This window comes from Glycine max, chromosome 18 (genome assembly GCF_000004515.6).
Source record: "Glycine max cultivar Williams 82 chromosome 18, Glycine_max_v4.0, whole genome shotgun sequence".
NCBI classification, from domain to species: Eukaryota; Viridiplantae; Streptophyta; class Magnoliopsida; order Fabales; family Fabaceae; genus Glycine; species Glycine max.
The window spans coordinates 12008136-12080224 of record NC_038254.2 but is presented as its reverse complement, the minus strand read 5'-3'; the positions used below and the strand labels follow the sequence as shown (position 1 = coordinate 12080224).

The 72089-nt window shown below is 34.0% G+C and overlaps 4 protein-coding genes and 1 long non-coding RNA gene across 11 annotated transcripts; 2 read left to right on the top strand and 3 right to left on the bottom strand.

The window, feature by feature from the left end:
• Positions 1–33141: 33141 nt before the first annotated feature.
• LOC100813396 (transcription termination factor MTERF15, mitochondrial) lies at positions 33142–35518 on the bottom strand. 3 transcript variants are annotated; one of them, XM_041011912.1, is made up of 3 exons: positions 34137–35518; positions 34017–34050; positions 33142–33769 (listed from the first exon to the last, which is right to left on the bottom strand). In XM_041011912.1, exons 1-3 carry the CDS (start codon positions 35167–35169, stop codon positions 33721–33723), a joined length of 1116 nt encoding a protein of 371 aa, XP_040867846.1. In that variant the 5' UTR covers positions 35170–35518; the 3' UTR covers positions 33142–33720. The 3 variants fall into 3 exon arrangements, with proteins under 3 accessions (XP_040867846.1, XP_003551920.2, XP_006602249.1); XM_003551872.5 differs by having other exon boundaries at positions 33144–33769; positions 34017–35518; XM_006602186.4 differs by lacking the exon at positions 34017–34050 and having other exon boundaries at positions 33149–33769; positions 34137–35517.
• A 2753-nt stretch (positions 35519–38271) lies between these two features.
• Positions 38272–42763, bottom strand: LOC121173985 (uncharacterized). 5 transcript variants are annotated; one of them, XR_005889573.1, is made up of 6 exons: positions 42501–42763; positions 41801–42169; positions 40791–40835; positions 40144–40455; positions 39572–40034; positions 38272–38623 (listed from the first exon to the last, which is right to left on the bottom strand). It is a non-coding gene; the product is annotated as an uncharacterized lncRNA (long non-coding RNA). The 5 variants fall into 5 exon arrangements; XR_005889572.1 differs by having other exon boundaries at positions 41809–42169; XR_005889571.1 differs by having other exon boundaries at positions 40132–40835.
• Positions 42764–45646: 2883 nt separating this feature from the next.
• LOC121173925 (zinc finger BED domain-containing protein RICESLEEPER 2-like) lies at positions 45647–47768 on the bottom strand. The gene is made up of 6 exons (XM_041011770.1): positions 47691–47768; positions 47306–47511; positions 46259–47183; positions 45918–46113; positions 45769–45837; positions 45647–45690 (listed from the first exon to the last, which is right to left on the bottom strand). Exons 1-6 carry the CDS (start codon positions 47766–47768, stop codon positions 45647–45649), a joined length of 1518 nt encoding a protein of 505 aa, XP_040867704.1.
• A 3192-nt stretch (positions 47769–50960) lies between these two features.
• LOC102662723 (uncharacterized) lies at positions 50961–53713 on the top strand. Its single transcript, XM_026126802.2, has 4 exons — positions 50961–51067; positions 51271–51390; positions 52127–52534; positions 52911–53713. The coding sequence occupies exons 2-4, from the start codon at positions 51316–51318 to the stop codon at positions 53112–53114; spliced, it is 687 nt and encodes a 228-aa protein (XP_025982587.1). The 5' UTR covers positions 50961–51067; positions 51271–51315; the 3' UTR covers positions 53115–53713.
• Positions 53714–57121: 3408 nt separating this feature from the next.
• LOC100803264 (glucan endo-1,3-beta-glucosidase 12) lies at positions 57122–61360 on the top strand. The gene is made up of 4 exons (XM_006602185.3): positions 57122–57666; positions 58978–59481; positions 60715–60745; positions 60834–61360. The coding sequence occupies exons 1-4, from the start codon at positions 57606–57608 to the stop codon at positions 61006–61008; spliced, it is 771 nt and encodes a 256-aa protein (XP_006602248.1). The 5' UTR covers positions 57122–57605; the 3' UTR covers positions 61009–61360.
• Positions 61361–72089: the final 10729 nt, after the last annotated feature.

Genomic DNA, 72089 nt, shown 5'->3' with positions numbered 1-72089 from the left:
CTCATTATTTATCCAACTCTTATCCCAAAATAATAATGACTTTATTTCAGGGTCACCATCCTCATTCCTTACATGTTCCCTTTGCTTTTTTAGGATTATCTTCTTCTGTGATGCTCCATATTCAGGATTCCCAATATAACTTAATGCATATAGCTTAAGAGAGACAACTTAGCCATATTGAGGAATTGTTCCATAAAGCTTATTATTGGATAGATCAAAAGATTCTAGATATTTCATGCCTCCTATCATCTTTTGAATAATTTTCCATCAAATGATTGAGACAGAAATCATTGTCTGAAGTTAAATTAGTCCAAATAATTGCAAGGGAATTTCACTAGAAAATTTATTTAGCTGAGAGGTCAATAGCTGAGATAATTTCATGGCACCAACAATAGTATAGATATTATAATTATTTGCAATCATTTTTGAGTCATGTTATGGACGTAAAATCTATAATCGACAACATCTAGATGAAACAAACAAAAAAGATTGAATTCCTGTGGTGGAATATTGCCCTCAAATTAGGAAGATCTCAATATTATCACCTATAAGTTCTACTCTTCACTATTATTTATTTTTTCTTGAGCTCCATTTAATCAGAGATAATAATTTTTTCAAAATGAAAATTAAAGTAGAAAAGAAGAAAATTTAAATAAATATCACAATTGAGATTGGGTGGATTCGTTTTCTTATCACATCTAGAAAGTTGAAAGAAGCAAAAGAGAACTTGAAAATTTTATATCTGTAAATTGCAATGAAAACAAAGTAATATTAGTTTGAAACAACTATTGATTTGTGTTTTTAGTGGCACTAGCACACTTTACCAACTACTAAGTGAGATTAGTTTTAAACAATACTTAATTAAGTTTTTCATATCTAAAAAATAGGTTGTTTTCAAATTACTACCTAATATTTATTTTTTTCAAGTACTTAAAAAATTTTTACATTTCATTTTATTATCCACCGTTAGTCCCTTTTCGTTAAGTGATGATGTGACAAATAAAGTGTCATGTTATCACACATTGTCACTGACACCTCAGCATCACATCATTATCTTTTTCCCTTCTCCTTTTTTCCTTCTTCCCCTTCTCCAACAAAAACCACCACCACTGCCGCCGCCGTCGACCGTCACTATTACGTCGTCCAACCCCTTCTCCCCTTCTCCCTTATGACCCTCTCCTCTACTCCTGATGCGGTGCTGTTTTTAACCCTTACACATGCCTCGACTACTAGTCCTGCATTTGGCAATGTCCGTTCTGCTCCTTCCACAACCTCCTAGCCTAATTCTTCCCCACCAACAACACTGTCGACATAAGAGAAAATAGGAATACGTGAAAGTAAGCATCGATGATAGTGTTTTTTGGTCGTAGGATGTTGTTTGGGTCATGTTTGGGGGATTTAGATGGAGGTGGTGAGGGTGGAGCCACGACGATGTGGTGGTTGGTTGTGGCTGGGTCGCTATTGTTGCGCACGCACAGAGGTGGATTTGGGTGGTGATGGTGCACACGTGCAATGATTGGGCTTGGACACGAGTCATTGCATCTCTGTTGCACTAGTGTCCTCGTAGATTCGCTCCAACTTTCTTGACGCGATTGAGTTCGCTTGTGTTGTTGATGATTTTGTTGTTGTTGTCGTTGTCGATTAAGAGAGAAGATGTATTAATAAGGTGAGTTGTTTTGTGTTGGTGGCGTGGGGTGGGTTGTTTTGAGTTGGATAAGGGGAAGAAGGGGAGAAGGGTTGGACGACGTGGTGATGGCACGAGGTGATCAGCGGTGGTGGTGATTTTCGTTGGAAAAGGGGAAGAAGGGAAGAAAAGGAAGAATGTGATGACGTGATACTGAGGAGTTAGTGACAAGGCGTGATGACTTTTTGTTAGATTCAATACCAAACTCATCATTTAGTTTAACTTTTTGTTCACCAAGTGCTACACATGAACCCCAAAAGCCATAGTGATTAGATGAGGCTAATATTTGTGGAAAATCTCCTAAAAACTGTTTTTCAGTATATTGTAACAATGGCCTCACCGACTTATGACGGAGCAAAGGATTAATTTTAAATTTACTCTCAACAGGACACTTGCCTTTACAATGTGGTACAATTAAATTACAATTCCTTAGCTTATTATACACATACTTTTCATAATAGGGATTAGCTACTCCAATCCACCAGAGAAGTATATTAATTTTCTTTAGAACAGCATTTTCAGGGAAATGTAAGAGACAACAAGTACTGTTTTAGAACAGGTTCAAGGTTGTTACAATTTACCTTAATCATTTCCAAGTCCTCAGGTTCTGGGATCGAAGGGTGTGCTACTGCTCTCTTCACATCCGCTAATGTGTCAAGGAGTTCTTCTTCATTCTTCTTCACCTTTGAAAACAGGTCCTTTATCTTAGTCAACTCAGACTTCAAATCATTCAAATTCACATGTTTTTCTACCGTCACCAGGCGCTTCAACAATGTAGGCACTGCTTTCATGGGATTTGTTCGAATAGACATTTTTTTAATTGAGGGACAGAGTGGTGGGAGATTTTGTGACTTACAAAAATTGATGAAAGAAACAATATATATTTTTTGAAATAAGATTGAGGGACAGAGTGGTGGAAATTGTGACTATGAAAGAAGCAATATGTTTTTGTTTTGGAATAAGATTGAGTGACAAAGTGGTGGGAGATTGTGTGACTTTGTGAAAACTGATGAATGAAACAGTATATCTTTGTAATGAGATTCAGGGGTGACTCTGAAAAACTGATGAAAGGAACAGTGTATATATAGCTTCAATAAACTGTGGGATTAAATAGTCATTGCATAGAACAAAATGGCAAAAGTTTAAGGTCATTCTTGTCTTAACACGAGGTTTAATGTAACTAACTTTGTATTGATTAGTTTAGTGTAACTCACTTTGTGTTCACTCAATAGATGTTTAAAATTAAAGCTGAAATTTCTTCAATGTGTTGCTTGTATGATAAAATTTCAATTACAACTCATAATTCTAATTATATTTCAAAATTATCTTTTGTTCAGAAACTTTAATGTATAAAAAAAATTAAATATGAATTTATCTATATCAGTAAATAGATAAATATAAACATGTAAAATTTCATTGTTAGCCAGACAGTGCTAGTTCAGGTGATTATTGTTTAGTCTAGGGCAGTGAAAATAAAAAGGTTTCTGATTTAAAAGATAAACTATATTTAATTTTTTTTGCTTATGTACTAAGTTCAAAATTTAAAGAGCTAAAAACTCAGTATGTTTTTTTTCATTAAAAAACAGTTTTTTTTAGAAAATAAAGAATTTATTAAATTAGAACCACAAAAATCAGGAAGAAAGGCAACGATTGAGAATATTTTCCACCTCAAGCAAATGATGAAAGAAAGGTATCTTTTGGTTTAACCTTGGCAAGGAATTATTCCAGCAGACAATGACAAGTTTCACGCCATTCTTTTTTCCCATGAAAAATTGGCATAGTAGTCTATCCTTTCTTTCACAAATGGAATCCATTTCTTGACGGTAAATTAGAAAAGTACCAATTTTTCAGTTTGTTAATGTTGTAATTACTATAAATTTTATAAGTGAATATTCATGCTGCATTCCCTTGGCTTAGTACACTATTTTCAGAACCTATTCCTTAGGTGCACTTTTTATAGATTTCATGCCATAGACCAACATAGCTAATGATCTTAATGGGTTGGCTTGGGGTGGTTGGGTAGAGTTCATCCCTTTTCTTTTTTTATGTCAACCCAAGTCTTCTTCCATCCAAGATAGAAGGCATAACCCCTTAAGATATTATGATTCATTTAAGGAGCTGATATTTTTCAACAAATTATTGATGATTAAACCCTACTAAAGAGTGTGTGTCGCAGAGTTTATTTTCGGTACTTCTCTTTAATTTATAATATATAAGTAGATTGATAATAATATTACAAGAAAATACACATGTAACTAAAAGTATTACAGAAGTTGTTAAGGGTTATTTTTAAGGTAACATACACAGTTGGTAAGTCATTTGACCAAGGAATTGATAGTATTTGTGACTCCATTCCCAAATCAGGAGTAGAGAACCACAAATTCTTCAAAAGTTCACAGTTTATCCAACTCTTATCCCAAAATAGAGTGACTTTATTTATTTTAGGCTCATCATTCTCATTCCCTGCATGTTCCTTTGCTTTTTTTTAGGATTATCTTCTTTTGTGATGCCCTTTATAATGAGAGCAGCTCTGCTGAGTTCCGGATTCCCAATGTATCGTAATGCATATAGCTTATGAAAGACAACTCTTAGACATGCATACTGAGGAATTGTTCCATAAAATCTTATTATTATATTGGATAGGTCAAAAGATTCCAGATATTAGATGCCTCCAATCATCTTTTGAATCAATTGTTCCAATTAAATTATTCAGAGACAAATTCACTGTTTGAACTTTTATAAGTCCAAATAATTCCAAGGTAAGTTCATCAGAAAATTTATTAGCCGATGGCACCACAAATAGTATAGATATTATAATTATTTGAAATCATTTGAGTCATGTGATGGACACATTTAGGGATAGATCTTAATGGTCTATTTTATTTTATTTTTTCATACAAAGGCGATAATGAAGATCGAATATAAGTCTTCATACATCAAATCGATCCTAATGATCTATAATCAACAACATGTAGATAAAACAAATAAGAAAGATTGAATAACTGTGGTGGAATATTGCCCTCATCAAATTGGGTACGTAGATCTCAATGTTAGCACTTCTAACTTTTAAGTTCTGTTGCAAGAGTTACAAGTGAAATAAAATTCACATATTTTAAGCGCATATGTTGTTTAAACGTAAATGTAAGCTTAATTCTAAGCATTAATTTCTTCTTTCTTGTGCTCCATTCAACCAGTGGTACAGTACTTTTCAATATTGGCAGAATTGATCTTAATATTAGGAAGAGAAGTTAATTATTGAATGTCTCAATCGACAAAGCAAGACATTCCAAACCATAAATATTGGGCGCAGAGATTAAAAATGGAGAATCAAGTTGGTCTAGTATTAAAGAAAGGAAGGTTACGTAAGAATGAAGCATATGGGACAAAATGAAATATCTCAAAATTTTCGTTTTGTTCAACTCAAGTTGATGAACTGAGACAAATACGACGCAAAAATGGGACAAGCTTAATTTCAAACCTCAGTGAATAAAGTATTGGCTGTGGAAATGAAAGGAGGGAAGTCAGGTTGGTTTGGTCTTTTTCCGTAACGTTACGAAACTTTACGAATTTCGTAACGATACTTATTTTCCTTCCGCAAGGTTACGAATCCTTACAGATTATGTATTTACTCTTTTTTAGCTTTCGAAGAAGTTACGGAAACCCACGGATTGCGCAAAAACACCTCTTTTCGACTTCCGCCACATTACGGAATTTCACGGATCGCGCAAGTCTGCTTCCTTTTGATTTCTGACACGTCTCGGGACTTCATTCATTGTGCAACAAAGGACGCCAAGTACCTCAAAAGATTGCATGTCATTAAGTAATAATCTCCGGACGAAATTAGAGTATGACAGCTGCCCCTCTTTACTTACCTCTCATCGGAGATAAGAGGAAAGCAAAGATAGGACACTGATTTCGTCCGTCCTGCTCTTTCCGTGATGACGACTCTCATCTCTACTTCTTCTTTTTTTCTTCTGCACAAAACAAAATACAAACAACAACCAGAACAACGAATATAATACACATATACACATATACACATACTTGGCGAATGAACCGATCTGGAAAACAACAGAATAACGTGCTTCCCAGTCACCAGAAGCTTCGCACTTGATAGTGGAGGACACAAGAACAGCCCTAAGCAATAACATTCATGTGGCTCCGGAAAAGGATGAGAATGGAGGATTGCCTTGAGGGTCCTCTCTTAGGCAATCATGGAACACAGCTCCAAACTCGAAAATGGAGGACACATGAATGACAACGCAATTCATTCATGGGGCTCCGGAAAAGGATGAGAATGGAGGATTGCCTTGAGGGTCCTCTCTTAGGCAATCATGAAACTCAGCTCCAAACTCGAAAGTGGAGAACACATGAACAGCCCTAAGCAATAACATTCATGTGGCTCCGAAAAAGGGTGAGAATGGAGGATTGCCTTGAGGGTCCTCACTTAGGCAATCATGGAACACAGCTCCAAACTCGAAAATGGAGGACACATGAATGACAACGCAATTCATTCATGGGGCTCCGGAAAAGGATGAGAATGGAGGATTGCCTTGAGGGTCCTCACTTAGGCAATCATGAAACTCAGCTCCAAACTCAAAAGTGGAGGACACATGAACAACCCTAAGCAATAACATTCATGTGGCTCCGAAAAAGGGTGAGAATAGAGGATTGCCTTGAGGGTCCTCACTTAGGCAATCATGAAACTCAGCTCCAAACTCGAAAATGGAGGACACATGAACAGCCCTAAGCAATAACATTCATGTGGCTCCGAAAAAGGGGTGTTTGGCGGGATCGAACGGTCCACCGGGTTTTTTCCACCTAAAAGGATAACATGCTTTTTGCAAAGAAAAATAAATCATTCGCGAGAGCACCACATCTTAGAGAAACAATATACTTGTGCCAAGGGTAATCTTCCTTGTAACCGAGAATGAAGGGTAGGATGTCAACTTCTAGCTTTCGAATGAACACGCAGGGGAAACATCGGGTTAAGCTGAAAATAAATCACTCATAGTGTATAAAACTCACAAGGCAAGTGTTTTATCCTACTTCCAAACCATAACTGCACCATGACTCTATTTTGCACGCGACTTCCTATCGAATCAAAGATCAAACGTACGATCACGAACCAATAGGATTTTCTCGAGGTCAACGTTTTTGGAGAGGAAGCTGGGTGTTTCGGTCCTTTCCTCTTTGTTCATGTGGGGTGGGATATTGCCAGTCAAGAATGATTATGAGTGGCAATCTGGCTTTGAAGAATTTTTGTCCTCTTTCTTTCATTGATCGAGAATTGCTTTTTTTTCTTTTTCACTTCTTTTCGATCCTTGATCGGGAACCCTTCTTTCCTTTCTTTTGTTCTTTTCTTTATTTTTTTTTTCTTTCTTTCCATTTCTTCCTTCTTTTTCTTTTCACTTTTCCTTCCCCATCCCTTTCTTTGGGAAATTGGGTTTAGCATTCTATTCGCTCACCCTTGAGGAGATTCCGCTGTCCTTTGCTTCGGGGGAAAGAATGAGGATTCCTTTTTTACAGGCCAAGGTTCAAAAAGGTCTAAGGTTATGTCTCAATGGGGTCTTTTATCGTGGGAACCCAATCTTGATATCTGGGGCGAAACAAATTCGGGTGTCAAGGTGTCGGTCTCGGGCCGAACTCCTCTATCACTCCCTAAGGCACGCGTGACAATGATGATTTGAAAACAACGTGCAAAATTTAGTCATGGCTACAGCCAGGTGGGCACTCAAGCATCCTGTTTATGGCATTGTGATATTACGGTTGGGAATTTACACAGACAGACCCAACGTTTCCAAGTTATGTTCTTTCATCAGTTCAATGAATTCATCCATCCTTATCTCGGTTCATTCCGGAAAATAAACTCTTAGCATCAGTCCCTTGTTTCCAGAAGATACGTCTGCTCTTTACGAATGATTTATACTTCTTAACTATAACATGTCGATCCTCGCGGTCTTTCTTTCTCTTTACTTTTTTTGTTTTATTTTATATACGTTCACTAAACTATACACCCGTGGTCCTTTATGAGGAAAATCTTTCTTTGTACATCTATGACAAACCTTTTTATACACGCATTAGAACTCTCCTTTTTACGTCACACAGTCTATATACAAACCCTATTTATATTCAAAAAAATTTCATTTTTCCCAACACACACTTATACACAAAAGTTTCTTCATATACACTCGTTGCTCACACACACAAGAATTCCTTTCCACGCATCATTTACACACAAAAACCTTCTATACACATTTTCCTTTTACATACATGTATAGATAAAAACCTTTTTCTTTTCTTTACGAACATGACTTTTATTCACAACGCTTCTTTCTTTTTATTAGGATTTTTGGTTCATTTTATTTTTTAGGACGACGTTCCTAAATGAAAAACTCTACACGGTTCCGGAATTTCAACAAACATTATTGACAACAACGAAACAAGTACCGACGTAACAACTCAAACTTTATGTATGTACAAAACAAAAGACAATCGCAACAATAAAAAACAAACATTAGTCCCTCAAATCATAGAAACAAGATAACATACGAATGATAAATGATGGAACATACGGATTTGGGGATCCGACGGTCATGTAACTCCGCATGCCCCTGGACTCTTGGGTCACGATAACAAAAGGTGGGGTGGTCGACAAAAGCAGGGCTTTTGCTCCTACGTATCCTCAATTCGTGATGAGGAACTCAGACCTACGTAGTTCTTGACAACTGTGAGACTAAAAATAGTCTCGGTGTTTTCTTCACCAAAATGCAAACATGCTTTAGTAAAGAGACAAAACTTCCAGCTGATCAGAGCAACATACGCTTTTTGGATGAAAAACAATGTGTCTATCGGGGAAGAAGAGTATGCTGATGAAATTTTCTCATAACCGTAAATGAGATTTTAGATGTTTAGCATTTCATTTCTAAATGACCATTTAGAGGAAACACTGGGTCCAACAAAGATAGGAGAAAATCACTCAAAGTGTACCATAGATATGTCATGACTTGATTTCGCAAATCATTTCCTATCAAATCAAAGATTACATGCGTGATCATGGGTCAATAGGACTTTTTCTTGGGAATGGTTTGTTTTTCTTGGTGGGAAATTTTGGCTTTGAGTGTTTCTGCCTTTTCCTTTTCTGTTTTTGTTTAGTGCGGGGCGAGAAAGTCGCTAGCGCACATGATTTTGGTTGGCAATCAAAGGGAGAGGGCCACTTTGGGTCGTGGTTTCCTTTCTTTTTTGTTTACTTGGTGACAATTCTGTATTGTTCAGATATTGTCTGGTCTAAAGACCTTTCTGCATGTTTCTTCTATTTTCTTCCGATCTTTGATCAAGGATTTTTTTTTTTTTTTTGCTTTCTCCCACTCTTTGATTGGGAATTTTCTTTCTGTTTTGTGTCTTCTCCCTTTCTTGGATTGGGAATTCTCTCTTCTTTTTTTTGTGTCTTCTCCCTTTCTTGGATTGGAAATTTTCCTTCTCTTTGTATTTTCTTCCGAGGGTAAGGATTATGGTGAGTTGGGATTTTGGCTCAAGGCTTGTAGAACGGCTGGTCATGATATATGTCAGAGTTTGGCCAGCGGTTCTGGGATAAAGGGGATGTCCTACATTATTTCCATGATACACATGCAACAATGATGATTAGGAAATTTTATGCAAAACTGGTCACGCATGCACCCATGTGGACACTCAAGCATCAAGTTTTTATGGTCATGTGACACTAGGGCTCAGGATTCATTTTCCCTATTTAAGTTAACCCGGTATTTCCAAAATACGTTCTTTTATCAATTTGTGCATTTATTCGAGTCCATTTTGGGCGTCCGGGAAAATTTTCATAGCATTCACCCTTCAGGTGTATACACATTCTTTCAAAAACTAGTTATGATCAACAAAATTTTTTCAAAGAAGAGTTGGAAGTCATTTCTTTTCAAAAGCATGTTGTCTTTTAGCTAGACAACCTTTATTATATTTTTTTCTATATATTTTTTTTTCTTCTTATTCTTTTCTTGCTCACTCTCTTTTTGCTCTCTTTTTTTCCATGAGGTATTTTGCTACCTAAACATACGTATAATATTTTTGCTATATACATGCATATCCAAGGTATCTTGCTACCTAAACATACATATATATGTTTTGTGAGATATTTTTGCTATATACATGCATATCCAAGGTATCTTGCTACCTAAACATACATATATATATTTTGTGAAGTATTTTTCCTACATACATGCATATCTAAACATACATATATATATTTTGTGAAGTATTTTTGTTTACATACATGCATATCTTGGGTATTTTCACTACCTAATCATACATATATATATTTTGTGAGGTATGACTACCTTCCGAGCTTGTGCTTGTTTTATTTAAATTCCTAGGTTTGAGCAACTAGGTGTGTCCTAATATTACTTGAGGAACAAAGGTGATCAAACAAGCAGAGATTTAAAAGTTACTAGGTTGCCTCCTAGTAGCGCTTCTTTAACGTCTTGAGCTGGACCGTGATGGCTTGTCGGTCATTGACCTAGTACTTTGCTTACCTTTGGCTTTGGACTTGGTCGCTTATTGCTCGGCCATGGGTCGTAAGCAACGCTCTAACCTTTTTGTGGATGAGCTGAGGTGAACTCTAGAGGTGATGGCGGTGCATCTGTTGCCCGTTACTGGCCATCCCCAGGCTGCTGTGGTGTTTTGCCCTGCGCCTGCCTGGAGACGCAGTAATTCTTGATGAAAGCTCAATTAGTAGGGGGCCTGATTCCCTTGTTGGAGGTGACAGGTACTCCGTAGAACTGACAGAGACCCGTAATTAGAGCTTGAAAACTTCAAGACCCTGTTGGACTTCTTCGGGTCCACTGGGTGTCTTGCGGGCACGATCTCTGCAAACAATAGATGAAATCAGAAATCAGTTGAGCGATGTGCATACAAACCATTCCCACTGGGTGTCTTTGTGGGTGCGATTCCTGCAAACAACAGATGGTATCAGAAATCAGTTGAACCATTTGTATACTTACCTATGTCACGATGGCATGACCTCGCTGGGGGAACAGGCACCCTGTAGGACTGACAGAGGCCCGTAACCAGAGCTGGAAACCCCAGGGCCCTGTTGGACTTCTTCGGGTCCACTGGGCGTCTTGTGGGCGCGATCCCTGCAAACAATAGATGACATTAGAAATCAGTTGAACCATATGTATACTCACCTATGTCATGACGGCACAGATCAACCGATACATCTGCAGGGGGAGATTGGCATTGTGGTCACCGGGCAGAATGTTACTAAATAGCAACGTCGTCCATATCCATGTAAAATTGGTCATGTTGGTGCGCATGATCCACACTCGTCTTTTTGCAGTGGCACGGGTGAAATCTTGCCCCGGTATGCATAGTAGATGCATGATAGCCTCCCTCTCTGGATGTGCTCGCACAGTTGGTTGCCCTCTAATATCAGGGGGTGGCCCAGGAACTGATAAAAGGAAACTACTGGCCCCTTAACCGGGAGCGCAAGTCTCGGTTAAGCATCTAAGGGCAAAGGACCTTATATTCTCTTAAGGTGTGGATATGGAGCACACTGAAAATGAGGACGCGTAGCCCTCTAAAGGCGAGGGCGTGCAACCCTCTGCAGGCGAGGACATATAGTCCTCTCATGGCGAGGACATATAGTCCTCTAAAGGTGATAGGTACTAGTACCCAAGGGTCCACCTTTATGAGAAAGCAAGAGATCGACTCATCGAGAGGGCAGGTCATCCCAAGATTGGACACGAGATGTAGGAAATCTATGCAGTTAACATGATTTTTAGGGATGCAAACGCATGCAACCTTTGTCGTGAGATTTGGCAATGCTGACCTCATATGAAACAATGCAATGGAAAGTTGTACAATGTTCATGACATTCTTTCCCTATTTTGTGATTTTGATTTTGATTTAATTTTTTTGGAAAACACAGATTGACTGTCCTTTTGAAAAAGGTGATAATTCATGAAACCCTATCCTATCTTTTGCAAATCTCTCCGGGAACTCCCTCATAGTGTATGTTCTGTTTGATTTAGTCACTTGACCATTTTGGAGTGACGGCAATGGAGTCGTTTGATGTTTAATCAATCTATTGAAATTCCAGGGTTTGTCTCCCCCTCCCCCTTTTTCTCTGTTAAAAAACATCGACGGGTGAGAACTTTTGATCTGCCCCTATGTTCACTTGAGGCTCATGCACGATGCCCCTCATTGCCCCAGTGTAAGGCTTTGAGGTACCAATTGTTATCTTTTGTCATGACCTTGTAGCTGGGAACCTATTGGGTGAAAACTTCTAATTTGCCCCTAGGTTCGCTTGAGGTTTTTGCATGGTGCCTTTCATTGCCCCAGTGTAGGGCTTTGAGGTACAATCGTTGTCTTTCGTCATGACCTTGTAGCAAGGAACCTATTGGGTGAGAACTTCTAATCTGCCCCTAGGTTCGTTTGAGGTTTATGCATGGGGCCTTTCATTGCCCCAGTGTAGGGCTTAGAGGTACCAATTGTTGTCTTGTTTTCACAACCTCACAGTGAGGAAGAATGAAAGATGCAGTTGATTCTTGCAAAAAGAATTTTCCAAGGACGAAAAATAGTTGAAGGATCTTTCAGTTGATGGATTAAGTCAAATGACTCCTATGTAGAAGCAAGATGTTTTGATGTCTTGATGATGCTAAAGGATCAAGTGCTTCTAAGTTTTACTCAAGACAAGAATCCAAGAAAATCAAGATATATGATCAAGTTGATCTCTAGAATCTTTAGGAAGAAGTTTCCAAATTGAAAATACAAAAGGTTTGACCAAAGAATTCTATCATTTCAAATTGAGATTTTCTCTATGGTAATCGATTACCAGCAGTTGAAAATGTTTATCACAGTCACTAGAAATTTGAATTCAAAATTTATAATGTGCAATTGATTACCAGAGGGGATTTTCAGAAAATAATTGCCAAGAGTCACACCTATTCAAATTTTTTTATGAATGACCATCAAAGGTGACTTGGAAACACGAACTTAAAGGGAGTTTTCATTGCCCAAAAAGTTTTATCCTCTTAAAAGATTAAGAGTTTTTCTGAACTGAAATATTTTATCCTCTCAAAAAGATTCCTTGGTCAACCACTTGCATATTCAATAAGGAATTTTGATTGATCTTCATTGTACAATCTATCTCTTTTAAGAGAGATCTCTTCTTCTTTTCTTCTTATTTCTGAAAAGGGATTAAGAGACCATGGGTCTCTTGTTGTAGGGGATTCTTGAACACAAGGGAAGGGTTGTCCCTATGTGGTTCAGACTTTGTAAAAGGAGTTTTACAAAGAGAGTGGAAAATCTCAAGTAGGTTGCTTGAGGACTGGAAGTAGGCACGAGAAGTGGCCGAACCAGTATAAATCAAGTTTGCATTCCTCTCTTCCCTTAAACTTCTTTTATTTATTGCTATTTATCTTTTGCTTTAAAGAAGTTTATTTTGAATTGTCTTTTGAGTAATTCATGTTTAAGGGTGCATTGTTAATCCGAAAAGAGAGAGTGAAAGTTTAATTGGGGAATAATCTTCGTATCTTAATTCAACCCCCCTTTTTCTTAAGGTAACTGAGGCCAACATCCTATTCTTCATAACTCACTTCTCTCTAAAAAGACAAACTTTCCGGAATGAGGTCACATGAACGTCTTGAAAACGCAGTCCATCAAATGCTTCTTTTTTTTCTTTTTGAACTCTTTTTTTTTATATTTTTTTATATATTTTTTTTTTATTTTGAAACTTATTGGTTTTGAACTTTACTTGTTGTTTTACGGCACCCCCACCAACGCGCAAGACGAGTAATCTCTGATTGAACGGTCTTGGAAGTCCAAACTCAGGAGCACAGGTCGCTTGAGCAAACAGACCAATGGCTTGCACCCATATTCCGGTGAAAGTTGAAAATCTTGATGAGTCATTAGAGACATCTAACAACAGCTTTTAAAATTGCCCCATGTGTGGCATCTCTTGTCAATGTCGGGATTTACACGCGATTCTCCTCAAATTTCAGCCAGCCCGCATCAATTAGACCTTGCACCTTACGCTTCAGGCCCCTACAATGCTCAATGGAATGCCCCGGGGCTTCTCCATGACAAGCACACGTTGCGTTCGAGTCGTATTCTTGGAGAAATGGAGGTTGATGAACCTTAGTTGGGGTTATGGCTACCATTGAATTATCAAATAGATATGGGAGCAAGTCAGCATAGGACACTGGAATTGGGGTGAATTCTAAGGCTTTCTCGCTGCAAAATTCATTTCTTGGTTGGTGTTTTGGTTTACACTAAAGGTGGTGTTTGTCATTGGAAGTGCGGTAGGTAGGCTTTGTGGTTGATTTTAGGGATGGCCTTTGTGGATAACTGGGCTGTGGGTAAGGAGAAGGTTTGTTATTGGCTGAGTAATGACATTGTTGGGTTGGTGGGAAACTTGGCTGTATTGGAATGGCAGTCATAGCACGGGCTTCTCCTTCATCCTCACCCTCTTCACTTGCCCCAGTTTTTTCATTCGTCCAAGCAGAATAATTAAATTTGCCTCCTTTCATACCTGCTTTGATCCTTTCGTCAGTGAAAACTAAATCAGCGAAGCTTGAAGGTGTGTAACCCACCATTTTCCATAGTAGAATACTGGTGATGTGTCTACTATCATTGTCATTTTTTCTCCGTCATTGAGGTGCCACTTGAGCTGCCCGGTCTCTCCACCTTTGGGCGTATTCTTTGAAAGATCTGTGCCCCTTTTTGCACATGTTCTGTTGTTGCATCCTATCCGGAACCATATCAAAATTGTACTAATACTGCTTAACGAAGGCAAACATTAGGTCCTTCCAAGAGTGGACTCGAGAAGGTTCCAGGTTGATGTACCAAGTAACAGCTACCCCAGTAAGATTTTCTTGGAAGGAATGTATCAGCAGTTCCTCATCTTTTGCGCATGCCCCCATCTTCCGACAATACATCTTTAGATGGTTCTTGAGGCAAGTAATCCCCTTGTACTTGTCAAAGTCCAGCACCTTGAACTTGAGAGGGGTGATGATATTGGGTATTGGGAACAACTCTTCTAGGTTAGCAAAGGAATAATCTTCACCTCCTTCAATGGCCCTGAGCCTTTCCTCTAGATGATCCAGCTTTCCCATTTCTGCCATAGCATGAGGGTTTTTACTTGTCGTGGAATGCAAGAGGTGTAGTTGTGGGTGATACTGAGGGCCTTCCGAAGTGTTTTCAAGGGGTATACCACCAACTGCTTGCCCTTCAGTGGCATATCCGAGCCAAGGCTCGAAGTCGGCTAGATTGTGATGGGGAATTTCATGTGTCTCACCCATGGGTTGAGAGACATGTGCATGAACAGTTTGGGGTTGCGGCTCTCAATGGGTATAGGAGTGGAGTTATTGACATCCTCATTGAAAGTGTACGCCACATTGGGTGGTGTATAGTTGGGAGGCTGGCCTTGTGGCGGGAAGGCGTGCTTGTTTGGATTTTGCACATCATGGAGGCCGTCCCTACTTCCCAAATCTTTGCCTACCATATCTAAGGTCGGATGATTCATTTGGTTGAGGCCAGATGGGGATGTCGGGTTCACCTTAGCAACAACGCTGGTAGCGGAAATTGCAACCGCATTGGCTTCCATTATCTTCTTCACGCTCATCATGGCCTCCATCATTGCGGCCATTTGCTCTTTCATGGCCTCCATGTCGGCCTCCATCTACTCTTGTACCTCCTCCGCTTTACCCATTACTCTAGCTCTAGCACAGGTTCGGTGAGGGCACCGTAAAGCATGTTTTTTTTTCTTTTTTATAACAATGATTAGGTTCTCTTTTTCTTTTCAAGGAAAGAATGCAATGAGCAATGCAACCAATGAACAACATGGATGTATGCGAATGATGCACAATTGAAGTATTGCGAATTTTTACACATGATATGGGGTTGAATCAATTTAGATTTTCAACATGGTCCATGACATCTCCGTCAAGGTGAAACTGGAAGTAACAGGGACATCGACAGCCCTAAATGTGTTTGGCAGTAGACGAAGGAGCGATGTAACACGATCCATCTTTTGCCCCAATTTTTTGCAAGATGGTTACTTCCATACTTCAACTTGACTCGATGAACCTTTTCGAAAAAGCACGAGCTTGGTTCAACCCCATAACCCAGAGAATGACAATTTTGATCGCCAATACTTCAACAACATTTCATAGGGATGAAAGACTCGAGAATACGCATGCTATGCATGGAAAATATAATTATGAGATTGAGATGCCCGAAAAGACATCATTTCTTAATTAACCACACATTAGGTACCATGCTCAATCATTTTGTTTTGTTGTTTGTGTTTTTTTTTTTTTTAGAAATGGGTTTATGATCCCAACATAGTTGGCTCATGGTACCTAACACATGCAACTAAGAATGCATCATGAATTTTCATGCTTCCCCTTTTTTTTGTTTTTTTTTTTGTAGAGGAAAATACAAGGATCATGTATGAGCAAACATGTAGAACAAAAAAGTATGTTGAACGCATATGCATGATGTTGCAATGACTCATGCAAAATGGGAATGTAATAACGGAAAAATGCAGGAACGATATGTTCATTATGATTCTGAAGAGATGTTTATGCGGTGCATGATATGAATGCATTTACAGACACGAGAGCCCGGAAAATTATCTCTCCTTATTGCGCATTTGGGGGGCGTAGTGCCCCATGTGTGCAGTTAAGAAGACGATATGGATCTTCCGGCTTCCCATGACAAAAGACGAGACCCACATACAACGCATGTGTGACGGTATGATGCAGATGCGCATGCATGAAACGGAAAGAAAACAACACAAAGGGGTAATTCACACATACGAAACTGCAGAGATCTAACTTTAATGCTACGTTTTGGGCATGATGGCGCCTCAACGTAGTATTAAAAAGGTTATGTATTACTCTAAAGAAACCAAACATCACTAGCAAAACTATAAACTAGTGCTATTTACCAAAAAATGCATGAGAACGAATGGCACGGAGCGTGTTTGCTCTTTGCCCCTATTCGGGAACCTATAGGACAATATCTAGGGGCCTCTAATAACTACTCCCCAACAATTCATAACTCACACGACTATTTTCTAGAGGTATCATCACTCAAGATAATAATATTGTGGCGGTATGGAATACCAGCGACAACACATTATAAAGAGAGAAAGCTCTAGACGAGGTTTCACTATTATCAAGCAAGTCGGAGACCTAGCATGATGATAGATTCACCTCCACTCCTTAAATTCCCATGAACCCGGGTATAGGGCCCCTTTTTTACTCAAACCCGTGGGTGCTTAGAATGCAGTGTAAAGAATGCGAAATAGACAACAATTATTTACATTTTACACAATTCAACAAATGCACACACAAAGTTTCACAAATTCACAATTCCTTAAAATAGGCCTAACTCACAAAAAAAGTCCCCGGTGGAGTCGCCAACTGTCGCAACGTGCCCTTCGCGGGCGAGCGAGGGCGAGGCTCACGGGTGCGCTTCCCAAAGGAGGAAAGATGCGCGGAGTCGCCACCAACGTTTATTTGTGGAAAACGTCGGGAAAACCAAAGGAAACCGGTCAAAAGGAAAATTCTAAGTTCGGGAGTTGTATTTACGCTTGAGGAAGGTATTAGCACCTCTCACGTTTGTCTCAAAGGACAACAACCTATTTTTTAGAATTGTGGAATTGTGTTATCTTAACTTTTATTTCTTTTTATTTTTTGAGGTCGACAAAAGCGGGGCTTTTTCTCCTACGTACCCTCCTTTGGAGAGGAAATCAGACCTACGTAGTTCTTTCTTAAGCGTGAATCGAGTGATTCTTTTTACTTGAAAGGTGATCATTTTAAGGCGTTGGACCTTAAAAATGATCCATTTTACTTGGTAAGAAACTGAAATGATAAACTTTCAAAACCCTATTTTTGTGGACGAGCTTGACTAGCCGAGTTGATTTTAGCCTTAGTTTCACTTTAGTTAATTAGTCAATTCAATTAAGAATGAGAAATCCCAAAGAGAAAACGTCTGATTGATCTTTCGCTTTTATTTTACTAAAAGGTATTTTTTTATTATTATATTATTATTTTACCTCTTTTTTGATTTCCAACGTGGTTACGGCACGACCGAACGGTCGGAATTCATTTTAACCAAAATTAACGGATGATACAATTTAAACGATCGGTGGAAATTTATTTTATTTTTAGATTAAGCGAGAAATGACTTAAATAAATGGCTTAAGCACGTCAAAAGGGGGTATAAAAAGTAAATGAAAACGAGAATAAAAATACATGAAACAAAATGTGGACCACCACGGGTACATAGAATGAATTGAAAAGCTCGGTTTGAGGTACTTACCCGTTGAAGACTGAAGAAAATGAAGAACGAACGATGAATCTTGAAGAACGGTCGAGAATCTTCGTGTAATTACTCACGGAAACGTTACAGAAACGTTACGGAAGTGCCTCGGCTTGGATTTTCTTCACGGAATTAATTTTCCTCAGCAATTTCAAGAGAGAGAGAAGTGCCTAAGGGGCTGAACCCTTTTCTTCTTCACTTCATCCCCTATTTATAGCAAAATAGGGGAGAAGTTTGCCGCCTAGCTCGCCCAGGCGAGCTCAGCTCGCCCAGGCGAGCAAGGTTGCTTCCTCCAGAAGCAACAACCTTCTGGAGGAATCTTCTGGAGGGCCCAAGTGGGTCAGGTTGCTATTTGCACCCCCTTTTTACTAAATGCACCCCCTTCTATTTTTTTGGTAATTCTTTTTCCGTAACGTTACGAAACTTTACGAATTTCGTAACGATACTTATTTTCCTTCCACAAGGTTACGAATCCTTACGGATTATGTATTTACTCTTTTTTAGCTTTCGAAGAAGTTACGGAAACCCACAGATTGCGCAAAAACACCTCTTTTCGACTTCCGCCACATTACGAAATTTCACAAATCGCGCAAGTCTGCTTCCTTTTGATTTCTGACACGTCTCAGGACTTCATTTATTGTGCAACAAAGGACGCCAAGTACCTCAAAAGGTTGCATGTCATTAAGTAATAATCCCTGGACGAAATTAGGGTATGACAGACATCTACTTGAAAGTTGAAAGAAGCAAAAGAGGACTTGAAAATTATAGATGTGTAAATTAATTGCAATGAAAACCAAGTAATATTAGTTTGAAACAATTATTGTTTAGTTTTTAACAATTTCTAGTTTGAAGCACATCTTGTGGCAGTGTCAACCACTCAATCTCCTCCTTTAATAAGATGAACAATGCAAGAATATAAGAACATGGAAGAGCTTAATTTCGAACGTAGCTAATAAAATATAAAACTACTGAAGGAGAGCTAAGTTGCTTTTGAGTAAAGGAGGGGAGAGAGGTTTTTGTAAGTATTCATTCTTTTAACCAAACACTATGTTAGTCTCTTACTGAATGAATAATGTCGTATGCACTAATTAATACATTAACAGCCCCAAAATATATCCTGTGTTAAAAAAACTTGAACATGATCCTGTGTTCACTACTAGAAAATTAACTTTCAACATCACCAAGTTCACATAAGTTATAATGAAAACCGATGTTAAAAAATACGCAATGACATTTTTGTAAATAAGATATCATCATTAACATCGTTTTTTTAAAAAATCGATGTTGTCTTTCCTTAGAAAACATTGGCTTTTTAAAGAAACCGATGTTGTTTGGTTTTTTTTTTATAAAAGAAGGGTTTTGGCTCCCAAACCCATTTTTGTATCATTTCAGTTCTCGCAACTCTCACGGCACTGCACCTCTCATCTCGTCCTGCTCGCAACTCTTAATTTCGCTCTCTCACCGTGACTCAACTCCTCGCGGCACGACCTGCCCACCATGTCACCTCCGCGTTCTTGCATCGACGCTACACCTCCCATTCTCCTCCTCCTCGCGACTATCACTCTTATTTTTGTTTTAGTTCTCGGTCACGAAAGGTTAGTTTTATTTCTGTGTTTGGTTGTTTTTGTGTTTCTGTGTTTTGTTGTTTTCGTGTTTCTGTGTTTGGTCATGAAAATGCTTGTTAATGAGACTTTGTACTGGTGTGAGAATTCTGCCACAGCCTTAGGCCCCAAAAATAAGAACGAAATCTATCACAACCTTGTGGGTTATGCATATGGTAGTAGCTTCATGTACACACTACTAGAAAAATAGGCTTTGGTGGCACTGTTCTGTTTCTGGTTCTAGTTTTGGTAAAATATCAGATGAAATATGAGAGGAAATGTTGCATGGTTCTGGTTCCTCCATAACAAGAGCACTTAGCAATTTTCAGTGAAATCATTGTCTATTTTGTTTGTTTTGCATATTTATTGGTGTTTTGGTCGTTTGCATGGTTTTGGTTTTGGTTGTTTTCAATAGTGTAGGCCTCATTATTGTTTGTTTGCATGGTTCTGATTCCTAGATAAGCATGGTGCATAGTTAGTTTGTGCATGGATCATTTAGTGAATTTAGATGGTTTGACAAAATGTACTTATGTCATGTTTATATTGTAAATAGAGTTTAGAAACGATGGATGAACATAAACAGAACTGGAAGGAAATAGCTAACACAATGATGAAAATTAACAAAATAGCAGAGGGAATGTTCAACATTGTTCATGTTATGTATCAGGTTAGAAATTTCAACACTATTATGAAATAAACATAACATAATATAATACTTTTGCTTATATTACTTTGCTTGTTAAATGTAACCTTACGGTGAAATTAGTAGGTCATTTGTTGTCAGATGGAAGGATGAACTAGAGCCTACTTGGCATCTGCTACACTTTAGTGGCAACATACACTCTGTCACATATAATCAAGATCTAGTGAGTCCAGCTCTACTTGCTAGATGGACAGAACTTATAGAGTTCTATGGGCTCACTGAAAATCATAAGGTGACCTTGACCCACTATGGATAAAGTGTTTTCTTTCTCACCATCTTCAAAAGCACCTTTGAACCAAAAGCTTACCCTAAATGACACTCCTTATACCACCAAGTTCCTAACTTAATCACTTTTAAAGTCCTCCTAACTGAGTACAAAGTGACTTGCAACAGTTTGGTGAGAAATTAAGCACTCCTCTATATGTCAAATTTTAAAATCATATACATATCTAATATGAATTTCATGTTAATTTTAGGATGTGTCGAGTACCATGTACTCATTCATGAAAGCTGCAAGATTCACCCATCTGAACTAGGAAGGGAATACGAAGTGTAGGATAGTTTATAATCATCATAGGAAGACTGTAAAAATTGGAAATGAATGGAGGAATTTTTCACAATTACAAAATTTGCTTCCTGGAATTCAAATTATATTTGAGTTCCCAAATACAACTTCTAACTTTGTGTTATTTTGGATTTGTTTGTGATTAAAGAACATTACTACTCTAGTTTTATCAATTTGTAAATTTTTGTTTATAAGTTATTTTGTGAGAAATATTGGTGCATGATATACTGATGTGCTTTGTTTATAACCTTTGGTGCATGGTAAATTTTATATGTTTTTTTACAACATTGAATGATAAGTTGTTATATGAATTAATTACAGGTTGGTAATTAAAAAATAAATAGGTTATTTAAAAATAAACCATAAAACAACATCGGATTTTAGGAAATAACATCGATTTTTAAACAATCGATGTTGGTGAGAATAAAACAACATTGGTTTTTAAACAACCAATGTTAACATTGATACTTTAACGTTGATAGTTTTAACATCGGTTAATAATCGATGTTAAAAGTCATTAATAGTCGATGTAAAAAGTCTATTTTCTAGTAATACTTATTCAAAAGTATAGGAAATACTAAAAAGCTGCTAAACATGTTTGTGCATATGAAAGCTTGTAAGTTGATGCTTATAAATTTAACTATTTTCTTAATAGGGAAACATAATTATGCAAGTACCATGGATTATGGAATGAAGTCTATCCATAACAATTAATTGGGAGATAAAAGTTTAGTTATAGTGAATATTTCTTTTTTTCTTTCTTCAATTTGTCTTCACTCTCTTAGGCACACTCTAAATTTAGACATATGCAGATAAGTGTAAATATAAATTATACAATTGTGTAAATAGCATTGCTCTTTAGATGACATATACATATGGAACATTTTATGACATAGACTTACCTTTAAGTTAAAGGCTTTTAACTCTCTCTTCAATTAATGCTTCATTCAAAATATGAATGGTTTAGGATTCATCTCATTTCTGCATACCTCAACAATGGGAACAACTCTTGCAACTTTGTCAAGACAACTTTCAAATGCTTTATGTACCTGAGACGCGCAATCTCCACACTCCAATGATTATTATTTTCTCCGTGATTCATACTTTGGAGTTTTCCTCCTGTTATGTACAGAATCTTCAATCCTTGGAGTAGCTCGCTATGCTTCACTCATTCTGGAATTTCTTGTCCAGGAAAGCCTTCAAGATGCAACTTTTTCAAACTTGAAGGTAAAATGATTTTAATATCACTGTACCTTGTTTCAAACACACCCATGATATTTTGAGATGCTCAAGTTTCGACAACTTTCACAAGCTTTGAAACTCCTCATTTTGGATGTTAGCCCCAGTACTTGCTATATGTATGATCAATTGCTTTAATTTTTTCAAATTAGCAAGATCTGATATTTTGCAAGGAGTCTTGCTAGAACTACTTATTACAAATCCATTGAGTACCTGAAGCTTAGTAAGCTTCTCAATCCCCTTTGGCATTCTCTCCAACAAGTAGCACCGAGACAAATCCAAATGTTTGAACTTTCTTGATGATGCAATATCATTGGCTAGATTGTGATAGGCCTTGAGATCTAGAATTTCTAGTCTCTCAAGTTCTACAATTGAGAGTGGCAGCTCAGATATTCTTGACATCCCATGGAGGCTGAGGTACCACAAATCCTTTTGATGCTTCAACTCTTTCAGGAATTCCTCACTCTCCACTTCAATATGATGTTCGGGTGAATCTCGCTACCAACAACCTAGTTTAAGCATCTCCAAATTCGTCATATTGGCTATCCATTAGGGTCCAAAATTAAGATGACGCGCATCAACATTAAAAACAGTTTCACAACGGGTAGATCTAAAACCAAACCCATCACTTAGTTTAATTTTTTGTTGGTCAAGTGTTAAACATTTATGGAAAGTATCACCGTCGTGAGACAGGGATAAGGGTGTGCGAAAAAATCAGTTCAGATTGAACTGGATTGTAACTGAACTTAAATTTAATTTGTTTTTTTTTAATTAGTCTAAAAAAGTGCACTGTTTTATAAAATTAATTTAGTTAATCAAATTGATTTTCACTTGAGTTTTTTTTATTTGAAAAAAATAGTTCTAAACTAGTTCAACTCTTAGAATCAATTTAAAATTGATTAAAAATCAATTCAGTTTAGAATCAGTTTTTTAAAACCAGTTGGATTTTGAGTCGACTTCTAAATTGTTTAACTATTTGGATATAAAATTGAACCAATTAAAACAATATAAAACCAATTCAGTTTGCTTTTTTTACCGAACTAATTTTTGCACACCCAGGGTCATTATTTGTGAATAAAATGCAACATGTTGTCGTTCATCATCTTCAAATTGCAAAAATTGCCTCACAGACATATGACGAACCCAAGGATTAATTTTAAATTTACTCACAATGGGACACTTGCCACTACCATTTGGTACAATTAGTTTTGCCTTCAAAAGAGAACGAAAGAAATCCTCAACTTCTTCTACCAATATAAATCTCCTAGGCTATATGTGAGGCATCAATCCAATATACCAGAGACTTGTATCCCTTTTCTTTATAACAGCATTTTCAGGGAAAAGTAAGAGAGACAAGAAGCAACCTTTTTCTTGATAATCAAGGCTGTTATAATAGACCTTAAACATTTGCAAGTCCTCAAGTTCTGGGCTCGAAGGGAGTGTTCTGTTCACTTCTTCTCTCTGCTTGAGCTTCACATCCTGAAATGTTTCTCCTGATGACCCAGATGCTTCTATATCACCGACTGGCAGCAACTTTCGAGTTGAATTCCTTATTTTCCGGAAAATGTGTCCCTCCACGTATGTTTTTGTTGAGAATATAGACATCCACAACAGTTAACGTGTCAAGGAGTTCTTCTTCATTCTTCTTCACCATCCAAAACAGGTCCTTTATCTTAGTCAACTCAGACTTCAAATCATTCAAATTCGCTTGTTTTTCTACCGTCACCAGGCGCTTCAACAATGTAGGCACTGCTTTCATGGGATTTGTTCGAATAGACATTTCTTTCTGCAAGAAGATTGAGCACAGACTAGTGGGAGATTTTCTGACTTTATGAATAACTGATGAAAAACATAAAGCTTTTTGTAACTTCCTATTCATTCAATAGGTATCTACCAATTTATAATATATAAATTCTGAGATGGGAGCTGTGACATTGGCATCTCAGATTTTCAAAAAGCAGAGATTCGTCCATTTTAACCTTTTTGCTTACGTGGCATACTGTTCTCATTTCACCATTTGCTATACACTCTTTACTCTTTACTCTTTACTGCACTCTCTTCTTCAATCCGTTCTGCAAAAGGTTTTTATAACTTACCTAAAAACATTTCCAAGTCCTCAAGTTGTGGGCTCGAAGGGAGTTCTCTGCTCACTTCTTCTCTCTCATCCTGAAATGTTTCTCCTAAGGAGGAAGATGCTTCTATATCACTAATTTAAATTGCACCAGGTAGCAGCAACTTTTGAGTTGAATTCCTAATTCTCTGGCAATATGTTGCTTGTATGATAAAATTTCAATTACAACTTAATTATAATTCAAATCATATATATTTCAGAATTAGAATTTCCTTACAAACTTAAATATATAATATAAAATTAAATTTGATTTGCCTATATATATATATATATAAACATTGAGAGATAATGCTAGTTCTCTTTAACTTTTTTATGTAGGGTACGTAATTAAAATAAAAAGGTTTGTGATTTAAAAGATAAACTATGTTTAAAATTATAATAATTTTTTTCTTATATGCCAAGTTCAAAATTTAAAGAGCTAAAAATAGAATTTCTTCTTCTAGAAAATAAAGAATTTATTAAATTAGAACCACAAAAATCATGAAGGAAGGCAACGATTAAGAATAATTTTCACTTCAGTAAATGATGAAAAAAAAGGTATCTTTTGTTTGGTTTAACTTTGGCAAGGAATTATTCCAGCAGACAATGACAAGCAAAGAACCCAATAACAAGTTTGACATCATTTGTTTTTCCCATGAAAAATTGTCATAGTCTATCCTTTTTTTCTCAAATCGAATCCATTTCTTGATGGTAAATTAGAAGAGTACCAATTTTTCAGTTAGCTGATGTTGTAATTAATATAATTTTTTTAAAAGTGAATATTCTTGCTGCATTCGTTAGATGCACTCTGTATAGGTTTCATGCCATAGACCAACATAGTTAATTCCGACCGAGAGTGAAGAAATAATCCCTTAAAATACTGATATTCATTTAAGGAACTGACATTTTTCGATAAATGTTTTTCATACATATGGACTTGATGATAAACCCCATAAGAGAGAGTCTGTGACAGAGTACATTTCTATCACTTCTCTATAATATATAATATAGAAGTAGATTAATATTAATATTTCATGAAAATAAACATGTAACTAAAAGTATATAATGCATTTCAGTGACCTCAACTAACAGATGCTTCAGTATTACAAAAGTTGTTGAATATTATCTTCAAAGTAACATATACTTGGTCTGTCATTCGATCAAGGAATTGACAGTACTTTTGCCACCATTCCATAATGGGGAATAGAGTGTATAATATTTGGGTATTACAAAATATAAAGTCCCATATTGTCTAAGATAGTCTTAGCTCACTTGTTTATATATCAACTTGTAATATTAAACTTTTAAAGTGACTAGCAAGGGATAAAAAGTCTTGTGTGTATGTGCTTGGTCCATGTATGTTTGTTGTCATGATTATAGATCTTATGTCTACATAGGGTCTATAATCAACATCTAGATGAAACAACAAAGAATATATCATTTTACCTTCTATCAAACACACCCCATGATATCCTATGATGCTCAAGTTTTGACAATTTTTTCAAGATTTCAAACTCCATCTTGGATGACATCCCCACTTCCTATATGTATGATGAGTCTTGCTAGAACTACCAATTAAACTAGGATTGTAATTTTTGGCTTAGTAAGCTTCTAAACTAGGGTTTTTGGAAAATGTAAAAGTTGGAGATAATCCTCATAGCTTTCAACTGAGACAATAAACAACTTGATTGAGTTTGTATATCTTTATTTATCATGTTGTTGCTGAGAATATTATATTGATGATGAGATAACTATGTTGATTGATGAATGTCTTGGGTTGTGTTGGTTGATTTCTTAATGATGATATGAGATGTGATTGAGATGATGTTTTTTTATAATTAGAGTTGACTTTATGTGATATCATGAGATTTACATCCATTTGAGTTTTGGTGAGTTATTTTCAAGAATTCAAGGTGTTGGAATGTCTTGTTAAATTATTAAATTATATGTGAGTTCATAAGCATGACAAGCATATGAATGGTGAATCTATGATATTATAACTTCTTATGGTGTTGCATTGATGAATGAATGTGTGATGATGTATGATATTGATTTCAATGATCATAACATACATACATTGCATGTGAGTAGGCACATAAGTTGTAAGTGCTTGATGGGCCCTCAACCTAGTGTTGGATGTTTTCATGTTGGATAATGCCGAATGAGCCTATAGAATGGATGGATGGGCGAATCTCTAGATAGATTAAGGTATTTGCAAGCCTTAATGAGGTAAGTTACTATCCACACTCATCCCTTTTCAATAAAATCAAACTCCTTTGTAGAGTTAATTCGAGTCTCCCTGAATGGTCAAATCATAGAGTATGACTATGTTAAAGGATGTACTTGGGTTAATTGTTCGAAGGTGAAATCTTCCGAGAGTGAAGAGTCAACATGGCATAACATGATAGTTAGACATGTACATTGATATTTGTGGCTTGAGAATGATGTGTTACTTGATGTGTTATATAATTATGGTGTTATTGGAAATGTGAAGAATATTCTATATATCTTATAAAATTGTAATCTTATGCTAATTTCAATTATATTATGTATTATTTTAAAATAAGCTTACCCTTGCATTTTCTATTGAAACGTGAAGATCATGTTAATCCACATGGGAGCAAATTATGATGTAGCTTCTGAGGAGCATGTCACTCAGGATTGAGGTGGACATGGTGATGGACTAAGGGGCAAGATCGAACCCTCAATCATTTATTTATGTTTTGTCTTAGTGGGGACCAGCTTAGGGTTTAAATATGGTTTTTGATCTATGTTGTATTTATTCCTTTAATGGGATCCTTGAAATTTTTTGGAGATTTATTTATGATGTTTTGATGTAGTGCCTTGGGCACACATACCTTTATGTTTTATGTCTTGATGACCTTTTATGGGTGAGGTTTATTTGACATTCTTATATTCACAAAAAATTTATACGTATTTTCATTAATTAAATTAATTCCAAGAGTTTTATAAGGAGAAAAACGAAATCTTTCCGCATTAGAGTTTTTGTGTTTCATGTAATGGCATCCAGGGTTGTTACACTGGTGGTATCAAAGTTGGTCATGTCGTTTAGGAACAAACATATATGGAGCAGGTCTGTTATATTTATGTTGTCTGAGTGTTCATGTATTGATGTGTGAACTTTGCTTCTTAATTGATGATCGTGATCCTTGTTTACTTTCTTTTTTATGTGTTTTGGCTTGGTGAGTAGGATGGTGAGACCTCCTAAGACTCCTTATCCTCTTCCACCTCCATCTGGCAGTGCTCAGATTGCTCATGCTTTTAAGATGATGGTAGCTATACTGCATCAGCAGAGTAACACCATACCTCAGTAGCAACAACAACTAGTTTTGGCTTAGCTTGAGGCGGCCCGATTGGCTGTTGAGGCAAACCGAATTGTTATTCCTCAAGAGTTTCAAGGTCTTACTGAGTTTAGGAGGAGCGATCCTCCTCAGCTCAAGGGAGACTCTGATTTATATGAAACTGACCATTGGATTAGAGAGTTAGAGAAGATCTTTTTGTGTTTATAGCTTGTCCTGAGGAGAAGAAGGTGACCTATGTGGTGTTCATGCTAGTTGGAGAGGCAGAGTTTTGGTGGCATGGAACCCAACAGATGATGAAAGCTCATGGGGAATCCCTAACTTGGGTGAACTTCAAGGAATGCTTTTTCGGCAAGTACTTTTCGAAGAGTGCTTGAGATGCTACGAAAGATAAGTTCATGAAGCTTTAGCAAAGGAACCTGTCTGTACATGAGTATGTGACTAAGTTCAAACATTTGGCTTTTTACTACTCTCAGGTTACTACTAAGGCTTGGAGATGTAGAAAGTTTGTAGAAGGTTTAAGGTTTGAGGTATAGAGATGATTGTTCATACATCTATTAGAGAGTTTTTTTCTTTGGTTGAGAAGGAGAAGAATGTGGAGCGCTTGGAGTGTAGTAACCAGGTGGTGAAGACTCATGGAGATGGATCATCTAGATCCTAGAAAGGGAACTGTTAGAAGAAGCCATACAATAGACCCCAACAAAATCAGGGAGGTCTAATGGTGTCTCGGGTGGGGAACCAGGGCATCAAGTGCTACATTTGTGGTAGACCACACTATGCTTCTCAATGTGCACAAAAGGAGGTCATTTACTACAAGCGTCAAAAGCTCAGGCACATTGCCAGGAATTTTCAAGTTGTTGTGGAGACTACACCTACAAGGAGTGCGATCAGGGTTTAGAAGCCCAAGGTGTAACAACTTGATTGAATCACACCAGAATGAGAGGGATCCAAAGGTTGTACAGGTATAGAACTATGCAATTGAGGATGACTTAAAGGAATTAATTGACACTACTTATACCAACAAGATGCATATACATTTTGGTAGCCTATCACTTAAGAACTCAACAGTTAAGCATGTTAGGCTTGAAGTAGTTATGAGATGGGTGACCTCTTTGGAAGTTCCCTGAAAAGTGTGAGTGGGGAAAAAACACACTAAAAAGTCTTATGTTGGTTTGTGGGGTCAGTTATTGATCCTGGGAAGCAAGCAAAGCTCATTTTCAAGGTATTAGAAAAGGCTACCTACAGAGGATTCTAATCAATGGAGGGTTTTAACCAACAAGGATGTTAAGTGAAGTGTAGTAGTGTGAGAGTCGTTAAAAAGTAAAAATATCAAGGATGTTACAGAAGGAGGTTGGTAGAGTGTTTGCTATGTGTAGAGTGGAAGTCTCCCAATCAAATGATCTAGTTTAGGGAGTTTGTGATGTAATTGGTAATTCCCAAACCATTTTATTTGATTCTAGAGTCACTCTTTCTTTTTATCTCACTTGTTTGTGTAGAAAGGTTGAAGTTATTTGTATGCCTTTTGTCTTTGGATTTGCTTATTTTTATCCCTACAACTACTATTGTGGCAACTCCTTTAGTGTGTTGGTTGTTCTGTTGTGGTGTGCAGACGCAGTTACAAGGTTAACTTGATCTACCTTCCTTTGTTTGACTTAGATGTAATCTTAGGAATGAATTAGTGGTCTTCCAATTGTATTCTCATAGATTGTGCCAAGAAAACTCTAGTTTTCTGTTCTCATGAAGAACATTGAGAACATCTGAGGATCGTGTTGGGAATCTTGAAAGAGAAGTAGTTGTATGCTAAACTCTCTAAGTGTGAGTTTTGGCTTGATGAGGTATAACTTTTAGGTCTTGTGATCTCGATGGGTGGGATCGCAGTGGATCCTTCCAAGGTGGGAACAATTTTGGAATGGGAAAGTCTTAAGATGACTACAAAGATTAGGAGTTTTGTTGGGTTGCTTGGATACTATAAAAGACTCATAAAGGTATTTTCGAAAACAATGACACCATTCACTCAACTTACCTGTAAGGACCAACCGTTTGCATGGACCGAAGAGTGTGAGAAGAGTTTTCTAAAGTTGAAGCAGAGGTTGACCACTTCTCCTATCCTTGTATTACCTGATCTCGATAAACCTTTAGGTGTTTACTGTGATGCATCTCATCAAGGAGTAGGGTGTGTGTTGATGCAAAGTAAGAAGGTTATGACTTATGCCTCACATCAATTGAAGATTCATGAGAAGAACTACCCTAGCCATGATTTGGAGTTAGTGGCAGTAGTGTTTGCTCTAAAGATATGGAGACATTATCTTTATGGAACCAAGTTTGACATGTTCGGTGATCACAAGAGTTTCAAGTACTTGTTTGATCATAAAGAGCTCAACATTAGGCAATGACGATGGATGAAGTTTTTTTAAAAGATTATGACTTCCAATTAATGTACCATTCAGGTAAAGTGAATGTTTTAGCGATTGCTCTAAGTAGAAAGATAGTTTAAATATTGGCTTTGATGATCAAGGAGTTAAAATTGTAGTCATTAATTTGAAGTTCACTTGAAGTATTACGATCATTGATCAAAATTTAAATTTCATAATAGTCGTTGATTTGAGTCAATATGATCTAACATTAATGTATGTATAAAATAAAATAGAAATATTTTATCTAAATTATATATTTATTAAAAAAAATAAGAGAGAAATAATTATTCTTTTTATATATTTTAAAAAGATATCTTTAAATATAATCATAAAGTATAATTATTTTCAAATAATCTTTTTAACTTTAAAATTAATGTACATATATATTAATAACATTAAAAACTATATTTTTAAAATAATAATTCATTTTTAAACCGTAGTGTAAAATTTCATTTATTGATTAATTAAAATTGTTATTATAATTAAATTGATCATATACGTGCAAATTTAAATTATTTTTGAAAATTAAATTCAAATTGATTTAAAACAATTTTCGTTAGTGTATTTTTAAAAATCTTTTGACGTGATTTTTTTTTGAAAAAAAAATCAATTGAATTTTATTAAGTTTAACATTAATAAAAAAATAAATTGCTCACAATAATTAACAACAGTCATTAATTAAGATTTTCATCAATTAAAAACAGCAATCATTTTGATAAACTATTTTCTTAAATCTTAAATAATTAACAAAGGTGTGATACTAATAAATCCATGCAAATTATAAAAGGAAATTATTTTTTGAGACTCTTAAAAATCCACTCATAAAATCCAATTGGTCAAAAGTTATATTATATGTAAAGAAGACTTGAAATTCTTCAATTGCTCAAAAGTTACAATTAATAATAGGGGTTGATTATGTAAACTTCTTTTGGTTTAAAATCAACTATTGATAAAGTTACAATTTGCAATAACATCAACTTACAATTTGCAAGTCATTGAATATAATAAGATTTAACATTAATACATGAATAAATTGATCATATAATTCTACTTAAAATGCTTTATAATATTTTAACATTATTAATAGCCATTGTTTTTACATATTATTTTTTCTGGAAAATAAAAATAATAAAAATTATAAACTCTTTTTTAAAAATCTTAAATAATTAACAAAATTGGGCCATACTATTAAAGAAAAAGGTATTTATTTATATATTTATATATTCTTTGAGTATTAATAATACTATTTTTGCTTCTTCAAAAAAATTTATATATTGATATAAATATTAGATTAATTGCATTAAAATGACACATTTAATATTTCTTCTGAAGTTTAATATTTTTTTTTATTTTTTATAAATATGTTAATTTAATTATGGAAAATAAAATTATACTTAGTATATAATTATATGTATGAAATAAAAGTATAATGTGTGAAAAATGATTAGATAAAAATAACTGTAAACATATAATTAAATTTTGAATGAATTAAAAATTATATTAATATCCATTGAATTAAATCATTATTTAGCCGTTTCTAAATATTAGTGTGTCGTTTTTATGTCTAATAAATTCATTTTTTTCCAGTTTTGTAAAACTTAATAAAGTCATCACCATGCCTTTACAACCATAATGGTAATGAGGATTTAAACAATTTTAAACGTGACTGATGTGGGAGAAGTTGAAAGGTAAAGAGTGAGGCAAATTAAATTTCCGGGAACGGATAAATAATGATGCTAGGAATCATGTATCGACATTTTCGAACGAAAAAACTGTTTCAAATTTGCTCCTCTTTCTAACAATCAGGTTAGTACCTATGTATTTTTTTTTTCTTTTTCATATATTTATATTTAATATTCTCTCCATGTTTCTTAAAATTTTATTTTTTTTATTTGGTGTAATGTGAATTTTTCACTTAAATATTTATTTTTTTCCTTTCCTTGATTGTGAAATTTGTAATCCTCCTTTCACCTCTTTAATTTTGTGTTTCAAGTTAGGAACTATTTTTTTTTTTTATATTTGAAATAAATGAATAAAAAAATAGTTCCTACCTTTCTCTCACTCGCTTTTATATGCTTTTCCTACTTTCTTCATCGTCTGTTGTTATATTTGTTTTTTCTTCTCACACAAACTTTTTTTATCTTATAAACTTTTTTATTCCTCTTCTCAATATTAATTTATTTATATTATTTAAATAAATTTCAAATAACAGTGTTTTTTAATACATTAGAATTTATTTTAAAATAACTTTAAAATTTATCAATTTTCTTTATTAGAATATTTATTGAATGCATTTGAAATATATTTTTAAAAAAAAATCAAATTTTGTCATTTTCTTTATTTTTTGATGATATGATTTAAATAAATATGTACAAATAATTCTTTTACTTGTAAAAATAATATATATTTTTTTAAAGTAGATGTCTATACAAATTATTCCTAAAATATTTGGATAAATTCGTGTATGTCCATTTATTATTTTGATGTAATAAATATAAATATAATTAATAAAAATAGATAAGTCTTATGACTATCATAAATTAGATTTAGTGTGCAACATCAGTCCAATTAAAAATGAGTTTAATAGTTATATGCTAGGTAAGATAATTTTATATTGATCAACTAATAAAAAAATCACAATTAATATAATAAGTTATTTATTATAAAAATTAATAAACTCATCCATGATTTGTGATTAAATTTTTTTTCTTCGTACCCCATTACCCAAAGACTCTTCGCTGCACCAGGGCTCGCCCTCTCATGATTTGTGATTAAATAAGAGTCTAAATTATTTTAATATACAATTAATCATCTTCCTCACTATTAATGAAATTATATTTATATAATGCATCATTTAAATGATGCTTGGGTTTAAAATCTAATTAAGAATATTGTTTCACTGCAGAAAATGAATGAAAGAAGGGATTCGTTTGGTTAAACTTTCACAAGTAATTATTCCCGCAAACAATGACAAGCAATGAACACAATAACAAGTTTGGCATCATTCTTTTTCGGATTTTCCTATGAAAAATAGCCACGCAGTCTATCCTACCTTTCACAAAATGGAGTCCATTTGCATTCCCTTTGCTTAGTACACTATTTGAAGCACCAAGTCCTATAGCAATACAACTAATGATATTAATTGGTTGGCCTGGTGTGATTAGGCAGAGTTCATCACTTTGCCTTCCAATAACGCACTCCTTTCCTTATCAGCACAATCACTAGAAGTTACTGCTCTGTTGGTTGTTTCAACTAACAAAAAAAATTGTGCATATGTGAACTCTGCAACTCTAGGTTACTGGGTTGTCCCGATGATTTTGCTTTCCTTTTCCCCATTGCTAAAAGGACTTACTAGGTAATGTCAATGTTACACTTCTCATTCCAAAGGTCATCAAAAATAGGGAAAAAAGAAAATATCTTTTATATTGTTCTTTAATACAAAGCAAAGAACCATCAATATCAGTATAACATCTTTGCTAATAAGAGTCAATGATATTAAACCCATCATTATAGAAACACTACTTTGACTGCTAACAATACTTGTAATTTGTAATAACTAATAACTAATAAGCCTTAATAAGAAAACCAGTAGTTGGCATATGTTCAAAACTATATTGCATCCATGACTTCATATAACAGTATGCAGTATTACACCCACAGACACACTAACTAGATATAGTGACAAATTTCAAGTTGAAGGGAGTATAGCATAAGCTTGGGCTTGGAAGACATCTGAACAGAATTCATTTATTGAAGAATTCTAATGGTAGCACCAAGTGCAATTTGATTTGACTGAAAATGAAAATAGATACACAATCAAGATAATTAAACAGAATATCACTAGTAAGCAGATTTATATACTTGATTATAAAATGACCAAAAATCCCTCTATTTAAGTAACAAAACTCAGAATGTCAACAAAAGCAAAAGCAGACAGAACTCAATTTCAAATTAGCATAGAAATAGAGGATTTAAAAGTTAGGACAATAGGCTGCAGAAACCTTCAAAAATTATATTACATTCTCATGATGAATCAAACCTTTGTAGACATCTGGTAAGAGAGGCAAATCTTCCTGGAAATTAATGACAAATTTCTTCAAAAAAATTTCCTCAGTAATGCACAAAAAGGAACTACTTTGCAAATTATTCTTAACCAAACCTTTTGATTTCAAGATTTTAATTACTGAGAGTCTAGGGACAATCCTCTTCTCCAAGTTGTAGCCTAGAACAGTAGGATATGCAGCAATATATTCTGGTGACAAACCCATGTCTTTCACTAGGAAATTCATTTTCTTTGTAACCATCTCATCAGACAACTTGATAAAATTGGGATACTTCACAAACGCTTGAAGAGCCATTTCCCGGTTCCAGCCCCACCTCTCATAAATCTCAAATCTCAATTCCAATGCCAGTTTTCGCATATTATAAAGCACTTGGATAGCCATGACAAATGCTGTTTTCAAAGGATCAAACCCAAATTTCTTAACTCTCTTGACAGCTTCCACAAATCTGGAATGCTTCCCATATGCTACACTGGGAAAATGGACCATCAGCAGAGAGATCGAACCTTGAGGCACACCAGACTGCCTCAAAACCTCAATGTTTGGAACCAAGCCATTCACCATGTCAGCATATGTGAAAGCAAATGGGGATTTTCTCAAAACTTTAACAACTTCCAGATCATCATGAACCACACGCCTGATCATCCTGCATAGAGGGACAAGGAATTTTGCCAGGCTCCTCCGCAAGATTAAGGGGTTTTTAATTATCATCTTAGACATGTCAGTGTTGGAAACCCCAATAGAGTGGAAGAACTGCAGTTTAGGCAAAAGGGTCTTCTCTGCATTTGCAACAAGCACCCTGGGATGCTTCTCCACAAGTTTTGCAACCTCAGTTTTGGAGAATCCATAGTCCTTGAGAGTGTCAAGAACAGCATTTGGGCCATTGGGGGTTTTTAAACTGACCCCGTTGGAGAGTTTGTAAGCCAGTTCTGGGGACAACCCACATGAGTTTATGAGGTAAGATACGGTAAAGGTGACACCTTTATGGTTGTCTCTACCAGATGTGAATGAATTGAAGGAAAAAAGAAAAACATAGTGTCTGTGTTGCAGCAGAGAACCCAATGGGATTTGGGTGCTCTTGTAGTGTGTGAAGGATGAAGTTAATCTTGTAATGAGAAAATGAGGCAACATTTACTCACTCAGATTTCACAATGTATGCGTTTCAACGCTGCAACCTTCAATGCAATTCCCTGAGCTGCCTTCAAAAGCACAGTAGTTGAAACCCTAATGGGATTTTAACAAAAGGGTCTTTTCAGGTTTGGCTGAGAGAACCGAAGGTAAACAGCCTCTTTATGGAGAGAAACTGAGAAACAAGTGAGTTTATATTGAAGAATGTGTAGTCCTGAAGTTGAGAAGATGAAGAGAGGGTTGCTGGTGTCTGTGTTATTGGACTTTGGTTAGGTGATGCGTTTTTGGAAATTGGTGAGCTGGAGACCCAGTCGATGAATTTGAAGAATGTGATTGGAAAAATCTGATGAATTATGTTGAACCAAATAATTAAATTTGATTTTTGGATCTATATTCTTTTTAGGGTTAACTAGTAAGGATAAGCTGAAAGATACAAGTGACAATAAATTCTATAATATTGTAACTTTTTAAATTTAAAAGCAAGTGAATAAACTAAAGAGTAATATAAGATAAAAAAAAGCGGATCATTTGTATGTACAAATGAAATCTAATGATGATACAAAATAAAAGCAGGTATTATATATCAAAATGGAAATAACAAAGTCTTACTAATAAAGACATAGTTTGTCGCAAAAGGTTGAGAAGCAAGTGTACAATTTACAAAAATTTATTAATGTTACTTTAATATTGTAGTAAATTTATAAACATGGTCAAATCAAAATTTAGTTGACATTGGGATCAGGAAATTCGAAGACTATTTCCATGTTAGGTGTGAAGCTTTGGGCTTTTGAAAAATCTCTCCATCCAGATTCAATTTTTGTCATCTTTTGCCCGTCATTGTAAACAATGCGACATTCGACACTGCATGCTATATTCAATTCAGTGAACATTTTTTTGTCATAAAATAATAGATACTTCTTGGAACATCCTGACATACCAATAAATGAATGTGAGATAACAAATAATAAGCATGTGGCCTTGTATTCATTATTCATTCAGAAGCACCTTGAAAGTCACTGAATTCAACAATTGATGGTATAATGAGTGTCATTTTGGAAAAGTTTTTGCAGCACGACTGATTTTGAATATGGTGTTGGTTATGAATATGGTTATATCAAGATGAAACACTAACCATAATAGGTTAATGTGACATGATGATCTCCCTCGAGCCCATAGAAAGTCTTTAGTGTTGTCTATCCATGCACAATTCATATTTTAATAAAAACATGAAAATAAATCAAAGTTTTTTTTTTAAATTTAGAAAACAAAATTAAACCCAAAAAATAGAAAAAAAATTTAAAAATATATTTAATCTTATGTTTATATATAATTATTTTTAAAAAAAAAATATAAATGATGGTGAAGATAAGCATGACAATGAAACACCATGAGATTGTATGTTATTTCTTATTGTTGTTCCCTAACCTCATTTCCATCCTTTTCCCTCTCTGATTCTGGACAACTATAATAAACAAACATAAAAGAGAGAAAATGAATATTAATAACAATAATAGTTATCATAAATACTTACATAGTATAATTATATCCATGTAAAACTTATTTAATAAGAACCAAAATTAATATGATTGAAATATATAATATATTTTATAAAATAACACTATCTAGTTTGCTTCGATGAAATTCATAGTTATTCATGTTTTAAAATTTTATAAATAATGAAATACATATTTAATTTTATTGAAGTTATTGTCATTAGATATGTTGTTTGTATATTATTTATAAAAGACTAAAATATGAAGTAAAAATATAAAACTACTAACATATTGAAATAGATTCATGATAAATATATTGAAGAACAATTACAATACTAATTTGGAACATCAACTTGGCAATGTCATGATAGATGATTTCATTAAAAACATGATAACAAATTAAAGTATTTTTTTTTTTAATTTAGAAAACAAAATTAAACCCTAAAAATTAAAAAAAGTATTTAATGTTATTTTTATATATAATTTTTTTAAAACCTTACAAATGATGGTTATGATAAACATGATAATAGAGCACTAAAGATTGTAGGTTATTTCTCATTCTTGCTTCCCAACATTGTCTTCATCCTCCGTCCCTTATACTCGACGACGATAAAAAAATTTTATTCATCCATGACTTTGTATATACTTGTCCGGTCTTCATCCTAGCCTACTAAAAATGATTATTATTTTGTAACAATATAATTTTAGATATTTGTTGTCTACTTTTAAATGTAATTAAATTGAATGTCATAAAATTATAATCTTAGGTCATCTAGATTACAATTAATTGTTACTCTAAACTTTAATAGACAATATAAATTTTTAGAATAAATAAAATATGGATTTTATAAAAGTACAATGAATCAACAATAAGAATGGATTGCATTCATCTTTATACATGTTTTAGAATGACTTTTATTTATTAAACATCAAAATAATATAAACAGACCTAAATTATTTATATCGGGCTCATGTCAACTCCCTTTTTTTTATAACTTACTTGTGTGTAACCCGTAGATCCTTTTTTAATTCTCTAATCTTGCTATCTCTTTGTTGCTCGACTTAAAAATTCCTCTTCTTAACTAATTTGAATTAATTTTAAAAACTATTTCCGTTCTCATTTCAAATAGCTTCTTCTTTTCAATTTTTGTGTTGTCTAAGTCCAAATTTATTTTTCCTTCTATTTTGTTTTCAGTTTGCGGTTGTTTTGTTTTTTATCTGAAAACATATTTCCTCTTTTCTAATTTGGTTTAAGCCAAACACATTTCTTGTGTAGACTATAATTATCTTTTTTGAGTCACAATTTTGCTTAAGTTAGATAACATTATTAGATGATAAATTTTTTCTTTGAATATTTAACACAATTGCTAATTTATGATTCTTAGAACGGTTGTTCCTCGTCATTGCTTGTAACAATATTGTGTATAAATGATTCTTGGTATTATTATTTTGTTTAAAAAAAACAAAAGAAATTTATTTGGGCATGATACTTTATTAATCCAACAACTTTGTTTCTGATAAATACCAACTGCACTGGACAACCCGTTAATTTTAAGCCTCTAGTCGAATCTAAAATAGTCCTACATCACACATAACTAATGATTGAGAAAAAAAGAAAGATATATAAAATTTATAAGTTCATTAGAGTTAAAAAGTATGGGACCTAAAAGAATAGGTAGTTTTCCTATATTACTACCTTGTGACTGCAAACTTATAGTTTCAGACATCTTTAAACTGCTAGCTCTTTCGAGTTTTGTACTAGAGGGTGCTGGAGTAACTGTTACATCGGAAGAACTCTGATGTCACAACTTTTAGGCAAGACTTCGCAACAATGGATGTAGCCCATATTTCCTCTAAGAAATCCTTATCAACAACCATTGAAGGATCAACAATTTTTGTCACCAACTCAAGTAAAACTTTTCCAAAGCAATAAAAGCCATAGACACAAATTGATGTTGTTGAACCTATTCAATAGTGAATAAAATTCATGTCATAATAATAGATTGAAAGAAATATTTCTAAATATTTCAACATTTATTTATCTGCATTCATACGCACCTCAAGACATAAAAAAGGAAAACACAATTAACATAAGCACATAAAATAAACCACAACATCAATCACCTAATATAAATTATTAATGAAAATACTCAAATCTACACACTTGCACTTTTGAAAGACAGGCACAAACCAACCAAAGTTCTATGAACTTTTTGTGTGAATGAAACAGTAGAACTTCTCAAGCCAACAAGAATCAATACATGTTCAATCACCCCACATATATCTTGACCAACTAACTACTTCAGGATGAAGAGCATCTCATGATTCTAGATAATCAGAATGACTTCCAGCTGACTTTCTGAAAATTTATTTTGCTAGCACAAAACAATCAGGACAAAGTGGTAACAACTAAACAATGTTCCCTTTCAACTCTAGATGCAAAAAAGTTGAGTCTGACACTAAATCCCATATTTACTATGAGACTTGCAGTCCACACCAACAGTGATAGATTGATAATCCATAAAAACATGCCTATGGAGTGTATACCTTACTATCTCTGTTCTCTACTTGTGCCTACAGAGCACTTGGCATAGATTAAATTAATCTTAAAGAAGTAACCTAAAAGCAAAGGGATTTATTTCCATGCCTCATATTGCTATGATCAAGTCAAGACTACAAAAGAAAGAACCTTCCTAACCATTAAATACACTCTAATAGGTTTAAAAAATATTATTTGAAATAAATTATTTTGGACACATGACATTTAAGGAATAATAAGTCTAATCAAAGCTAACCACAACAACAATACAGTCAAACTTGAAATTTGGAAATGGAACAACTTGTAGTGAGTATCTAAAAAAATTAAACTCAAGTAATTAATATAAATAAAACATGTGTAAGAGAATTCATACCACAAATAGTTCATGTAGTCCAAGGGGTGCAGTTACATTGTATGACACATCTGGGTGTTCCTTCACTGCCTCTGCACTTAAGGAAGGAATATCCTACATAATAGTGAAGTTTAAATTATTTTGCATATTTTCTATCTTCATAAGTCAAAGAATCATTTTCACAATTTATAGAAAAGTAGGAGAGAATTCTATGCAGATCTGCCTGACTCCAATGCCTCCCAGGAAAGAGAATAAAGGGACTAACAATAATGCAATGAGCACCTTGAAACTAAAGATAGAAAAAGGACAACACAGATGTTACGTTAGTTCTTCAAATTAAATGTATTGGAGTAAATATATCTCAAATTAAGCTACAGTAATCTTTCTAGTTCTTCAAATTAAGTTCCATATGTTATGTTAGTTAATTCTTACTGCAGCTTCATCTTCTCGCATAAACCGCATCCAGTCATCCAGGTATATATACCTACAAAACAGAAAGCAATAAGATAACAGAGAAAAAGGAAATAAGTTGTTATCCTCAATTATCAAAATTTGAATCAAACAACAAAAGAAAAAAATACCTAGTAGCTTACTCTTTTTCGTTTCCCGTAATGTTTCTTGCAACATGTATGTTCTTCAATTTAAGCATCATCTAAAATAGTTGCTAGCATTGTGATTAATGGACATACACCCAATTCCAACTACTATGAAATTTTTAAGGAAAAGGTACCTGGCATTTTCAATGACTATCAACTGAAACTAACTGTGATTACCTAAAATTATTAGCAAACTGGAGTTTAATCGTTTTGTAAATGAGAAGGATATAGACTCAATGCTAATAAATAGTTGCTTTTGTAAATGAGAAGATATTGACTAATGAAGTGCCCCTAGCAAGGAGCTGCTCGCTGCAAGAAAACAAAAAAATATTAGATGAAAATACAATGTTGGATAGTAATGGTTACCCACCATGCACGTGCAAAAAATAAATAAAATCATGTTTGGTATAAAAATAGAAATTAAAATTTATCAGAACACAAGCTCACTCCCCCTTTTAAACTGTAACAATTAAATGAAAGATGAGCTACAGGGCTAGTAACTCTTAAGTCTTAACTATCCAACATTCTCATTCTTAAAGTCTTACCACCCTCCACTGTGTCACTCAATGCATGACTGATGAGAATGTTGAACCGCAAATATGCCATATAATGTACTAAAGACATGAAAATAGATAAATCCATACTTCACAATCATGATGTCCATCTTTTGAAGAAATATGTGATGAAACCTGAGAAATTCAAAACAATAAATTATTCAAGAAATAAAAAACTTAAAACACCAAGAACCACATCATTAAAAAGATTTAAACAAAATTCATTTCATAAAGACTCAAATTGGCACATCTTCTAGGACCATGCAATAAAAAATTTTCAGGGTTAACACAAAGGACATTGTCTTTATTTTTAGATATAAAAACCATTCATGGTAGAAATTTTCCTTGACATGAGACGGTATCAGAACATGTTTGACCAAGTAGCAAGGATTTTGATCCTTGCCAACTCCATTCATCCAAACACAAGTTAAATTTCAATAGAAGGTAAGGTGGGCACATACGTTGTCCAGACACTTCAAGCCTTTGGGCTCTTGCAAGATTAAATCACAGAAGGTAAGTTGTCCATTTTACTTAATAGCTTAAGCTTTTGGAGATGTCAGTCCTTTAGAGTTTGCATTATACAATTCTTTAATTTCATGGTTAGTGGCATCAGAATTCTGTTCTGCCGCTAGATATATTTGTAGTACAGATTTTCAAAAGTTTGATGAATATCTAGGGGTTTGTTTTGCAAGCTTGGAGCATTTTCAAGGTTTTCAAACGCAATGAACACATTGTTCTATATGGCAATGCAAGGATTTTGCAGTTATTTAGTGCTAATAATCGGAGATAAAAGCCATGATTTTCAAGGCTTTAATGGATAAAGTTGACCTCTTAATGGATTTTATAGAAGAGCTCATATCATATATGGACACAAGGACCAATTTACATCTTATATTTATCACATAAATATTAAATTTTCCCTGCTTCTAGACATAATTGGTATTGCAGGAAGCACCAATCTACATTAAATTTTCACTGTGTGAATATTTTCTCAGCAAGTTATTTGCATGCTAATGTTAAAGAAATATATGATTAAAAAATATATGACTCGAAAGCTATTTGGGATTAATGTAGTATTCAGACTAAGAGAAAATACATACAAAGCTACCTCGTACTCATTGGTCCTTTTAAGCAGACTTGCTTTATGTCATCAACAGTACTGCTTGTTGATGCTTTTGGAACTAACAAAAAAAATTAAGAGATTTGCATTATTAGTGAGGTTACGAAATGCAAATCCTCATGCATATCAATGCAACAGGGATAGTTAAGAGACACAAGATAGTTGAATCATGCCTTTGCTTCGAAATGATGGTTCATTGCCAAAGTCAAATTCATGCACAGATCTCCAAACAGCTGGAGTATGTGCCACTCTCTTGACCAAAGATATTTTTCAAGGATTTCCACCTAATTCTTCAAACACTACTATCAAGTTCTTCATTGGCTTCAGCCAGGACCTTCGAACGTGATACCTGCAAAATTCGAAACACAAAACGGGTAAATATCTATATTCTCCCATCATTGGCCTCTTACATAAAAAAAACATTTAGTAACATTGGATCTGGCACACTATACAAAAAAGGTTGTGGCATTATCATTACTCATATCAGAGTGCAATGATACTGACACAACCAAAGGTAAATAAAGCCATGTACACCCCTCCCCACAATATTATTTCACTCTCTGCACGTGATATTTATCTGTCAGATCAGACTACACAAGTTCAATGGCTCTAACTAGTAGTATCATTTTCCTAAAGACATAAGTAAGATCTTAGTTATATCCTTTACAGAAAAGCAGTACCATCGTTAAGTGCAAGAATTACAGTCACCCTTTGCATAAGCCATCCAATATCTCTCTATGCTCTGCCTGTTTATCCATACTTGTCCCTTACCCATGCTTTCAAGGTCCAAAGCCAATGGTTCCTCTCCCTCGAGTGCATCAAAATATGCCTGGAGGTTCCAGTCATGGAAAGCTCAACATGTTGCGACTTTAAAGAGAAGCTTTCAGTTTCTGGAAGCTACAATGAGGTTGAAGAGCAACTTGTAGGCCAATACTAAGTACTAACTGATGATATTTTTAGCTTTTAAAAACACAGTGGCCATGCCATATTTCCTTTGAAGTGAGATGGATAGTTTGGTTGTGGTTATGTACCTATCTTGAGGAGTAGGTAGAACTACACGTTCAAAATAGACCATTGCTCTATCCTTGTCGTGATGGTTCTCCCACACCAACTTCGCATATTGCATCAAGATTTCACCATCATTAGGATCTACCATGATAGCACGAAGAAAGTACTCCTCAGCCCCTCAAAGGTCTCCATTGGACTATCAGTAAATAAAAAAATTAGATGTCAACATCCGAAAAGAATGATAAGAAAATTCATGCTTGTCTCGATGAAACTAAAAAATGATGAATAAATATTAGAGCCTCATTTATGAACCATGCATTTATTGTCCTAATAGGCATGCCTCATGGAACTTATTACAAATATGAAAGGTTCAATGTCTACTATTCATATAAATCCAAAATTAGGACCTACATTAGAATCAAAGTTTATGTCTTTTTAAGGACATAGAAAGTAAACAAAAATCTGCAATTTTTACAATCAGTTTCATTTCATGATAGACAAACTCACTTGTAGCCTGAAATTGAACTTAATTCAATGCATAGATATATATACATAAAAGGAAGCTAAGACAATGATGCAAAGAAAATATTTGGTCAACATTGCTCATCAAAACCACTTAAAAATAAAACTTAACATACTAAAGGCGGGATTCAAAAAAATAGTTTCTCTGAAATCTGATCATGGAAGCATTTGATATCCTGATACACTCACTCTCACAATAAAAGGTGGTAGTGCCCAGGCCATTTTCTCAAGTCATGATAACAATTTGAAAATAGGGAAAATGAACCAAGAAAACTAATTTGAAATCCAACTTAACACTCACATTGACCATAATAGATGGAAGCAAATGCTCCATTAACATAACCAAGAAATGTATAAAAATCAAATTCCAGAGTGAAGTTCATGTTTATATTAATGACAGAGAATTATATTTTGGCTTTAATATCTGCAAATAATTTAGTTCATGTGTACTTAACTGGTCTCAAATATATATGCAGAAAAATTAAGTTGTATGCAAATAAGAATCAACAACTATTTTGGCATTAATATTAACTGAAACTTCCATTGCTCAAAGACATAAATGTGTAGTCCTACATTCCAGTCACAAAAATGTGAATCCCATTGAGACTGCAATATCTGTATTCATAGAAGTTGCACCACAGTGGACTCCTAATGGCGGATTGAAGGATTTACACAATGCCATGGCAAAATTATAATGACATCAAAGGAAACTGAAGAACATATGGTAAAGTGAGGCTGACGGGTGGCTGAAATTGGACACCATGTGACAACAATGAAAGTAAGCCGAATTTACCATCTACCACATCTCCAAAGCCAGAAAATGCATCCTTAAGAGACTGATCATCAACTCCATATGAAAGGCCTAAAATAGCAAAGTCTAAAACAATAAAACCATAAGAAAACCGATGACCAGGTGTGTGGTTCGTATCCATAACTATTTTTCCAACAACAATGAATACCTCCATTGAAAAGCTTGCTTGAAGACATGCAGCGAATATAATTAAGCATGGATGAAACAGGTGCTTGTGTGCTGTGAGCAACACTCTGCCTCGAGACATTTCCAACCTTATTACAAAAGGCCATTTTGATTGTGTCCTGATACAAAAAATTGAAACTAGTTATTATAAGGATTAATAGAATAAAAATACACCATCATGATAGCCATAACCGAATGACAAATTCTAAAAGGTCACGAGCTTCACTTCTAAAAAAAACTAAAACAACTTTCTAGGCATTATAGTCGCCATTTGGCATACATAAAAAAACACTAAGTAAGGAAATCATAAAGCAACCTCGACACTAATAAACAAGAAATATACTTCAAAAAAAGGAGATTGTACTTGGTTGATAGCAAGCACTTGGTCGTTGCTCTTCTTCTCCTTTTTCAATTTCCTCAGAAAATACCTAATTGAAAGCAAAACAAATTCAAAATTATACAAACAACCCCTAAACTGTAGAATTCAAAAATAGAGGCAATTAAATCCGATTGCTTGGAAACTAAGAAAACAATACACGGTGCAAAACATTACATCAAACATCTCAGAAATAAAACTGTTAAAAAGGAACAAAACAATACCAGAACTTGGACTTGGCGCGAACCTCATTGGTGGACCAAAGCTTCATTCGGTAGATCTTGGGGTGCTAACCTGGTTCCATGGCAAGAGCCCTCTCAATAGGCATGGCAATGGGCTGAAACGGGAACGAATATTGCATTTCCCACCCCCACCCCTGACTTTTGTGACCAATCCCCGACCCTGCCCCCGATCCCCGCCGAGATTAAAAAATACATACCCACCCCTGTCCTCGTTGGGGGTCGGATTTCCCCGCCCCACCCCGCTAGAATTGATTAAAATTTTTTAAAAAAAGAGAAACAATATTGTAACTTATTGAAAAAAATGAAAAAAATGAGGCTAAAAAGCAGTTTCGTACCAAAAAAACAATAACAAAGCCAAATTCAAAATATGGGATCATTATCATAATTTAAAAAATTACTAAAACAAATCAATCCATTCCATTAATATCATAAAATTTGGGTATTGCATGAGAAATTAAGGACATGCATATTTATATCCCCCCAAAAAATACATTACCATCTAAATATATGTTGTTCCAACAATAAGTAGCATATGATTCTATTTAGCAAAAAAAGAGATACTAATATACTATGTTGGTTGTCCTTCAACATGTTTCACTATGTTTAGCATATGATTATGTTTAGCAACTTAAACATGTTTCATTCTTTCAAATTACATAATAAAAAAGAAACATCTTAAATTGTGCAACAAATAAATGTTAATCATTCCTCCAAATTAGTGACACCAGTAGCACCCATCATTTCATCTGCATAAAAGAAATAAAAATTAGAACAAAAGCTTATATTATATAATAACAAAAAATGAAGTTTAGAACATTATTTACCTTCATCATCTGAAACCATTTCATTCATTACAGTAGCACATTCAGCAACAACTTTATAGCTCGTAGAACCTATAAAAATACATTTACAAGTATTAGTTCTTGAATAAACACAAATATCAATTTAACAACATATATGAATAAAACTTTACCCGTATTTTCAGCACTCCACAACCAACTTCTAGCGCACATTAAAGCCTCCAAAGTAGTCCATTGAAGTCTACTACAATGTGGGCTTAATACTTGACCACCAGTGCTAAATGTGGATTCTAAAGCTACGGTAGATACCGGAATAGATAATATATCCTTAGCAATTGCTTGAAGTGTTGGATACTTGACACCATTAAACTTCCACCACATCAAAATATCAAAGTCAACAGCTCTTGGTAAAACATCTTCTTCTAAATAGTGGTCTAACTCTAATTTAACATAAGAACTTCTAGCCCTTTTTTCCTATAATAAATCTATCATACTCAAATAATGCATCACCAACAACTTCACTACCAATAACATCACCAACATTACTACCAAAAGAGTCTTTGTTCATTTTCATTTGGTAATCAGAAACTAAGTCATAACACAATTGTTGAATGCCCCTCACTTGAGTAAAAGAGTCATGCTCATACAATTTTTCATAATAATACTCAAGCAACTCCATCTTGTACCTAGGATCTAAAACAGTGGCAACTCCCATCACATTATGAATCACACCCCAATATTTATCAAATTTGATCATCATATTTTTTGCCATTTGTTGAACCATTGGGTTAGGAGAGGTAATCCATTGTTTGATTGCCAACTTAATCTCACATATATTTGGAAAATACAAATTAGCAGTTGAATGTTTAGTAGAAGAAAATAATTCAGTGATAGTATTGAACAACTTCAATCTCCCACAAATATCCTTTGCAAATTGCCACTGTAAAGTACTTGGCAAACAAGTATATTGAGACTCTCGTTGCTTTAATCGAAAAAATACATCCTCATATCCTATGGCAATTTCAAGCATTTTGTAAGTTGGGTTCCATCTAGTTGGGCAGTCTAATGCCAAATTCTTAGTGTAAGAGATTCTTAATTGTTTAGCCGTTTCCTCAAATTTTTCCTTCCTCTTGGGTGTTGCTGTCCAATATGCCACACTATCCCAAATATTTTCTACACCTTCTTTCACCACTTCCAATCCATCTTTTACTATCAAATTAAGGATGTGAGCACAACAACGCCTGTGAAGTAAAGGCCCATCCCTAAGCAAACTACCTAAGTGCAATTTATCCTTAATTTTATCAATCATAGTATCATTTGTGGTACAATTATCTAGGGTGATAGTGGACAGTTTTGTGTCAATATTCCAATTCATCAAACAGTCAGTCAATACATTCCAAAGTCTATCACTTGTATGAGGAGCAGGAACATAAATGAACCTAACATAAAAATAGAGATATAATATAAAAACAACCAAAAAAAGAGATATAATATAATCATATTCAATCATTTTATAAAATAAAAGGCCTAATAATATAAAAAGTTCAAATCGTTTTATTACCTCAAAATCTGACTTTGTAAGTTCCAACAACCATCAACGTAATGAGCTGTAATAGCCATATACCCCCTCTTCTGACTTGTTGAAGTCCACATGTCTGATGTAATGGCCACTCTTCCATCAAGACTATCCAACAACTTCAAAGTTGTTGCTCGTTCATTCTCATAGATTTTCATTATCTCCTTCTTAATTGTGTTTCTAGTAGGAACCTGAAAAATATCACTATATTTTATTTTATAATATACCAGTTATATATATTAAAGGATAATTTAAAAATAAAAAATGCATTCATCAAAGGAAATAATTACATTTATTAATAGTTATAAATCAATAAATGTATCTATATGTATTATTTGCATACTTGAAAAAAAGGGTTTTGCTAGCGAACCTGAAACACAGGTTGGAGTGCAGCAGAGTATCTCCTAAAGCCAAGGTGATCCACAATTGCTAGTGGATACTCATGCATAACAATTGCTTTTGCTAGCTCTTCCCTTGCACGTTATGCATCATAAGTTCCTGCACCTAACTCTTGTTTTCCTTGCACGACCTTAGGTGTAAGAAATGTTTGGCCCTTCATCCCTCTCATAAAAATCTTGTACTGAACACAAATCTCATTATGCTGCCACAAATGCTTGGTTCTATTTTTTTATTTTCCACCAAGAAGTTTCTTACAATACTTGCATTCATCCTTGTCCAAACCATTGACTTTAATTTTTTTGAAATGTTGCCAAATCTTACTTTTCAGCCTACATATTCCTCCTTGCGCCTCCACATTATTAACTTCATCTTCATGAGGTGAAGGAGTATGATCAACATTAATAGGTGAAGGAGAAGGTGCAAGATCAACATAAATAGGTGAACAAGTTTGATCAATTGGTGAAGGTGAAGGAGAAGGAAACTCATTAATTGATGAAGAAATAGGGTAAATTCCTTTTGGTGAAAAACTAATATCTTCCATTACTTTCCTGGAAAGAAAAAAATACACTAATGTATTAAGGAAATAAGAAATTGGTTGTTGTTGGTATCATGATGATTAGTACAAATTTAACAAAGATTGAAATTTATTGGTCAATACATAATTATTTCTATTGTTTGTGACTACTTGCATAACATATTTTATTCTTCAATCTACTTAAAAAAGTTGTGCAAAGGCAAATAATATGAGTGAATAAATGAACAAAAGAACACCATTTTTGTACTTCCTTTTAAGCCAGCAAAATACAAAAGAAAAACATGCATCATAGAACATAAAATAAGAATTATTTCTTCTGAAAAGAATAAAGAGGCATGATACTTGATGAATTTTGTCATTGTCTTGTTTCTTTTCTTTAAAAAAAAAGACAATGAATTTTATTAAAAATTGTTAATTTATTGGAATTTTACTACTCTCATAAATTTTTTTAAATTGCAATTCATTCCTGGATCTATTACCAGTGTTGTACCACACATTTCTATCACTTTTCTTCAACTATTTACTATTTTCTCTATTTTCCTCTTGTCTTGATCCAGTTTTATCATCTTGTAGGATACAATACAACATCTAGCTCTAGTTAAGTCTTGCTGAAATTAAATATCATTTTAATTTTATATCTCGTCTTGTCCTAGTCAGATAGAACTATTGTGGAACTATGACATGGGAAATGGCAGCAAAGCTAAACTAAAAGGGCAGAACCTTAAGGGAGAGCACAAGCTAAGTTGATGTACACAAAATTAAGGTGCATATTTGTTATAGGGGAAATTCTAAACATAACAAAACCTATTAGGGGCTCTCCATAACGAATAAAAAGGAAAATAAAATAACAGAGAGAATGTAACAGGAATCTCTATGCATATCTGTTAGGAAACCCCCTTAAAAATATAATGTGCCTTACAAAATTACACCAAATACAAGCAATTGCCTAATCTTAACTAAAATCAACTGCTAAGCCAAGAAACCTTCTTAAAATTACGCAAAAAAATGTAGCCTAGGTAACACATTTGCAATATAAAATTAGCCTCTTTGCTTCTACAAAAACCATTATAGCTAGTCACCGACAATTGGCCTAAGAACCTAGGTCACAACAGCCATCAATCATCTAAAGGTCCTGAGTCCTGACATCATATTGCATTTAGAAACAGCAGCAACAACAAGAAATATATATAAAAAAGATAAGCTTAATTTGCAAACTAACAACATGGAAGGACTAGGAACCACATACCAGAATATGTGTTAGTTGCCAGAAATAAATTGAATCTCTACAAAACAGGGGTTTTCTTGCTGGTTAATGACCTTCTACTGCTTTTAAGAAGCATGATAAAGGTAGAGGGTAATTAAAAATCAACACTCTTTGCAAATCCAGAGGAAGGCATAAAAGGGAAATAATTGTCAATTTTGTAGGAAATCAGGACATTTCCAGAAGGATTACCTAAAGTGCAAGTCTTGGTTCGAAAAGAAAAGTGAGCTTAATGCTCATGTATGTTTTGAATCAAACTTAACTGAAGTTTCCCATGATACATGATGGATTAATTCTGGATGTATGACTCATGTTTTTAACATTATGCAGAGATTCCTTACAATCCAAACCATATGCCCAAATGACAAGTTCATTTTCATGGGGAGTGGAGTGAAAACTCCAGTGGAAACAGTTGAGACTTATTGTTTAAAACTCGATACTAGATGTCATTTAGATTTATTGGAAACTCCTTATGTTCCTAGTTTATCTAGGAATTTAGTTTCATTATCTAAACTTGATGTTACTGGATACTCTTTTAATTTTGGTAATGGATGTTTCAATTTATTTAAGCATAATCATCTCATTGGTACGGGTATTCTTGTGATGGTTTATATAAATTAAAAATAGACAGTTTGTATGCTGAAATTGTTTTAACTCTGCATCATAATGTTGGCACTAAACGTAGTTTAGTGAATGAACGATCTGTTTTCTTGTGGCATAAACGTTTAGGTCACATTTTTAGAGAAAGGATGAAAAGATTAATAAAGAATGAAATTCTTCCTTATCTAGATTTTACGGATCTAAATATTTGTGAGGGTTGTATTAAGGGAAAACAAGCAAAACATACAAAGAAATGAGCTACAAGAAGTACTTAGCTTCTTGAAATTGTGCATATTGATATTTGTGGACCTTTTGATGTTAGTTCTTTCGGAAAGGAAGGATAATTTATCACCATTATTGATGATTATTCACGTTATGGTTATGTCTACTTACTGCTTAAGATTTCTCGGGCAATGAATGCCTTAGAAATTTACTAGAATGAAGTAAAAAGATAATTAGACAGAAATGTGAAAATTATTAGATATGATAGAGGTGGTGAGTATTACGGAAGATATGAAACTGGGCAACACCCAGGTCCATTTGCTAAGCTTCTTCAGAAACGTGGCATTTGTGCGCAATACACAATGCCCAGTACACCACAACAAAATGGTGTATCAGAAAGACGTAATTGAACTTTAATGGATATGATTAGGAGTATGTTAATCAATTTGACTTTACCCATATCTTTGTGGATGTATGCCTTGAAAACTGTCATGTATTTGTTGAATAGGGTTCCTAGTAAGGCAGTTCCAAAGACACCTTTGAACTGTGGACAAATAGGGCACCTAGTATAAGACACCTACATGTTTGGGGTTGCCAAACAAAAATAAGGATTTATAATTTGCAAGAAAGAAAATCGGATGCAAGAACAACCAGTGGATATTTCATTGGTTATCCAGAAAAATCAAAGGGGTTGCAGAGTGGAAACCATTTTAATTTTCCAAGAGAATTGGTGACACTATAGCCTTGCAAACTTAAGTTCTTTAGCTTGGTTTTCTTATTGATATTGATGGGCTTCCTACTTGAAATAGATCTATGCCCATGACCTATAATTCAGTTCTTTAATAGCTAATTACCTCTTCATGCTTTCTTTTAAACTTTCAAGTGCTATATAGTATACAATTCTGAGATTTGCTTTTATTTACCTTGACGCAGTATGCTGACTCAAATTTAATACCTGGTGATGTGTTGGCATTACTCATGTCACAATCACAACCTGAAAGACACGGTAATGCAGTTTCATCCATAAGCAATTCTGCCATCTCTATGTCCAAGGTATCTAGTCTTCTGTATTCTGTACCCTGTTGCTCATTAATTCTTTGGTAGGAATAGTCAACTAATGATGTTTATATTACTAGAAAATTGTTGGTAGAAAAATAACTGGAAAGAAATGGTGCAAGTCTTGGTTTCTGTTGGGTACTTGGCTACTTAGGAGCTAATGATCTGCAAAGTTTTCATTTCAATATTTCTTATCAATCCGGTTACTGTATTATTGTCTTGATCCTCACATACCCTTTATCAATAATAAATGGATGAGGTGAAATGCATGTTGGGTTTCCTGGATACACCTATACATTAAGTTGAGTAGTTCTTTCTTGTGGTCCTCTACCAGCAAAGTGGTATCTGCACTGGCTTAGCCTGATCACGAGTTAGTGGGAAGCAGCTTCTCTAGTGGAGCACAGGCTTTTAATGCAAGCAGAAATTGAGCTATATTAATGTGAAGTTGTTTAGTTATTTAAGCTTAAACCTGGTAACAAGTTCATTATGATGGTTAAATAACTGGTTCAATAAACACCCTATGATCATTGTTTCAATCTTATAACCATGTATAACTCGTATTGTCTTAATGTAGATAGATATGAAATGCTAAAAGTTAACATTGAAGGGAAGTGCATTAGTGTCGTTTACTTGAGGTTTAAGGGAACCAAATCAATGCCCTCAACTATGTTATATTGATAATTGGACCTAATAGTTAGTCATTGATATTCTTGACAGTTGTTGAACCATGCAGGTCATGGAGCCAGGTGCCTTTCCTCTACCTATGAGATCTGCACTTCCCCGGGATCCTACAGTGCATTCCTCAACACACTTTCATCAATTGCCTGACACAAAAGGGTATCTTTCCCTGCCCCAGAATAGGCCATACAATACAACCATCAATTCTCAGTTACCATTTTCAGGCTATACTGTATACAATCAATCTCCGGCAGACATGAAGTACAATCTTCTGCAAAATAGAAATGAATTCCTTATAAATGGATTCCCTCCTGCCACAGCTAGAGATGCATTTGGCTTTGGAAATCTTGGCTCTTCCATTTATAGTTCTGGAAGCTTTCTGTCTAATCCATCTCCTGGTCATATGATGCCTTCAAGTAACTTCAATGAGATTTTACCTTCTCAGTATAATGATGGATGTAACGTAAGCTCTATTCAACAGTGAAGTTGTATTTTTTTTTCCAAGAAAGAACTATCTTTTCTATATAAAGCTGTTAATTTGGTGATAAGTGCAGTATACTTTAACAATAGATGATAATGCTATAATGCTATTGACTATAGTACGTTTGTGTATTATGAGAAAATGACATGTAAAGTTAGCTGCTGTTGATCTGCATATGCTTCCTCTCTGAACCTATTCTACGAAAATAGAAAAAGGATGGTATCCAACTTTTCTTAACATCTGATGGATGAGTTATTTCCAAAGTGTGACCATTACCCTTGACATATTCTACACTAGTAAAGTCTTCTAATATTTCATAACTTGGGTTAATTGTTTTTATTGTCGTTCTTCTGACCAGCATGGTAGCTTTTCTCATTGGGATTTTGGAGCCGAGCCAAGATCTTTGATTATCCCAGAGAGAACCCAGTCACAGTATGTTACTCCTGGATATTCTGACCTTTATCATTCTCAGACTCGGGTTTTGGAAGAACTTCAGCAACCAGGTGATTTTCAAGATTTGTCATCCAAGCAGATGCATCAATTTTGGCAGCACAACAACTAGTACTATACACCCTGCTTGTTTTTTGTTCCCTTTTTTGTATAAGGGATTATTTTAGTAGGTTTAGGTGAATTATTTTAGTAGGTTTAGGTGAATTATGGTGTTATTTTCATTCAGATGCTTGAGCGTTAATTCAATTGTACATACTTTTTGAGAACCTGTCTTTGTAGTCCCGACTGAGTTGATTTTGTTGAACAACTGGGGGCTTCGTTTTCTTAAGGTATCTTATTTTGCTGTAACATCTCACTGGGTAAGGGCAAGAGGAATATACTTTTTCAACCCAACAAAATTGTTATTCTCAAGTTGCAAGCATAAGGCTAATGTGTAGTTTTATGTAGGTTTCATGGGAATGGGGACCCCCCTTTGATGATGAGAAGGCGTGAATCGGAGCAATTATGACATGAGATATCTGTTGAGGGAGGCAATTAACATGAGGTTAAGTTAGGCATTGGGGTAACGCAAAATTAAACCAATAATTTTATGGTGGGGATGTTATTGCTTAACCCCATTCTAAAAGCTAATCATTATTTTGGGATTCTATTTAATTTCTTGTCGTAATGCACCTACTTAACCTTCTATGTAGCCGAAAGGAGGTATTTGGTGCTGACAACTGTACACTTTGCCAAAGGCAATAAACTGAATTTGTTCAAATGGATCCAAAGAGAGAACAAGAAAAGGGGAATTTGAATAGGATAGACATTGACGTCAATCTAGTATATCCTCAAACCAGAGTCCCGAAAGTACTTTCATCAGTCCGGGAAGTCTAATTTTAGCTAGACTATTGGTAATTGTTGCTTTATCAAAAGAAGGGTGTCTTTCAAATTCAATTGGTTTAAAGTGCAGATTAATTAGTGAAGATCTTTGTATGGTTTACCTTTGAGTCATCTTTCACTAACTCATCAATTTTTTTACTGATTAAAAAAGATCAATTTTGTCTCTAATCAATCGTTAGTATGAGGTACTTAATAAAATTCTATTAAATAAATGTATTTATATTTAATTATTTTTTGGTATTTCATACATTATATGAAGGAAGCAAATTTAAATGAGGAAAAATTAAAGTGTGAATAAACATATTAATTTTGACTTATATATTTTTAAAGAAAATCTCAAATAAAGGTAAAAGTAAAGAAAAAAACTATTTAAATTAAAAAGAATAAATGCTAATTAATGTTATAAGGATATTCTTTAAGAAACTCAAAATAAAAAAAAAATCATTCAAAGGTATCATTAATGTACTTATAGTATGTTTTTTTTAATGTATTTCTAATGTGAATATCAATAAATAAAAGCATATTATTCCTAATTCCTTTACGAGTAATATAAGAGCATTGCTTAGCAGGACTTTTAAAAATTATAAAATGTAAAAAATTTCGCTCTATTAACTTTAGTTATAAGAGTATTGGATACATACTTGTCTTAATCCCAAGTTTTATTTTTTCAGGCTAATCAAATCCCACTATTTTGAAAATTAAGCAAATTTGGTCTCTAATTAATTTTCTTTTACATAAAATTTAAATTCTCACTATTTTCGTCAAGTATTTTGCAAATTGAATTAAATGTCTTTAACTCAAAATTTACCAACCAAACTATGAAATATCTTTCAAAGTAAAAAAAAAAATCTCAAAATTTCTCCCTTTCAAATCCTAAATCCTAATCGTACATTTTATAAAATCTTTCAATTTTATCAAGTTTTTATAAAATTTCTTATTTCTAAAATTTGAAAATTATTCCATATCTCAAATCTTTCACAAACTTCCAAATATTTTATAAAAAGTAATAATTTGAGAATTTTACATAAAAGAAAATCGACAAAAAAGACTAAATTCTCTTAATTTTAAACATAGAGGAACTTATAATTAATTAAAAGAAACAAAACAAAAAACTAAAATCATACACAATCTAAACTAGAGAGACCATAGTATTAACTTCAATAATCGTAGCTCCGTAGCTGGGCAGCAGAGAAGTGAAAGAAAAAGAGACTAATGATAGTCCTACACATATAATAGCCAAGCCAAGGAGGCAATAGAACTTCCATGTGTTTAGCTTTTTATTGCCATTAATTTTACTTTGAAAACTTTTTAGCTTCTCCTGATTGGACCATCATCTCACCATCTGTGTATGGATAGAAATTGAATTGATTTTAGTTAGTGAAAGTTTACCCCAAAGGTGACCATCCAAAGATCTTTTCCTAATCTGCACTTTAGTCCAATTGAATTTGAAAGACACGCCTAAGGGGATAATATAATCATGGGCTCCTCCTAGTTCTCAATAAAGGCACTTCTTGAACTTTGCTCCATATAAAATATATTAATGTTAGTAAAGTTGGGGGAAAAGTACAATTATTAGAGGACCATAATGATTACACATTCTTAATTATTGTAGTTATTAAATTACTATATAAAATTGATTAATTTATGGTGGAAAATCTGAATCAGAAACTTTAGTGAAATTTCGTTTTTTAATTATGTATTTTACCTCTCTAAAGTTTAAGACTCACGCATTTTATTTTAAGAAATTAAGTTTGGTATTATTCAAATAAAAAACTTATTGATTGAATTCAATATTGATTTGATTATATACACATAGTATCATATTACAATTCAAAATTATGGTTAATGTAATTAAGTGAAGCAATATTTATATCCATAGTTATGAAACTCTCAAGTTAAGTTGATTCATGTATAAATTCTATTTTTAATAAATTTTGAGTAGACTCGATAAACTCTAAGTAAATTCGATAGACTTTCGAGTTTATCACCTGCTCAACAAATTAGTAAGTTAAAAAAATTAGACTAAAATAAAAATTATTTTAGATTGTTTTCTGTCTATTTAATGTTTAACATACCTACATGTGTTGTTCCTGATTAATTAAGTATTGTGAAATTTATGATTTATTATTATACTTTGTGATATTGTTGAAATGTTTAATTGATATGTTATTTATAGATATTTTGTTATTATTTTTATATGAAGTGAACTTTTACTAGTTTACGAGTCGAGTGCATAAGTCGAGTTTATAAAATTCTCATGAATTTATATAAACTCTCGAGTTTTATAATCTTATCTACATTAATTTTGGCACATTTTTCTAGGTGTGACATGATCCCTTTATGTAAGTTTGCGTGGTGTAGATTGATTCTATGCTGTTCATAACTAAGTTAAGCAAGGGAACTAGTGACTATTACACTTGGGTCAGTTCAAAGAGTTTTGATTCACCAAAAGCAAAAGTTCAAAGAGATTAGACTCATCTGAGGGATAAATTGTGACATATTACACGAGTAAGGCTGCACTGCATGTCTGCATGCTTATAGTTACTACAAATATGGAATCATTAAAGTCAAAATTTTGAAAAGATTTAAGTACTTTTCCCCTTATAATTTAATGTTTTTTTGTTATTTATCCTTGTAATATTATTATTTTTTTAGTTATATAAAATTATTTTTTTATTTTTCATTCATATCTTGGATAATATTTTTTTACTGTTTAAAGGATTATCTAAAATTCTTTAAGAAAAAAAATAATATGTAAGAATTGAAAATAATTTTTTTGCAAGAATGAAAAAAAAAATATTAAATAAATTATAAGGACTAAAAAGTATTTAAATCTTTTTAAAAAGGTGGCAAAACCAAATAATAAAATGAAAGCAATGACTTTAATTAAAATTAGAACCATCTCAACTATAAAGATCAAACAGAGAGCTTATTTATAAATGTAACTTTGAAGGGACAAAACAATGATAGAATGAACACACGTATTGTACTAATAGATGTTTAATTGCAAAAACGCCACTTGCAGTTTAAATCCTTGCATAATTAAAGACATACACAATGATATATTTGATTTATACATCATATTATTGCATTGGTTAATAATCAAGCAGAGTGCCAAGTTATTAACTAACATATTGGAGTAAGTTTTATATTCTGCCAACAATAAAGGGAAAGAAAAAGAAAAGAAGAAAGCAAAGGAAAAGAATAATAATAATAACACTAACAATAACAATAAGTCCTATAAAACAGTAAAAAGAGAAGCATAGAATAGAGAAAGGCAACTCACACATCAGCACCATCATTACAATGATCACTAACCATCCCACACACTGAGCCTAAATTCCAAACAATTCCATTCCTCTCTTGCTTGCACCCTCCTACACACCATTGTCTCCTTTATTACTTTGTTTTCAACCCTCTGCCCCACCTTTTCCCCTCCCTCTCTTGCTTGCACCCTCCTACACACCATTGTCTCCTTTCTCTAACCCTCTCTTTCTTTGTCTCTCACACTTCACATAGTATATAAATATGCATATATTTTTATTCACATGACCAGCCTACAAAACACCTTTTTCCCCCCAAAGACCACTCACCACCTCTAGTTTATGATATCTTCATTTCTCTCTAGTTGTTTCAAGGGAAGAACAAGTGCTATTTGGGAACCACATTGAAGAAGTGAGAAAGAGGAAGCTCCAAAAGCATAAGAAAAATAAGACTGAAGATGGAAAGAAGTCTAAATTACTATGTGCTACTTCTTGTACTTGGTCATTTCCTTTGTTCAGGTAATTTACTTTTTTCTTGCTTTGGTCTGTGTTCTTCTTCTTTCCCTTTGTTCATTTGGCTTATTGAATTCTATTCTGCTATGGATATATACTGGTTTCAGATACTGTTTCTCAATGCTCACTCTATGTTTCTCATTTTGCTTCTGTTTGTAGAATTGCTTCCTTTTGTATTCTCTCTCTGTTTTTGTCATATTATTCTCTGCTTTTCTCTTTTAGTCATAGATTCTTTGGACCACCAGGATATGTTTTTGAATTCTGTAACAGCAGAATGCATTTCCTGCACCTGAGTTTGGCATCTCAATTGCTTTGTTCTCTTCTCTTTTTTTTTCTCTCCCTTTTGTTGTTGTTCAACTTGAATAGATATACATGTTGGACCAGTTGAGTGCAATGATCTTTTCCAAATTTATTTGTCCCTCCCCCATGTTCATTATGTTGCACTATAGTGTACCAATTGAGCACTTCATTCTATCCATTAATTTTTATTAAAGTAGTAGTAGCAATGATAGTTTAAAATGCCGTGTCCTTATTGTAGTTCGGTTGGTTATTTCATATGGCTTGTTTAGCTGAACTTCAACCAATTCTTTCAATCATATCATATAGAGTTGTATTCCATACCGTAATTTAAGCTATATAAGAACTACAGTTTCACATGTTGTATTCAATCTTTCTCCAGTTCCACCGTTTCCTGAAAAGATGCAAGGGCCCAACTTCTTTTGACCCATGTCTCAATGCAAAAGATACCCTACTTGTCTCTAGTGGCTTTTCAAGATTCACTGTCTTAACATGTGGGCTTTTAAAATAATAAGGGTGAAGGGCATAATAATGAGTTTTTAATGCAATTATGCAAAATTTTGAATAGAATGACAATTTTGATTTCATGCCAAGTTGAATGCTATAGGAACAATTTTAATCCATCTTACACTTTTACCCCTCTAAAATATTTCTAAAATTTGATTTAAAATCCATCTCTCTTTTAAGAGCAACTCTGCTATCATCAGAGTAGGTTGAGTTGGGTATAAGAACGGTTCTTATATAGAAGAACCGGATCTTAATATTAAAATACCATTTTTCTAGGATAAAGTATAAAAATGTGGGATGATGCTTGTGACATATTTTAAATTTTTAAATTATTTCACCGTTAGAATAAAAAGTTACTGAAATTCTTAAATATCATCTGACAATAAAACTCATCAAAATGAGTTAAGAACCAAAGAGAGGGTACACTATTGGAGATGCACATACTTATAGACATAACATAATATAACAATAATAATAGATAACCTTACTTCTAAATTGTTATTTCAAATACAGGTTCAAGTAGGACACAGAAGGAAGCACCAGTACATATGAATGTACTAAGGCATAATGAAGAAAAACAACTAAAATTTACAGCCTCAAAGTCTACCACTCAAAGGGATATCACCACACCAATCACCACAATTCCCAATTTAGTTCCCATCACTTCAACAAATCCAATCCTGAATCCAAATTCCAACCCAGATACAGTCTCACCAGCCTCCACACTCCCAATCACAACTCCTACCATGCCAAATAACTCTCCAGTGTCCTCTTCAGGTGCAAGCTGGTGCACTGCAAGCCCAACTGCATCACAGAGAGCCTTACAAGTGGCATTGGACTATGCTTGTGGATATGGTGGCACTGATTGTTCTGCAATTCAACCTGGTGGAAGCTGCTACTTCCCAAACTCTGTCAGAGACCATGCTTCTTATGCCTTCAATAAGTATTATCAGAAGAATCCCGTTCTTAATAGCTGCAATTTTGGTGGAGCTGCTGTCATCACTAGCACTAACCCAAGTAAGGCTTCTACTGTTATGACCTTACTCCTTAGAAGACTATTAGATTAAGACTTGTTTGGTTTGATTTGATGAAATATTTTTTGTTTTTATTTTCTATTTGTCAAATAATTATGAAAATACTGTTTTTCTCATGAGTAAATAGTTTATGCAATACCTGTGTAAAGTGTTTTGGTGCATTTGGTAGATTGGAAAGAAATGAAAATAAAGTGAAATGGATTAAAATTTTGAATTGAAGTAAAATGTAAAATTGTGAGTTCAATTCTCTAAACAAACACATACATAATCATAACTTTATGGTGTAGGATAAGTTTATTAATTTTTATAATTATTTTTTTAAAATTATACCTGTCATGATTTTGATTAGTTTGTACTAATGGTGTAAGAATTTACTGTACATATATTTGTTTCTTATTTTCAAAGCATAGAAAATGGGGCACAACAAAATGATAATTTTACCATTTCCTGAAGAGATGGATCTTAATAAATAAGAAATAAAGTGAAATTAAAGTGACATTTTAATAATAACTAGGTAGGCCCTTAAAAAGCACGTTAAATGTTTAGGCTAGGTGACTATTTTTAATTTAAGAATAAGAGACACAAATCAAAATGTGCAACAAACCAAGAAAACTAGCACTAGTAGTAGGGGTACTACTCAGCTGGAAACCAAAGTAAAAACTCAGTGCCTTTGATTGGAGATCAGAACTATCCCTGTGATGGATTCTTGGGTTCCATTCTACACAGACAGGAGAAAAATAAAATAAGCTTTTACTGCATCTTTTTTAAGGAAATATTTTACTGCGTCTCTGAATAGACTTTGAAAATGCCTTGGGGGGATACATAGGAACTAAAAAAGTGCCACTGGGTGATGCCAGAAGTCAAGCTTTTTTCTTTTTCTACTTTATTAGAGAACGTATCTCAAAAGCCTCCTATATCTTGTCGATATCAAAGGCAATCCTATTTATCACAATTTGTTTTTCAAAACATTGTGTAAAATAACTAATGCGGATACTTTTAATAAAGACCCTTGACTTTAAATGTCGTCTAATACATTAATTTATGATCATTATAAGTAGTATTAAAGTAATATAAAAAAACCTGGTTGATTATAAAGAGGTCTAATGTCATTTAATTGAACAGAATGCTTGAATTATTATTGAGCTGTATTCTTACGTGTGAAAAAAGCTCGGTTGATTAGAAACTTTTATTAGTTTATCAATGTGTTGCATTGCAGGTACCGGGGCATGTCAATATGCATCCACTAGGTGACCATCTTTAACCATATCTTTCTCTTTTTTCTTGTCACAATATGTGCGTGACAAATCTCATAATATGTGGTGCTGAAAATTGCAGTATTAGTTCATCAGTCTTGAACACAACAAACACAAGTGGTGCAAATGTTTTTGGTTCAGTACCTGTGCCCAAGAACCCCTCTGCCTCTGCTGCTGCAGCTGCCACATCAGCTAGATTTTTACAATTTTGCCTCATTTTATGGCCATTAGCAATGTTGGACAAGAATTATCTCTAACAAGAATGAGAGTTAGATTTTGCTTGGATTTTGGTCTTTATTGTACTAGAAAAGCACATAGGTACAAACCATCATAAATATGACATACATGATAGAACACTTTGTAGAAAAGTAGCAATTATATGAAGGGCTTCTGTAGATATTTACACCGTACATTACTTTTGTTTTCCGTTCATATATGTTTATAGTGTTTATATTGTTTTTACCCTATTTAAGTTTCTATTAATGAATTATTCTGGGTAATGTGTATAAACGATGCACATTATATCTCTATGACTCTTTGCAAAGGAGTATCAGATTGAATGAAATTAGGCTTTGTTTGGTTGAAATGAAAATTATTGAAAAAAAAAAAGGCCCTGTTTGACTGAAAAGGAAAAATGGAACGGAAAAAGAAAACATACGGGGTTCGGGAAAAATTTCTTTCCTTAGGTAAGAAAATAAGAGAGAAAAATTGTTAAAATGACCCATTTACTCATTTTCTTGCCTACCTACATTATACTAAAATGATATAAAAATTATTTATCACAGTTACATTTTAATTTTTCTTACTTTTTATCTAACTAAATATATTCTAAAAAGTTGATAATCCTTCTTTCTTCTTTTTCTTTTTTACTTTTCCTTTTAGTTTCAATTTTGTTTTTGTCATAATCCACTGATATCAGCAAAGCAACTCGAATAAAATCAATCCAATATCTTGTTGGATCTGCTGTTTCCTCTGCACTTGTTTGTTTCTACTGAATTCCCAATTTCCACTACCCTTTTATATAAAGGAAGCTATATATGTAAAGATTAACTAATGTTCAATTTTTTAGCCATCTAATATAACTGCTAGAATTACGTGGCAAATTTCCCTATTTGGGGTAGTTTTAAAAATTATTTCTCCAGATGGGGTAGTTTTAAAACTATTTACCCAAGGGGGCACTTTTGGACGTAACCCCATGCATGGTGCAAGCAAACCGCCAGTGGGACTGGCGGGTTTGCTGCTGCTGACTGGAATCACCATTGACAAGGGCGATATGCACATGCACAGGAGCAAATCGCCAGTAAGACTGGCGATATACGTTGAAGGTGGGAACCGCCAGTCAAACTGGCGAGTTCCATTCGTAGGCCAGCTTTTCCAGACTTTTTGCAGGTGGCAGATGGCAGAGGTGCTGTAAGCTTTTTCAGGCCAAAAGGCAAGTTGCAATTGCCATTGGCGAATTCATGGCAAGTTGCAACTGCCATTGGCGATTTAAGGCCAAGAAAATAGTCATTCCAAATGGCGATTCAGTGCCTATATACTCGAAAAAAAACCTCAGTCATGCTGTGTGTTCAAAACTGCATTTTAGTTGTGTGTTGAAAACTCACTGGTGGTGTTTTTTCCCAAAGCGAGTTCGCTGTTTATTCAAAACTGCAAATTGTTAGTGTTGGTGCTGTGCTTTGAAAGTTACATTTCAGTTTTCAAAAATTGTTAGCTTTTCTTGAAATTTAAAGTTATGCGTATAAGGTTTGAAATTTATTTGTTGAGGCATAAATTTCTGAATCAGGTTAGTAATTTTGAGTTAAATAATTTGTATTATAAAATATTTGTTAAGTAATTTTTTAGAGCATTTTGAATGTTTTGTTTTTAATAATTTTTTAATTAAATTAGTCTTATATTTGATATGCTTCTTTGTGTGTGTAAAATAGAAATTTTTTTTGATTATATTTATCTAAAGAAAATATTTGAGTCCCGAGCGTGTATATGCTTCTTTGGTAAATATGAAAATTTGAGTATATTTTTAATTAGATTAGGTTGGTATTAATACTTTGTTAGTGTTAAAAATTGATCGAGCGTGTATTGTGAAAAGTGTCTGAAAGTAAAAAAAATTGTAACATCATAATTATTCGAAATAAGTATTTTTCGTGTGGAAATTTATTTTAATATAAAGTTATAGTAAATTTATTTTATGAGCATTTAACTTGAACGGTATTTAAAATAATTTTTTTCCATTATATTTATTTGTAGTACGTAAGTTGAAGTTATTATTATGAGATTGAATTATTTGTAAATAATACTAACTTTATTTATGGTTTATTTGGACTTTAAAATTAGTACATAGGAATCGTTTATTTTTTTAAGTTTTTACCATGAAAAATATTTAAAGTTAATAATTTTTTATAGAATAATGATTTAATGTAAAATTGTGTTAAAAAGACTTTTTGTGATTATATTTGACTATTTTGAATTTATTATGATTAATTAATTAAAATATTTTTTTGTAGGTACACGATGAATTCGGTTATAACAGTGTTGTATTTCAATGGAAGGGTATATGAAGATAATGATGGTGTAATATTTGAAGGCAGTAAAAAAGCGATTCAGATTAAATGTGGAATTAGTTTCAGTGCTTTGAAGAAAAAAATTGGAGACAAGATAAAGTTACAAAATAATGAAATTATTTCTGCTATCAGTTGTAGATTTTTAGTGTTGGGAAAATATATTGCCTTGCAAATCTGCGATGACGAAGACGTTGAAACGATGCTGGAAAGTTTTAAACAACAACAAGAAATGTTAGTTCTAGAATTGTACATAGAAAAAGATGTGGCTGGTGGTTCAATGTTTCATTCTGCAAATTCGCTTACATCATGTGAAATTTATTTATCTAATGATGAGCCACAACCGCCAACAAATATGAGCAATTTACATCTTCACGAAGATGATGATGATGATTATTTTGTGTCTAACTCATACGTTGAAGAGTCTTTAGACGAAGATGACAGTGTTGACGGTATATCTGATACAGACAATGAAGTCCCCGAGATGATTCCACCAGTAAGAATTGTTCACCCAGCAGAAGGTATAATTTCCTCTTAAAAAATACGTCAATACATTTATTAGTTCACGACAATTGTATTTAATGCCAAATAAGAATGATTTGAATTTTCTTTTTGGACTATAAGGTGTACAAGGAATTCAGAATCCATTTTGGAATGATGCTTTGCATTATAATAATATCAACTGGAGTCATCCTGATGAGGAGGACATTTGCGGTTTGGAGATGCCATCCACTTTTAATGTTGGCCAAGAATTATATGTTGGCATGGAATTTGATAGTAAAGATGCGGTCAAACAATATGTTATGAAGGTGCATCAAAGTTTCAAAGTGGTTGAAAGCAAATGGGACAAGTATGTGGTTTGTTGCTTGAATAGAAATGCAGATTGTCCTTGCCTTTTCTACATGAGGGCAATTCTATCTAAAAAAACTGATTCATGGAAAGTCACTCAATGGGGTGGACCACACACATGTCTCAATATGACCATGACCCAAGATCACGAGAAACTTGATTCAGATTTAATTGCAACTTGTGTAGTAGGTACGTATGTTATGTTCATATTATGTTATTGTTTAGCCTTAATTGTCATTTATATTTTGTTATTCTATTGACAGGCATAATCAGAGAAGATCCATCGATAAAAATTTCATTGATTCAAGAGAGGATTAACAGTCAATTTGCGTACAAGGTGTCGTACAAAAAAGCTTGGTTGGGCGAAACAGAAAGCCATTGCTATTGAATATGGCGATTGGGATGAGTCAATGCGCAACTTTCGTCGTGGCTAACACACATGCAAAATCATTCTCCTGGATCGTATTTTCAAATACTACATGACGATTTTATCGTTGGAAATACGGTTAGTCGCGAACACCGCCAATTTCATAGAGTTTTTGGACTTTTGGCCAATGTAAAGAGGCTTTCAAGTACTGTAAGCCAATCATACAAGTTGACGGCACACATTTGTACGACAAATATCGAGGGACCCTCTTAATGGCCACATCACAAGATGGAAATGGTGGTGTCCTTCCTCTAGCATTCGCGGTGGTCGAAGGTGAGACGCTGACAGCGTGGTCATGGTTTTTGGCACACTTGCGTGAACATGTCACAGATAAAAATGGTATTTGTCTGATATCTGATCGACACGCAAGTATAAAGTCCGCTGTCACTAACGAAGCACTTGGTGGCAACCTCCCCACGGTTATCATGTCTACTGCGTGCGACACATAGCAAGCAACTTCAATCGAAATTCAATAATGTCAAACAAAAAGAAATGTTGAAGAAATTGGGTAAGATTTCATATTTGATGGTCACGTTTATTTACTTTCATTTATACTTAAAATTGTTATTCATAACTAATTTTATGCACCTACACTCCTTGCAAGCACATTTTTGATCAAAATTTAGAAAAATTTCGTGAACTGAGTCCAGCCATAGCAACATGGATTGATCGCATCTCAAAGGAAAAATGGACGATGGCTTATGATAGAGAAGGACGTCGATATGGCCACATGACAACGAACCTCTCAGAATGTATCAATAAGGTTTTAAAGGATTGTCGCAACATTCCCATAACAGCATTGGTGAAATCAACGTACAGTAGGTGTCGAAAGTACTTTGTTGAGCGTGGCCGCCAAGCCCAAAGACAGTTAAATGAAGGCAAGTATACTGTTCTAAGCTTGTTAAAGAACTGAGGAAAAATCAAGAACAAGCTTGTACGCACATCGTTGCGTGTATGATATCCACTCCACAAGGTTTGAAGTAGAGGAGAGCTTCAACCCTATAACGCAACATGGCGGACAAAAGTGGGCAGTTAACTTGAATGGTCATCATTGTCAATGCGGAAGGTATTCTGCGCTTCACTATCCATGTTCACACATAATTGCAGCTTGTGGTTACGTGAGCATGAACTACTATCAATATATAGATGTTGTTTATACAAACGAGCACATCTTAAAAGCTTACTCCGCACAATGGTGGCCTCTTGGGAATGAAGCGGCTATTCCTCCTTCTGATGATGAATGGACACTTATCCCTGACCCAGCTACAATTTGTGCGAAAGGTCGGCCAAAATCAACAAGGATAAGAAATGAGATGGATTGGGTCGAACCATCTGAGCACCGATCTAAATGTAGTAGATGTGGAGCCGAAGGGCATAACAGGCGTCGCTGTCCAATGCAATCTGAGCGTGGGAGTTGTTCAACTCGTTGATTTATGTATGTTAGTCGAGTGACTTGTATTTGTTTACGTTCTGTTCAATGTATTGAATTTTTGGGGTTCAATGAATTCGGTAGTTCAAAACATTTTGCCTTTTGAACATTACTTATTTGTGGGCTTCAATGTAACTTACTTAATCTAAACCCTAACCACTAACCCTAAACTATAACCCTAAGCCTAACCCTAAAATAAACCACTAACCCTAAACCCTAACCACTAACCACTAACCCTAACCTAAAATAAACCTAACTAACCCTAAACCCTAACCCACTACCCTAAATAACCCTAAAATAAACCAACTAACCCTAAACCCTAACCACTAACCCTAAACCTAACAACTAACCCTAAAATAACCACTAACCCTAAATAACCACTAACCTATAAACTAACCCTAAAATAAACCACTAACCCTAAACCCTAACACTAACCCTAAAATAAACCAACTAAAAATAAACCACTAACCCTAAACCCTAACCACTAACCCTAAAAATAAACCAACTAACCCTAAACCCTAACCACTAACCCTAAAAATAACCAACTAACCCTAAATAACCACTAACCCTAAACATAAACAACTAACCCTAAAAATAAACCACTAACCCTAAACCCTAACCACTAACCATAAACATCAACAACTAACCCTAAACCCTAACCACTAACCCTAAAAATAAACCACTAACCCTAAACATAAACAACTAACCTTAAACCCTACCCACTAACCCTAAACCTAAACCATATACTTAGTTTGATGCGCGACATAAAAATAGTCATTATGATTACTACCGTTACTTATTTGATTGTGTACTTTACTTTTTCTTTATGACTTATTTATTATTCTAGTTTGATGTGCGGCATAAAAATAGTCATTATGATTACTAACCCATAACCCTAACCAACTAAACCTAACCCTATCCCATAACCCTAACCCTGACTCATAACACTAACCCATAACCCCTAACCCATCACCCTAACCCTAACTCATAACACTAACCCATAACCCCTAAACCTAACTCATAAACCCTACGTCCTAAAACTAACTCATAAACTCTAACCCTAACTAATAAACCCTAAACTTAACTCATAAACCTAACCCTAACCCATAACCCTAACCCTATCTCATAACACTAACCCATAACCCCTAAACCTAACTCAAAAACCCTACGTCCTAAAACTAACTCATAAACTCTAACCCTAACTAATAAACCCTAAACTTAACTCATAAACCTAACCCTAACCCATAACCCTAACCCTATCTCATAACACTAACAAACCCTAAACCTAACTCAAAAACCCTACGTCCTAAAACTAACTCATAAACTCTAAACCCTAACTATAAAACCCTAAACTTAACTCATAAACCTAACCCTAACCATAACCCTAACTCATAACACTAACCCATAACCCCTAAACCTAACTCATAAACCCTACGTCCTAAAACTAACTCATAAACTCTAAACCCTAACTAATAAACCCTAAAAACTAACATAACCTACCTAACTAATAAACCCTAAACTTAACTCATAAACCTAACCCAAACTCATAACCCTAAGTAATAAACCCAAAACTTAACTCATAAACCTAACCCTAACCCATAACCCTAACTCATAACACTAACCCATAACCCCTAACCCTTCATCGTAACCCTAACTCATAAACCCTAACACTAACTCATAAACCCTAAGTCCTAAAACTAACTCATCAACCCTAACCCTAACTATGTATTTGTCAACTTTAATTTTGCTGTATGACTTTACTTATTATTCTAGTTTGATGCACAACATAAAAATAGTCATTATGGTGTCCGTGATGGTGATTCAATAACAAATGGTGATTGAAAACGCAATTCCATAACAAATTCCATAACAAGTACAATGAGATACCATAAATTAAGTCTGAAATTCAAATTACAAAGATACAAAACAAATTTCAAATAGAGACATCAAAATCAGTCATTATGGTGTCCGTGATGGCGCGATGATGTGCCACATGGTCGATCCCACCTTCGGGCTTGACGATCCGGATTTCTTCTTGCGCGCTGTCTCCGCCCTTGTTCCTCAGCCTCTGCAGAAAACTCGTGACGCAAATCAACACCTAATAAGTCACCCATATCAGGTATTGCTCCGGGTACATCCATTGCTGACCTAATGGGGCATTAGGTGTTTCCATTGGGGCATCATGTTGCTGCGAAGGGGTCATGGTCGGCCATGAAAAATGAGGCTGTGTTTCCGCAACACCACCAAACGAATGTTCGCTTGCAGACATATCAGTGTCATGGCCTTCGAAAGGATACTGATACATCTGCGAAGGATACTGAGAAAATGTTGGTGGCGTGTAATACATTCCATGGCCACGCTGCTCCATATGTTGGGAAAAATCTTCTGCTTGAACAATCTCCCTTCGTCTGTCAAAACCTCGAGTTTCAACACTTGACTGAAGCATGTGAAACTGTTGTGGGGAAATCGACGCTCTGATGCTGGACCATGTGCCACAGGCTCAGTGATCCTCTCTTGCTCTTGGATAAAATCGCTAACTTTTCCACATATGGCACGAGATCATCAACTGTCCATGTGTTTCCCCTTGTGGTGACACCATATACTGCAATGTCTCGGTAACTTCACCTGCAATTATTAGGGTAAGGAAATTAATGTCGATGCTTTAAAAAGTAAATTGAAGTTAAATAATTAAAAAGAAATAAATACCAATGTAGTCGTGTTTGCATTGTTTGGGTCGATAAACATTTTTGTTTTGCGCCTATACCACACCATGTAATCCGAGTTAAAACTCAATAGCCCTCTTGTCGAGCATAAACGTCGACCCTAAACTCAGCTCGATTATTCCACTGACTGATAAATGGGGCCAACAGCTGGAACCAATTTTCATCTTGTTTGCCTTTCAGTGTTAGCTCGTGGACATTCCATGGTTGCGAAGGAGACTCCGGAATAGGTTGTTGCATTCCAAATTGTCGCAACACTCTATCCGGTTGGTGCCACTCTACAACATGGAAACAAATGAGTGGCACACTGCGCACCACGCCATACTGCCAACCAAACAAATGGGAGGCAACATCGACATAACAGTTGCTGTGTAAGGCTCCCACAGAAACTGCATACAATAACACAATTGTTAATTTATCTTAAACCATGACATTTATTTATTATTTAACGAATACATGATGATCTTGTTACCTATGTCGTTTCATGATATCCAATTTGCGACGGAAAACTATTAGATCATCATTGCCAATATGTTGTTTCCACGTCGCAGCCACCTACAAAAAAAATGAAATAATTAGTGCCGACGCGTTACATTATTGATTATTTTCAAATGAATTTTTTTTCAAAACAACTAACCTGTGTCCGAGTGGTTTGTTTTCTATTATAGGAGGAGTTCTCTTTGGAGCCAAAGTCGTGCAGTGTTCCCATGCCCACATTTGGATTAAGATGCACATACCTCCGATTGATTTTATTTTGTAATGGTGGCGCTGCACATCTCTCTGTATAAATAAGCAAGCACGGCAGGTCCCCATGCATACATGCTGCACTGTTCAAAGTCCCGTAAAAATTGGAGGTACCTTAGGGAAACTTTACTGCTGCTCTTGTCAACAAATAGAACTCCTCCTATGAATTTGAGGATCCATGCACGGGTAAACCTTTGTAATTGTTCTACGTTACCGTCATGGATATTTAATTCTGAAAAATGGTGAGCCAGCCAACTTAATTTGACCACACTGCCTTGAAGTTCACCTTCCTGTGGTCTGACTCCCAATAATTCTTCACACAATTCAGCCCAATCAAGATTAGTCTGACCAATTAATGGTGCCCCCTTAGTATGAAGACCTAACAAGACTGACACATCTTGAAGAGTAATCGTAGCCTCTCCGCATCTCAAGTGAAACGTGTGTGTCTCGGGCCTCCATCTTTCAATCAAGGCTGTAATTAATGAAGAATTAATTTTCAGGTACCCCATTTTCATTATCCAATAGAATCCTGATTGGCGAAGTAGAGGAATAATTTCCTCTGGTATTTCTTCTTGTCCTTGATAGATGGGTACAACTCGTCTGATATGTAGTTTACTGTCTGCTTCCCCATTCCAAACATGTTCGGAAACATGTTTAGGTTGCAGCCATAAGACGTCTCCATCTATTGGATCAGACTTAATGTGTATACTAGATGAAGATGATGACGAAGATGCCATTGATGCTGTAAAGTTAAATATAATACAAAAAATTGACAACAAAAATTTTACATTAAAAAAATGAACAAATTTAATAGCTACACAAATTTAAATAAATGTTCTAAAATACTCTACAAATAACAAAATTACAAATTTAATAGCTACACAAATTAAAATAAATGACCAAATTAAAATACATAGATTTGTTACACATACAAAAATTTAACACAAAAAAACTTAAAATACTACCTAAAATAGTCTACAAATAAAAAAATTAAAAATTACATACCTTCACAAATTTAAATAAATTACCAAATTAAAATAAATGACCAAATTCAAATACATAACAAAATAAAAAATTTAAACACGTACATAAATTTTACACAAATAAACTTAAAATACTACCTAAAATAGTCTACAAATAACAAAATTACAAATTAAATAAATACAAAAATTTAAATAAATGACCAAATTAAAATACATAACAAAATTAAAAATTTAATACGTACATAAATTGTACACAAATAAACTTAAAATACTACCTAAAATAGTCTACAAATAACAAAATTAAAAATTAAATAGCTACAAAAATTTAAATAAATGACCAAATTAAAATACATAACAAAATAAAAAATTTAAACACGTACATAAATTGTACACAAATAAACTTAAAATACTACCTAAAATAGTCAACAAATAAAAAATTTAAAAATTAAATAGCTACAAAAATTTAAATAAATGACCAAATTAAAATACATAATAAAATTAAAAATTGTTACACGTACATAAATTTTACACAAAAAAACTTAAAATACTACCAAAAATACTCTACAAATAACAAAATTAAAAATTAACATAGCAACATAAATTAAAATAAATGACCAAATTAAAATACGTACATAATAAAATTATAAAATAAAACACATTCATAAATTTAACACAACAAAACTTAATTTACTAACTAAAATACTCTATACATAACAAAATTAAATATTCAAATACGTACATAAATTTAATTAAATGACCATATTTTTTTTCCAATTATTAAGATTTAAATTAAATAACAAATATTAGACAGAAAAAAATGGTATTAAATCAAACAAAATTCATGGAATAAAAAATTTAAAGAACGTGTATATATATATATATATATATATATATATATATATATATATATATATATATATATATATGTAATAAAATCTCATATATCTCAATAAAAACTATAAATAAGTCAATTAAATAATATGCACATTCTAACTAAACCTAAAATACCATATATAAATACAAATAATATCATACAAACCTAATAAATCTAAACCAAATAATAATAACATAACAACTAAAATTAACGTACAAATAATTTTATCACAAATAATAAGATACAAATTTAAAAAATCTTAACAAAATCACATTAATAAATCCATTACAACTAACGTACAAATCATAATATACCAACTCAATATTTCAATGTACTACTTAAAATTTAAAAATTTTATCTAACATCAACAAACGTAATATGTATATATAAAATAATTAATACCATGCTAATTTAGAAAATTTAAAGAAAATAATATATATCAATTTAACTATAACTAACCTAACATATATCTATATATATAACACAACTAATAACATATAATTTTTAAAACCTAACATTAACCTATCAATTAAAGTTACCAAGTTAATAATCACTTACCAAGCACAGAGAACTCACGTAATATGAAGAGGAGAGAAATCGCGTACCAAGAGTGAAACAAAGCACACCCCTACAAACATTAACAAAATATTTACCATTCATATATATATATATATATATATATATATATATATATATACACAATAAATATTTATCATTCAAAAATACTTACCAAAAACAAAAGACAACAACCAAATAA

Coding starts and splice junctions, on each gene's coding strand:
- LOC100813396 (XM_003551872.5), bottom strand. CDS start 35,169: ATGTTGCCTCATTTTCTCATTACAAGATTAACTTCATCCTTCACACAC. Junction 33,770..34,016: donor CTTACCAGATGTCTACAAAG/GTTTGATTCATC, acceptor TTTCATTTTCAG/TCAAATCAAATTGCACTTGG.
- LOC121173925 (XM_041011770.1), bottom strand. CDS start 47,768: ATGCATGAGTATCCACTAGCAATTGTGGATCACCTTGGCTTTAGGAGA. Junction 47,184..47,305: donor TTACAAAGTCAGATTTTGAG/GTAATAAAACGA, acceptor TTTTTATGTTAG/GTTCATTTATGTTCCTGCTC. Junction 46,114..46,258: donor ATGTTATTGGTAGTGAAGTT/GTTGGTGATGCA, acceptor ATGTGGTGGAAG/TTTAATGGTGTCAAGTATCC.
- LOC102662723 (XM_026126802.2), top strand. CDS start 51,316: ATGTCACAATCACAACCTGAAAGACACGGTAATGCAGTTTCATCCATA. Junction 51,391..52,126: donor CTGCCATCTCTATGTCCAAG/GTATCTAGTCTT, acceptor TGAACCATGCAG/GTCATGGAGCCAGGTGCCTT. Junction 52,535..52,910: donor AGTATAATGATGGATGTAAC/GTAAGCTCTATT, acceptor TCTTCTGACCAG/CATGGTAGCTTTTCTCATTG.
- LOC100803264 (XM_006602185.3), top strand. CDS start 57,606: ATGGAAAGAAGTCTAAATTACTATGTGCTACTTCTTGTACTTGGTCAT. Junction 57,667..58,977: donor TGGTCATTTCCTTTGTTCAG/GTAATTTACTTT, acceptor TTTCAAATACAG/GTTCAAGTAGGACACAGAAG. Junction 60,746..60,833: donor TGTCAATATGCATCCACTAG/GTGACCATCTTT, acceptor TGAAAATTGCAG/TATTAGTTCATCAGTCTTGA.